Below are 72089 nucleotides of genomic sequence, written 5' to 3'. Positions count from 1 at the left end.
AGATTATCCAGTCTCATAAAGTTGAGGGCTAAATGTTCTCTCTCATATGTGGAAGCTAAAGAAAAAATAGAAAATCAAATGAACTGAGGTGAGACACCAGTAGAATAATGGAAGACGATAGGTGGAAAGAGGTGATGATAGGAAAAATGAGGACTGAGGAAGGTAACAGTTCAAATTACATTATGCCCATGTATCAAGATATTACTACTAATTTGACCATCATATACAGGGAGAGGTAGGTAGTGGGGTGCGACCTGAAGAGAAACACACCAAGATTTCTGTGCATGTTTGCTTTTATGACTTTGAAATTCAGTTTGATGAAGAGTTATAATGTACCCTTCAAAGTACTAAAAAAAAAAAAAAGGAAAGATAAGATTAAGGGTAAGTAGTACCTTTGTTTGCTGAAAGATGGAACAAGAACAAAAAAAATTCATCCAATTGCAAGGAAATATTTTAATAGTTGAATGCACAATGGAGTTTCTTTTTTTTTTTTCTTTCTTTCTTTTTCTTTCTTTTTTTTTTTTTGTGGTATTGGGGTTCCTGGAAGCCCTTCTACCTCCAGGCCACACTCCCAGACCTATTTTATACTTTTTTGTTTTTTAGAAACAGGGTCTCTTAAGCCAGTGTGGCTGGCTTTGAACCTGTACCATCCTCCTGTCTCTGCCTCCCAAGTGCTGAGATTACAAGCATGTGCCACCATGCCCGGAATATGCACAATGGATTTTCAAACATACTTCTTGTCTAGTTCAGAGCACTTACTATATCTATTACTTGTACAATAGTAGATGTAATATTCTTTGATAGTTATGTATAAGTCATTTTAATAAAGCAAATTATGTCTAAAATAATTTTTATTAAGATATTATTATATCTCTTAAATTACCAAAAAATTGCATTAAATTTATGTCAAATACACACACCTTCCAGGGAAACCTATGGATTGTGAATGACCTTCAGAAATAATAAGTAAAGCAATCACTTGGTATGGTTTATATTTCAATGGAAATAAGCTTATTAAAAGTGGTTGAATCTCATATTCTGCTAGAATCAAAGAACAAAATTATGATGGACACAGGAGTTATAATAATAAAATGGAATACTAGCATAGCTCTGTGCCTCCATTTACATAGTTTTATAAGATCTTGGTATTTATTTGGCAGACAAATTCATATTTCTGAATTTTTATTAATAATGTGGAACTTCTCTTTGCATTTTATAATTTTCTTTTTAAATAAAACAATGCGATAATAAAATATGTTTTAATATACTTCCAAGTTTGATAGTTCTGATTTTACCCAAGGAATAAAAAGAATCTAATCTAAAGTTTTAATTCCAAATATATTAGGACATTGTTTTTCATTAGTGAGACCACCTAAAATACCAACATAATTCTTTCAAGAAGTTTTTATTTTGGCTTTGTAAGATAGTTTGAAGTCACATACTCTGATACCTCCTGCAAGGTTCTTATTGGTTTAGAATAGCCAACTATTCTGGGTTTTTGTTGTTCCAAATGAATTTATGGACTGTGGAGAATAGCATCATGGTATTAGCACAAAAATAGAAACATAGACCAATGGAGCAGAATAGACGACTCAGAAACAAATTAGCACTTATAGCCATTTGATTTTTTACAAAGGGGCCAAAACACTCATTGGAAAAAGATAACCTCATCATCAAATGGTGTTGAAAAACTGGGTAATCATAAGCAGATAAATTAAAATAAACCCAACTTTTTCACCCTGAACAGCATTCAATTCAGAATGGATTTTTTAAAAAATGGAAATTAGACCAGAGACCTGCAGCTACTTGAAGAGGGTATAGGTCCAACACTTCAACAAATAGGCATAGATCAAAACTTTATCAAGACCTCAAAGGTATAAGAAATTAAAAAGCACTTCTGGGAAGATGGCGACCGAGAAAAGCGGGGCTTAAGAGCCCCGCTAACAACCAATCTCCATTACCACAAAATCAGCGCCTTTCATAGCCAGAAAACACCATCACCAGAGAAACAAAAAAAATCACCAGGCTCCAGAGAGAAAGTGGACTGAGAACAGAGCTCAGAGCCACAGAGGAGATACACCGGCCTCACGCCCGAGGACGCAGCAGCAGCGCTTTACTGCCGGCGGCAGCGGCGAGTTCACTGAACGGCTACAGCAAGCCTAGGTGAGCCACTGCGGAACAGCCAGGCAGGATTTCTCGGCGCAGGGAGCACCTAAAGCTCCCAGTGGCTGAGCTAAGCACACGCTGCAGGGATTCAGAGTGGAACTCAAAACTCAACGGCCGAGGGCATAGCAGCAGCGCCATATTGCCACTGGCGGCAGCAGTAGCAAATTCACCGAGTCCAGTACAGCTACATCTGCATACTCAAGAACAGTGAGTCAAATTGCGGGCCACAGAGGAGAAATCCCAGTACTGTACTCCCTGGGACTTGACCCAGTGGGGGAGTGGCGGTGGCAGAGATATCACACCATAGGAGAAAGTGCAACCTGGCACCCCCCCACAGTCTAAAGCAGCCTCTATCGACTCTCTGGGTCGGAGACTCTGTGATACAACCCAGTAAAGGAGTAGTGGGGTCTGAGATACCACAGACTCTAGATTCAGAACACCTTAAATAAAGTCATAGTGACAAAAGGGAAGAACCAAGAGAAGGCACAAACTTCCGAAATCATGGGAAAGAGGAATAATACTGGAGCAATGAATGCCCACAACCCCACAACATCAGAGCCTGATAAAACAGAAAATCAGAGATTTCTAGAAGATCAAATCAGGAAAATAAATGTAGAAATAATAGAGGTGCTTTGAAAAGAACTCAGAGAGAGCCAAAAAGAGATAAAGGATGCAATTAATGAAGTAAAGGCCTCAATTCAGAGCACAAACAACCGATTAGACCACATGGAGAACAGAATCTCGCTCTTAGAAGATGATCATTCCAAAAATGAACGCATAGTTTCTAATCTAGAAAAAAATATCCAACAGCAGGGATCTGATATTGAAGAAATATGGGCCCATTTTAAGAGAGCTAACCTAAGAATAATTGGAATAGAGGAGGGAAAAGAAAGTGAAACCAAAGGGATCAACAATCTCTTCAAGGAAGTAATAGCAGAAAATTTTCCAAACATAGAGCAAGAGGTTGATACACAGGTCCAGGAAACTTATAGAACTCCCTTTAGACAGGATCGGAGAAGAGGATACCCACGCCACATAATTGTCAAAATGACCAATGTGGAAGCCAAGCAGAGACTCTTAAAGGCAACAAAAGCAAAGGGCCAAGTGACATTCAGAGGCAAACAAATTAGAATCACTCCAGACTTCCCAAACCAAGTCATGAGAGCCAGAAGGGCTTGGAGTAACTTATTCTATTCTCTGAAAGAAAACAACTTCCAGCCAAAAATTTCCTACCCAGCAAAACTTTCTATCAAATTAGATGGAGAAATAAGAAGCTTCCATGACAAACAGAAACTGAAGGAATTTATGTTTTTAAAACCAGCACTAGAGAAAATACTCAAAGAGATTAACTACAAAGAAGAAATAGGTAACACACACCAGAACCAGAGAAACAAGATTTTCCATTCAACAGACAACTAAGATTGGTTATCTGTGGAGATTCATTATTTATGTTAGCCTTATACCTATCTCTAAAGGGTATTGTTTGCCTTTATTGTTGTTAATTTTTTGGATTTCTAGTTGGAATATTAATATACCTTCAGATATAGCATTTGGAAATATTTTATCCCATTTTATTAGTAACTTTTAACTCTGTTTACATTGTCTTTGGATATACAATTTTTTTAGGGAGTTGTATACTCTTCTGTTGCCTGTGCCATTGAAATCATAACCAAGAAATCACTGCCAATTTCAATGTTGTGAGGTTTTATGACCCAGATTTTCTCCTAAAAGTTTATAGTCTTAAGATTTATATTTAGGTCTTTTATCTATTTTGAGTTAATATTTGTATATGGGATTAGGTAAGGGTCCAATTTTATTCTTTTCCATGTAATTATTATTTTTCAACAACATTTAGTTAAAAGGTTATTATTTCCACCACCAAATCTTCGTGGAAACCTTGTCAAAAATAACTTGACAATATAGGGAAGAATTTAGCTCTAGGCTTTTATTTAACTCCAATGTTTTATATATCTGCCTTTAGAATAGTACTACACTGTTTCAATTATTGTAGCTTTATATGGTTTGAAATCAGAAAATATATATCTTCTAGCTTTGTTCTTTTTCAAGATCGTTTTGGGTATCTAGAGTTCACATTCCATATTAGGATAGATTTTTTTTCTGAAAAATAAATATATAAATATATGATAGTTTCACCTAAAAAATAGAAAAAAATATTCTCTGGTAAGAAAGAAAGCAAAAAGAAATATTGAAATGTTATCTTTAAGTCATCAAAAGCTTGGTATCAGACAAATGAAACTGTTATGAGAGATTATCATTTTTAATTTTGGATAAATTGCTATAATACTAGATGTCAACCACTAAGCCAAGCATGGGAGGGAGGAATGGGGAGAGAATGGGGTGAGGATCGGGTGGGGGCTGACTGGTCGATGTGTGTATGTATGTCTACAAAAGTTTGTATCCCACTGATGTATGAATACAGTGTACCAATAAAAAAAAGAAATTAAAAAGCAGATCATATGAGGATTTGCATTAAACTGAAGAGTACAGCAAAGAAAACTATCAAGAGCCTCAACAGAGAGCCAACAGAAGATATTTAGTAGCTACTTATCTGATAAAGGACTAATATCTAGTATATACAGAGAAGTCAAGAAACTCAGCTTTAAAAAACAAACAATCCAATTAAAAAGGAGCGAGTGAACTAAATAGACATTTCACAAAATAAGAAATACAAATGGCCAATAAATCTATGAAAAAATGTTCAACATTATTAGCAATCAGAAAGATGCAAATGAAAACTACCCTGAGATTTCACCTAACTCTAATTAGAATGGCAATCATTAAAAAACAAACAACAAATAATACTGGCAAGGGTGTGGAGAGTGGGAACTCTAATGCATTGTGGTAGGATTGCAAATTAGTGCAACCACTTTGGAAAACAGTATGGAGGATCTTCAGAAGAATGATAATGAACTTATCATATGACCCAGCAATACCATTTCTAGTTAACTACCCAGAATAATGTAAACCAAACTACAAGACTAATGCATCCATATATATGTTTATAGTCACACAATTCGTAATTGTCAAACTATGAAACCAGCCAAAATATCCATCAACAAATAAATGGAATTAGAACTATGGGATATATACACAATAAAATTTTACTCAGCCATCAAGAAGTACAAAATTATGTCATTTGCAGGGAAATGGGTGGAACTGAAGAATATTACACTAAGCAAGATTAGTCAGTCACTAAAAGTGAAAAGTTAGATATTCTCCCTAATATGTGGAAGCTAGGGAGAAAATGGGACATAGGAGGGACTATAGACAAAGAAGGAGAAACCTTAGATGAGTAAAGAAGGTAACCTAACTGAAGGAGATTGGAGAAGAGAGGATAGAAGCACCTTAATGTTCATGATGTGCAATCACAAACATATCGGTGAGTGATGAGTATAACATAGATGATGACACATGCTACGGAATGTCACAGCATGGAATTTTTGGAGCCAGTAAGATTTAGATGGTCTTTTTGAATGTACAATAGTTTAATAGCCAGAGAAAATGAAAAGAGGTTATTCCAGTTAGCAGCATGAGTAAAGACTGGCAGAAAATATTCGAAATTGAGGAGAGATGTTCCTTTTATTACTAAATAAGAGAGAAGCAATTTGGGGGCATGCTCTTTATTATTAGTGTGCAAACGTGGTGAGATATGTGCTACATATCCACCTATAGAATATGCCATTGAATACGCCACCATCACTACTTACTAAATGAAGATATGGATAGAACATCCTCAGCCTCACTGATTCTGATGTGTAATCTTTAGTATTCATTATTTTCCTACCTAGGAAAATACCATTGAAAGAGTTCTCAAAGTCTTCCATTTATATTTAGGAAGAGGTAATTCAGAGGGAATAAAGAAAAGAGTCAATTTCATCAGAACTGTTACAGAAGGGTATGTACCCCTTAAGACATATTCCATTCTACCTTAAGTGTCACTGAGTTGAAAACAAGAGACAACTACTTTTCTGTGTACTCCTACAGTCCAAACTGCAATCCAAATCCTCATTGAAACCTTAAGAAACACCTAGAAGTATTATGTGCACTCAGAAGGCAATAACATATGTTTGTTGGATGCTGAAGTTAGAAGATGTTTAATGTATACATCAACCAGCACAAAGTTATATAACTATTAAAACCAAGGAAGGTGCTGGTAATGAACCAAAATATAAATATAAAGAATAATGCTGGTAATGAACTGCTCCATGTTGCCTCTAGGCCTTTAAGGCTGAATGCAGACATTAAAGAGATTCATCATTTTATCAATTAAATCTTAGGATTTATAATATTCAAGGAATGAAATATCATTCTAAGTTCTTCTGCTCACTTTGTATGAAAGAGAGAGAGAAAGGGAGAGGGAGAGAGAGAGAGACAGATTGATTGATTACACCAAAAAAATTCTAAGGTAAATTTAGGTTTCACCAGTTATTTTAAGATTCTTAATTGAAGAGGTTACCCACCCTGTCTGACCTGCCTGGGTTAACCTCACATTTAAAGTCCTGCCATGAGGTTGTCTTTTGGACTTTATGGCATGGATATTAAAATTCTATCTTCAATACTTAATTTCATCTGGAGAGTGGTTCCAGGGCTCCCTGAGGTTACCCAAATCTACAGACTTCTTAAGTCCTTTATACAAAATTGTGTAATATTTGCATATAACATACATAAATATTTCCATATACTTTAAATTATCTCTATATTATTTAAAGCACCTAATACAATATAAATTCTGTGTAAATTTTTGTTATACTGCATTTATTTTTGAATAGTGACAAGAAAAAAATCTGTAGATGTTTAGTACAGATGTAATTTTAAAGATATTTTTTATCTTCAGTTGGATAGATCCATGAATATAGAACCTGTTCATATGGAGAGCCTATTATAGTATAAAGCAGTTTTTGATATATGGACAAACAAACTCTTTGGAAAGAGACCCATGATTGACTTGTCTTATTTTGATTTTGTTCTACAGATAACATGATATAGTGATGTTTTATAGATAAGTAATAAATTAAGTGCATAATTATTGCATTTAAATCCTCCAGAGAAAAGAAGTTTGATATTGAAATAAGGAAATGAAAAATTTACTCGAGTTTATTGTTTTCTGCTTCATAAATAGCATCTTGAATAAGAAAATGTCTGGCCCAAAAGTATTCATTCAAATGCAACATATGGCGATTTGCCCTAAGAGACCCCTAAAAGTCTTTGGTCAGAATGCAATTAAAGAGATTCTAATCTTCTAATTAGGAACAAAGTGACTTTCCTCACCAAAAAAAATCTTCTAAGTCTAGAATCTTTATTCACCTCTGATTATCAGAGGCTATCAAATAGTATCTTCTTCCTTTAAAACCAGACTGTAACCATTTCTAAAAACCTGCCCCCATATTCTAAGATTAACAAATATCTTATCAAGTGCTGTGGTCCAAAGAGAATAAACTAAACCAAAATGATGACTCCTAGAACACCCTTCAATTGAAATCCACATATATAAAGAGGATCCACTTACCAAACTGAAAAAAAATGAATGAAAAATCGATTTTTTAAAAATAGAACTTCTGTATGGGAGTATTTTTCCTAATAATGTTTGAACCATGGAGACATTGATAGAATTGCATCTACTACACCAAGATTTTAAAAAGCTTATACAATCATAAGACAACAAGCTCCCCTCCCACACACACATCCCCAAGAAAAGACTTCTAAGGAGAAATGACCAAAGAAGTAATTTGCAGAATCCCTTGTCTTTTTTTGGTTTGGCTTCGGTTGTTTATTTATTTATTTATTTATTTATTTATTTATTATTTTTTTGGTACTAGAAATTGAATCCAGGGGCTTCAAAACCATACCCACAGCTCTATTTATTTTATTTTATTTTATTTTGAAACAGGGTCTTACTAAGCTGCTGAGGGTCTCACTAAGTTGCTAAGGCTGGCCTCAAACCTGCAATCCTTCCATCTCAGCCTTTCAAGTTCTGGGATTCTAGGTATACATTACCATTAGCATGACAGGCTATCCCTGTTTTATGACCTCTGAAAGTAATTTTTCAAAACTTACTCTTAATTTTTCTTTATAAACTTCTCTGAAGAAAAGGAAATACACAATCACCAAGCCCTTGAAATATGTAATATCCTACCAAAATATTTTTAAAATTTGTTACCTTTTAAATTACACCATAACCTTTAGAAAATAAGCACTATTATCTCAATTCACAGATGGATAAACTGAAGCTCAAAGAAACAGTAGAAAAATACTGATGCTGGAAATAAAGTCCTCCCCAATTTGGTTCATGGAGCTCCCTTTAGTGTCTTTACCTTGTGGGAGTCTGAGATAAGCACAACTGTTTGCTGCTTCTGCGGCACCTCTTCTGGCAGGAAACCCTGCTATCATTCTTGCCTTCACTCTGCCCTCTTCTACCCAGAGGCAGCAGATGGTGAGAGGAAGCTGCCATCATTATAAGCCAATAAGAGATATCAGACAGCTATATTAGACAGCTGCTCGTGGAATGGAAGTGGGAGGTCACAGGAAATTCTGGGCTGACTGGCCTGCAAACTGAGCCCTGAGATGGGCAGATTTTGAAAGAGTCCCACGGGAGCCTGCAACTCATCACTCTCATTCCACCCACGGTTAGCTTGAGCTGTGGAGCTAAGCCCTGGAGCCAGCGCTGCTGGCTGAGGACCTGGCTCTCCATTTCCTGACTGTGTAACACTGAGTTAACTTAATCTCTGTGCCATGCAGCAAGTAGTTGTTGGGGGCATTAAATAAATAAATGCACGTGAAACTTTGAGCATTATCTAATAGATAAGCATTCTGGATATATTAGTCATTGCTTACTTTTATTATTTCTGTATATGGTATTGGATATGAAGATCTAGTGTTGGATATTCAACAAGTGTGTAAACACTCTGTTGCCAGTGACATAGAAAGCTAAATTAAAAATATTTTCCTACCAAGTGCTATTTATATATACACCAAATGATAGCATAAGTTTTCTCTCATAATGAAAATTAGAGCTACGTAGAACATACAGCACCATCCTTAGAATGAAAATAAATCTTCTTCCCTTTGCATTCATACATGCAACTGAGTTTTAGCAATTTGACTATGACTTGCATCAATGAAGCTACTATTCATGCCCTCCCTCAAACATTACAGGATTAAAAATCAGAGAAAGGATTAAACAGACATGTATTCAGAAAGCACTAGGCATGGTAACATAACAAAGTGAGACCAGCTTCCTCACAATAACAAACTTCCTTATGAAAGTGGGAGGCCACAACTAGAGTAAGAAAAAGTTATTAATATTAACTCAAATGTCATTTAGTGACCTCCGTATATTTCTGTGTTCATGTCGAACTGAAAGAGAACACCATCGCTTGCCAAGGTGAACTTTGGATGAGAACACAGCCTATCCCTTCTAGCCACTACAAAAACACAAGATTTATAAAATTGATGTCTCCGTTGCTTATGAGTAATCATGTCATATTGTTCCTGCATATGAAAATTAATGGGACAGATGCTGGCTGCAAGGCTCACTGAAATTCAATATAAAAGATATTTTTGTGGCATTGAGAACAGAGGTGTGCTGCTTTATCCAAACTCTGATTTTGAATGCTGAACTAGAAAAAAAAATCCTTTATAGTTTGCTCTATTGCTATGCTAATATTGGTGATTTATGGTAGATTATTTTAAGACAGATAATTTTCTGTCTTGAAGCCATTTTACATTGTCTGGGAATATCCCATGAAATGCAGAGTTTAGTACAGCATCTAGCTCATTAGCAGCGAGAGGAAAAAAACTATTCCCATCAAGGCAGATATAGGACCCAGTGAGGAAAAGGAAAACTCACCCATACATGGCATCCTATGGGCAAGAGCAGAAGCATAGCTTCATTTATCTGGTTATTCATTAGAAGAATTTCTATATCTACTATGTATCATATATTAAGTTTGATGTTATGGATAAAAAGATGTGTTTCCCAGCCTTGAGAAGCACTCAGTCCAGTTGAAGAAAACAACCTGACATGATTACTTAGAGGAATATGTGTTGGGACAGAAGTGCAGAGAGGAGGGGTGGGTAGGGAACATGAGCGGCAAACAATGACCAGTGGAAGAGGTATTAACCTATAACCTTGGGGCATACAGTTTAGTTTCCACAAATTAAACTTTCCTCCACTAAAAGAGGGATTTATGGCTGTATTGTGTGTGTGTGTGTGTGTGTGTGTGTGTGTGTGTGTGTGTGTGTGTGTGTTTAGGGGGAGGAGTGCTAGGGATCAAACCCAGAGGCATTCTACCTCTAAGCTATACCCAAACCCTTTTTATTTTTTATTTTGAAACAGGAGTTCATTAAATTGCTGAGGATCTTGTTAAGTTATTGAGGCTGGCCTAAAACCTAAGACCCTCCTGTCTCATCTTTCAAAATACTTCCCAACCAATTACATGGCGCACCACTGAACTTAGATTTGGATGTAACCAATTTGGCTCTATTAGATCAGTTTTCTGGATACTAATTTAGATTCAGAAGTAGAGAGAAAAGAAGCACTTTTAAAAAAATCACAGGTTGCCAGGCATGGTGGTGAATGCTTGTAATCCCTGCACTTGGGAGGCGGAGACAGGAGGATCGCGCAGGTTGAAGTCAGCAGCTCTGGCTTTAAGAGAACCTGTTATCAAATATAAAGTATAAAATAGGTCTGGGAGTGCAGCCCAGAGGTAGAAGGGCTTCAAGGAACCCCAGTACCACCAAAAAAAAAATCATAGGTAATAAGTACATGAGCTATAACAACTCTGTGTGCAATAAATGCACACAAAGCAAACACAACAGGCACAAGCAAATGTAAAAGTAGCAAGTGGTGCCCCATCTCCTGACAAAAAATGATCGTGATTGAGAATCCAGATAGGAACCTAGTTAACCCAAATTGGTGAGAACAATTGGCCAAGAAGTAAGACATCTAGGAACACTTTTACCATTAGTTAACCAGTTAGTCATGTGTCCTTTGGTAAATCAATCTCTTTCAGTTCTTAAACCTATGTCTCCACTGTGAAATGAGAAGGTTTGACAAAATTTGGTTTGTAATTGTCCTTGTAATTCAGAGCTGGGGCAGAATAAGGAGGAATGGTGGGATGTGACCAGGGGTCCACTTCTTGTACTCTTGTCTACACTGGAACTCCCAGACAAGCTTTTGGACATGGAGAAGGATCTCATCTTGAAAATAACTGAAGGTAATAGTCTAAAATCCTTAGGAGCTCTCATTGTATCTAGGTGGATAAGCTACTCAAAATCTTGCAATGTAGAGTGAGGAAGGGGGTCACCATTTCTTGAGTTACTTGCAATTTGATATTACTATGAATTCTGAAATTAGGAATTAATTTAATCAGTAAAATAAAATATTCATCTTAAATATAATTAAAGGGATGAATGGCTAGCATCTCCTTGTTTTATTATTATTTAACATTTGTTTTTCTTTAAATGCTAACTAAACCACAAATTGCCGAAGGTACTAGGTTAGCACTCATTTTTGGTCTGCTTTCTTCATTTGGGTTTTGTGTTGTCTTATATCTATGGGTTGTACCCTCAAAAGAGCCAACCATTTGAACTCTCTATCTCTACTTCTCAGTTAATTTTCCATATTTACACCAGGAAAAAAATCGTGCTATGGTACACATTCTTTTTATGGCTCTTGGATGTCTACAAATTTAAGATAAATTCTCTAGAATAGTGTGCATGATACTCCATGATCCAGTACACGCTCCCTCTGCAGCCTGGAGCCTCAAAAGATCCACTCCCCTCACTGCACTGCAGAAGTTCCCTAATGTTACCATGGTCTTCTGTGCCTCCCTAGAATGTATCCCTATTCCTGCCTTCCATATTCAAAACCACTAGTCATCTTTCAAGACTGCTTAATTATCCTTACTTAGTCAATCAAACCTCCAGTCTTTAGCAATAAAACTGAGTATTCTTTCAGATCCAACTACATCCTAACCAAACAAGCTATAGTATCCATAAAATGTTACACCCATTCTAATAACCTAAAATCTCTTGTCCTTACATCCCCATAACCTAGCACAATGCTTGGTACACAGAAGCTATTCCAAAATATTTATTAAATATGCATACCTATATGAATATATGGATGAATGGATGGATACTACACTAAAACTAATGTAAGCATACTGCATAGGCCAAAGCTAATAGATAGGCACCTGAGGAAACTGAAAGCATGCTTCTTACAAGTTCTGCAGTTTCTTTCCCCTTCTCTCTTCTTGTATCCTACACAGTACCAAGTAGTGTTATACAAACTTCTTAGGTACTCCACAGATATTGAATGATCAAATATGTCCTTGGCCAGGAAATATGTAACTTCCATAAGTGTGAAAAAAGGATGTATAAAATTATTTATGTGTGTGTGTGTGTGTTTGTGTATAATTGATTTTCTATCTGAAAGTTGGAAAAGTAAATTAGGACAAAAGATAATGGATCAAGTATAGGCACCACTAAAATGTGTGAGGTCAAAGTTAGACTTCTAATTTTCTACAAAGTAGTTAATTATTCTAGAAGGAAAACAAGAGACATCACAGCAGGCCTCAGGTGGATTGCAGTAAGATTTGGCTAGGTAGGAAAGAGGCAGAATTATGTTATATGCTGATTTTTCTTGTCTTGGAAGGAATTTTAATGTTTCCATATAATTGTGTGTGTATGTGATAGAGAGACAGAGAAAGAGAAAGCAACAGACAGAGAGAGAAAGATAGAGAATATCACAATGCAACGATGACCTTTTTTCTTCTTCACAAATGACATATCTTATTTGAGAAGTCTGTACCTGGGCCATCGCCACTGATGTAATTGCTCTCTCCTGTGATCAGGCTCCACCTGGCTTTGTCAACGCATTTGCAATGGGACCATCACAAATTGGAGTAAGTCATTTTCTCATCAGCTTGATACTAAATTTAGGCCACATACATTTTCTGAAATTCTTTATTACGCCATTTATAGTCATTTGTCTTTTTTAACATGAATGTAGGCTATGCATATTTGCTCTGCTTACAGGGATGCTCAGAACATTTGGCTTAGGAAGATAAATCTGCAAAACAACTTTGTCATTTAAAGAGTTCTTCAAATTGGCCTTGGGAATTTGTTCTTATCTAGTGGCTCCTGGATGCTGGCTCTCTGGTTCCTTCTCCTGGCCCCTCTCCAAAGGGCCACAATCTCATCCCTGAAATATCACAGGAAGTTTCCAGCCACCGCTGCCTTACTAATGAGAGACCCTAGCAGACTGAGGGACAGAGATTAGTTATAGACAGGGACTAGAAGAAAGCTGAAAGCATGTTTTTATTTCTAAGTCTTAGACACACTGACATTTTGCCTTTTCTCAAACATATTTCCTGTTCTCATTTTGTGACTAACTAGAATATAAAATGTAATTTGGAGATAAATAGTTGAGAAGAAAAAGTGAGCTACTTTGTGACATAAAACACCTTGCTCAAAAAGAGGGGAAAGGTTTTTTCAGCTTGGGCACCAGAAAAATTCCTTGACTCATATTCTAGCAGGCTAAGTAATTTTATGTGACTAGACATTATTTTCCTTTACCATCACTATATAATTTTACAATCTTATAATTACATAACATGTAAAATAATGGTCTACTTTAGACAAAAAGGAGCACATACCTACAAATAGAAATGAAGAAAATGTTTTCCATTTATATGTGGCTTGATTTTCAGCTATTATTATTTCACACTTTGCTCTCTTGATGGGCACATCTCTTTGTCCCAAGGTAAAGAAGGCAGGTACCACTGAACTATTAGTAGGCGCCACTATCTATTTTTACATAGGATAAAAACTGGAAAGGAACAGTGAGAAGAGAATTGAAAGTGAATGAGTAAATCCTAAATCAAGAAGGTTTTTAAAATGAAAAAGCTAAATTAATTCACTTAGCTCATGATATTAAACCTATGGAGACCATTAAATCATTGCCATAAATGTTAAAATAGTATTTGATGAAATTTGAATTCACCCCTGGTAGAAATACATAATAAAATAGCTCTATTTCATTCTAAATTCCAGCACGTGTTTCAAAGGAAAAGTCTAGCGTTATTTTCTTCCAATTTTGATAAGGACAAATTAAAAATGCCCCAAACATCTATAATAATTTAATTATAAAGGAAATAATGAACGCAAGTAGATAATATATAGAAAGTAGAGATATTAAAATATGTAAAATAAAAGCTATTTTTAAATTTAAACTTCAGTAGTTACTATTAATTATTATATTATTATTATTATTATTATTATTATTATTATTACTACTACTACTACTTTCTCTATTGGTGGTCAAACCCAAGGCCACATGATGCTAGGCAAGCATTATACAAATTATACAAGTGAGCTAAATTCCCAACCCCAAACTATTTCTTGAATATAAGAGAATACAGGAGGGTCTAGAATTAATATGTCAACAGCCTTCATATACACACACACAAATATTCCATTTTAAAGGCAACCAAGGATAATGTGGGAATAAGATAAATAGTTAATGTTAAACTTTATTGGAGAAAAACCATAAAAGACAGCCAAAAGACACCAATAAATGATTAATAATAGAAAGGCATACATTGTTCCCAGACAGAAAGAATCAACACTTAGATGTCTCTAAATCAATATTGAAATTTAACATGATCCTGTAAAAAGTTTCAACGTAAATTGTTTTAGAAATAGGCAAGCAAAAATCGAAGTTTTATAAAAAAAGATAAGCAGGCAAGTATGGTGTAGAGTCATTTTAAAAGAAAATTAATTATGTCAGAATAGTCCTACAATATGTTAAGATAGACTATAAAACTAAAATAATTAAACAAGTGGTTCTGGAAAGAACAAATTTCATGGGACAGACTACCAAGTATAATATTTTTGCATGTGATAATGGTGAAATCTCAAATAGGAAGTAGATGGATTATTTAATAAATGATGTTTGAGTCATACTTTAATTTTTAGGATACATTTTAAATATATTTAAATAATTATTTTATACTGTCATAATGAGGAAGGTCTTCTAAATTATGACTTAAAATCAGGACTATAAGAAAAAATATTGGACACCTGTCTAAATAAAAGCTCATAACTTCTTTCAACCCCTACAATCTGGGTGTGGTGGTGCACACTTGTAATCCCAGCATTTGGGAAGCTGAGATAGGAGGATCTTGGTTCACAGATGACAGCCTCAGCTCCTTAGTGATGCCCTTTGAAACTCAGTGAGACCCTGTTTCAAAATATAGAATAAAAAATAGGGCTGGTGGTGTAGCTCAGAGGTAGACTGCCCCTGGGTTCCACTCCCAGTACCAAAAAATAAAATAAAAATAAAAAGCTCCTACAAAGCTTTAAAAAGGAACTCTTACTATTTCTCTTATATATAAAGCTCCAATAAGTCAATAAGAAAAAATTGATGGGAAATAGGCAAGTTTGCCAACATATTTTACATAAAACAAAAGTGAATCATATATACATGAAAGATTTTCAGGTCATTGTAATAATAAGAAAGTAAATTCAAACTATGCTGAGATTTTGAAACCTGTCAGAATGCTAATAATTAATTTGATCACACATTGAGTTGATGAAAGCACAGAAATTATATACTGCTAGTTATATAGAACTACATTGCCTCTGTGGAGAGTAATTTATAATATTTATCAAAATTAGAAATGTGCACATGTCATTTGACCTTGTGCTTTCATTTTATAGGAATTATCTTACAATACATTTATACACAGAAATTATAATTATGTAAGGTTATTCACTGCATCATTGCTTTTAAGATAAAACATTGGAAAGAAAGCAAATGTCCATCAACAGAAATGTGTTAAATAGACTGTTAATGGTGTGTACAATAGAATTCGGTGTACTTGCTTACGAGTAAACTCTGTGTGAACTCATATGGAAAGATCCCAAAGATACTGTTTAGTGAAAAGAAAAGATGAACATACAGATCTGTGTACTTGATATCCTAACTTTTCTTCAAAATGAGAGAGAATGTATATTTTTGTCTATTTAAAATATTTAAATGAGCCGGGCGTGGTGGCGCACATTTGTAATCCCAGCATTTGGGAGGTTGAGACCGAGTATCGTGGTTTGTGGATAGCCTCAGCTACTTAGTGATGACCTACACAACTCAGTGAGACCCTGTTTCAAACTAAAGAATAAAAAAATGGGCAGGGGTGTAGCTCGGAGGTCAAGTGCCTCTGGGTTCCATCCCCAGACCCGCAAAAAATAAATAAATAAATAAATAAATAAATAAATAATAAAAAAAATTTAAATCTAAATTATATTGAGCTGGGCATGGTGGTACATGCCTGTAATCTCCGTGTTGGGGAGGCTGAGGCAGGAGAATTGCTATCTACAAGACAGCCACAGCAACTTAGGGAGGCCCTGTTTCAAAACAAAATATAGTTCTGGGGGTATAGTTCTGAGGTAGAATGCCCCTGAGTTTAATCCCCATTACCAAAAAGCAGAAAAATAAATAAATAAAAGTACAGTGAGATTATGGAGAGAAAAATAGCAAAAAAAGCGAGAACAATGTTTTGAATAATTTTGTTCCTAGCAAAAGTGTAAATATATAAGTACATGTTTTGTGTAAATATGTATAAATTATATAACCTATTTTGTAATTACAAAAATTAAAATAAATATCATGAAATAAAGGTCACATTGCAATTGAGACTTTATTTTCTGTTGCAATATAAGCAAAGTTGCACCAAAATAACCTTAATTTGAAAAGCTAATGTTCAATAAAACATTAAAAATATTTTTCAATTGCACTGGAAGAAACAATGGATGAGGAACCAGAAGAGTAGGATTTGGGGCTTAGATTACCAGTTTTCACAGTCTGGGTCCTAGATCCCTCTAAAATAAAATGAACATATAGCCACTGATGAACTCTTAAGGTCCCACTGTGTGCTAAAATTCTAGACTTGTACTGTCCAGTAAGGTAGCCACTAGCCTAAAGCTATAAACATTTAAATCTCAGTTTAAATTAGTTAAAGTGAAATAAAGTTAAAAATATGTTTCTCAGCTTAGCAAGCAATATTTCAAGTACATGATAACCAAGGGCTGCTTCTACCATGGTGGAAAATACAGAGAGAGGATTTCTGTTGTCACAGGAAGTCCTACTGAACAGTACAGTTCTAGACTTTGTAAACTGGGATATATAACACTATTAGATACAAAAAGAGTTAACACAGAAGGCAGGGCATTTGTCCTCTCCTTTGTACATGCTTATATTTGTACATATGGTTAGAAATAACCATGAAGGGCAAGTATAATAAGGAAAATATGCAATTAAAAGGTAATATGCAGCCTAAAGGGGTTGTGAAAGGAAGGCCAGGAGCCAGCTGCTGATGCTGATAAATCTGAATCCACTTATCTGCTCACCTGAGCCTAATATCCCAAGCTGTGAAATCACATTATTATCTGTCAGTATCACCACTGAAATATCAAATGTCTTCTCTACAGCCATTCTCTGCTTTCTTTAAGCTTACTGGATCTAATGAAGTTGAACATTATTATTAGTCCAGGATACTGATAAACATATTTTCAAAGCAGCTCACAGACTAACTAACCTTCAAAATGATGTTCTTTTCTAAGTGATGAGATGCTAGAAGCCATGGTCTGCTTTTTACCTAAGCAATGAGACTTAGTTGAATCTGGAGTTTGAGCCTGACTCTGCTGTTGGTTAGCTGTGTGACTTGGCAAGTGTATGGACAGAGTTGCAATTTATAAAATATTTCATAGTTTCTGCTTCACAGATTGGTGGGAAATTAAAGATATAAGCATACATAGATATATCACACTGTCATGTAGTAAATATCACTAAATAATACTATAAAAATGCTTTATTAGATGTGTTCAAAAATTCTGAGGCTAAGTTAGGAGCAGAAGATTAGTAGGTACATTTACAAACAACTCAAGTGTGTGTGTGTGTGTGTATGTGTGTGGGGGGGAGAGAGAGACAGACAGACAGACAGAGGCAGAGACAGAGAAAGAGGGATCGAGATCCTGGGATCGATCCTGGGTATGGAACCAAAGGCAGAATTACATTTTTTTTTTTTTTTTCTGTACTGGGGATTGAATCCAGGGGCGTTCACTTGCAGAGGGCCTGAGTAGCTGAGGTTGGCCACAACCTGTTATCCTCCTGTCTCAGCCTCCCAAGTACTAGGATTACAAGTGTGTGTCACCACACCCCATAGGCAGTGCTTCTTCTAAGCTCTACTTATAACCTCTTTGATTTTTATTTAAAACAGAGCACCAATGATTTACTACATTCTGACCTCAAACTTGTGATTCTTATGTTTAATTCTCCCAATACTGGGATTGCATGAGTGCACCAGTGAACAAAACTAGTTTTTTTTTGTATTTTAAACTTTTTTTTTAAATTTTGATATTAGCTGCCATTGAAATTCAAACTAAGGCCCTTATGTCCACTAGGTAAGTGCTAGACCAACATTTCTATCCCTGAAATAGAAAATTTCCCAGTATATAATACCTGGGAACAAGCCTATATGCAAATTCTACAAATACAAAAGTGCACAACTTTTCTAAATATATTTACTTTAGGTAAAATAAAGAAAAATTGTGTTCCCCAAAGAGTTGTCTGATCCTCATGGCATCAATCATTACTAGAAATAACATCTTATTATTTTTAAATTTTTATTGGTGCATTATAATCATACATCCTAATAGGTAAATATGGTAGAGGCATCCATGCACACATCACTCATTTAGCTCTTCCCCAATCCCCTCTCCATCCCTTCCCCCTTCCCTCCTCTTGTTTGCTTAGTGATTGACTTTAATATATTTGTGAATGTACATCAGAATTTTATTTACAAAGTATAAGGCAGTCTGTGCTGCCTTCAAATACTTGTGATCCTATAAGTAAAGTAGAAAGTTAGACTGGTAGGGTTGGATGTACACATATATAAGTCTGTGTATATAATATGATCCACAAATAAATGTGGTAAAATCAGTGGCCATGGGAAGGCGCCAAACAAAAGAGCCATCAAATAAAAGAAAAACAGAATTACTGAGGCTATTAGCAATTTTGGTTGATGGTTTACTTGTGTTTTATATGTGTAGCATATTCTATAGATTAATTGTTTGGGGCAAGCGGGATTTTGGGGGGGGGTTTAGGTTTGTTTTGGTTTTTATTTTGTCTTTTCTTGACCTTTTATCATTAAAAGAAAAATTAGGGTGTATCCATGCACATACATGCATGCAACTGTCTTCTAATTCTTCATGTAAGTCAGATCTCTTCCAAATCAGATTAACCATGTAAATATGATAATATATGACTGGCTGATGTTTAGCTAAATGGCAAGCTTCAGAGGAAGATGCTGGACAACAATTGTATTTGCCAAGAGTGCGTAAGGAAAATTATTGACAGGGTAAGTTTAAATCAAGCTTATTCATTTCATCTTACATTATGACACTCATTAGGAACAGGCCTAGTTTTAAGAATCCACCTGCAGGACAGCCCAGAAGGGTTTACTTTTACCTGAGCCAAACTGAATCATACCAGCTGAAAATCTCTCTCCTACTGACTTGCCAAAATGCTTAAAATCCCCACTATTGAAAAACTTTGCTTTGAAGCATAGAAAACTTCTGTTAATATTTTAATTTGTTTCCCAATAAAGTTTACCCACTTATACTTGCTATGGAATAAGTAAGAGGATTTTATCATACATTTTATATATTCATGTGAGGTCATGGAACTCAGCTCAGGAAACAAAAAGAAAGTTACTGAGAAAGTGTCAGAGAGTTTCCGCTGTGTAGAAAGAAACATTAAAGAATCAACAGAGGGACATGCCCAAGACAATAATTACATGCTGGCTTTAGCTAACAATAGCTCTTTCCCTTTAGTTTTTGTTTTAATAAAATAAAAAAAAAACGCATGGAGCAACTGCTGGTGCTCCAGGAACCAGGCATTGTGGTAGACCTTCTGTGGCACAATTCCCTGAAGGGATTCACAGTTCTGTGGGCCACTCTGTATTTATCTTGAAAACTCATTTGCTAATAATGTTCTTTTCAGAAATCCAATCCCTCTAGGCTTTGAAGCCTCCAGTTCCAAGGTTAGAATTTCACCAAAGAGTTCAGAAGTATGAGGTACTATTTGTAAACAGAGGGATATTTATAATAAACAAAGCTGAACAATGGTAGGTCAAGGGGCAAATGAAAAGGGAATAATAAGCTTTTCTGGCCAATAACATGTATCTATTAGATATGAATGTCAGTGTAGCCTGTGTGTTGACAAACAGTTAAGATTGTAAGTTAGTCAATAAAAAAAATCACTACCTCTCCCTTAACCTGAAATGTCACTCTTCTCCATGTGCCTTTCCTCAGTGTCCCTTCCCATAACAAGAACAGGTTCCACACTTGCCCATCACTGAATGGTCTGCTTTGCTTCTAATGGTAGAGAGGAGCTGAGTTATACTGGGGATTTTAGCAGTTTTTTAAATTTTGTTGAAGGACGCTGTTATGCCACAGCTTTGCAAAGCTGCTTTCTATGCTTGGTAACTTCTATCTAAAAAGATAAAAGCTCTAAAGTTCTAATTTTTAATTTATAGAGATTAATATTGATAGATCTTCAAGAAAAAACTGATTCCCAGGGTAAGTGGGTACAAAAATTATTATATCATTTGGTCAGTTTGCAATTTGAATAAAAAGAGTTCTAAAACAATAGGGAACAACACCTGGATTGTATGGGGCAAGACTGAGATTTCACTATAATAATGAGGGTCAGTTCAAAGGAATCTCTCCACTCTAATATTTGCTTTGGGAAACAATAGGGCATTATTGAAAGAAATATAAAGTAATATGATATAATATAAAATAATACCAGTACTTGGAAGGATGATACAGGATTGTAGGTGAGCACCACTACTCCCAGCTGTCCCTATCTTTATAAGTTTGTAAGGAAATATTTGAGTTTGGAAAAGAAGTAGCTTTATAATGCTAGGCAATTAGACAAGATTGAAATTTTGCCCACAGCATATTGTAGATGTGTTTTGCCAGCTGTCAATCCCTGATGCTATATAAGGCTCAGTGGTCATGACCACACTACCCATTTGCAGCCTTGAGAACAACGGATGCAAAAATTCTTTGTTAAATTAATTCACCCAGTTAATTTAACATCAAGTGCCTAGCAATGTATTTGTGAAAATGAAAAGCAAAATTAGAGGTGTTATAAGTGAATCTCTTTTGGGGAGTTTCCATTTGAGTGGAGGAAAATAATGAGAGAAGGTCACAAAGAATCCAAAACATTTCCACAAAAGAAGTATAGATTAAATAGGCTAAGGGGAAACTAAAAACACATGTGTTAAGAGAGTTCTAGAATGACAAGCTGCTCAGAACTAATAGTAATTAGCCAGAGAACTGTCATGAAGAAGGTGAGTTCTTCTTAATTCCCCAAGCAGGAAAGCAGAAGGGTTTTGCAGAAAAGCAGATGACTGGCATCCATTGTGGGGAGGTGCAGAGGAAAGCCCAACTCTTGCAAGAGCCTGCCTCCTTTGGCTCATTACTCTGATCTTAAGAACTCACTCAGGAGTATCTACTACTTAGACATCAATACATGTTAGTTAAGTCAATGACTGACACTCCAGCTGGCATTCATTGAATAAATAAGTAAAAACAAATCTACTGATTAGTAGATATTAGAATTTATCTGCAAGATTGGCAGGAAATCCAGACACTGGTTTGAAGAATGTATGGGAATGGAAAGGAGTACTGGAGAAATTATCTTTGTATTAAGAAACTAGAGAGTTTGATCTGCAAGAAAAATAGCAAAGGCATAAGATGAACGTGGCCCAGAGCACGAGTGGTGTTTACAGGAGAGGAGACCATCTGGAAATCCAATCAGAGACTTAAGCCTTGGGGGATCACTGGGCCCAGCCAAGCATGAAAGGAAGATTTGTGCCCAGAGCTCCTTGGCTCTGTCATGACCTTAGCCCCATGCAGCTATAATTTTGACTTCATTGGAAAAGCTTGGATGAGGAAAAACTACATAAGTTTCATGTGGTAATCTACAAGGACAAGTTTAATGTAACTAAATAAGCTATAGTCATTTTGCAGGCTTCAGTTTAGTGGATGGTCATCAATGTGCAGGAATTATATTGAATCCTAAAACAGAACAGCCAGAAGCAACAGTTATTTTGCAAAGACAAAACTGATCATCAATTATTGACTAGAGTAGCTTTTTCATAGAAATTCAAGAGGACAAACTCATGTAGTACATAATATTTAGACACACATTGTGCATAATGCAATTTTAAAAAAGGAACATCAAAAATACCTGCAGGAATCTTTTAAATTTTCTGTCAACTCACACACTTTGGATCTTTCTGGCCTTACTTACTCAACAATAATATGCTGAGCAGAGCAGCCTTCACAAGCTCAAATCATTCAGTGTTCAAACTACTGTATATTCTTTACTTACCAAAATTTGATGTCCTATCAGCTATAGAAATATTCCTTTGGAACATCTCCTTTATTTTCTTAAACCCTGAACTAAGTCTATTTGGACTGGTTGGATGTTATGGTTGTAAGTTGAAGAGATGCTAAACCATAATGTGTTTTCTGATATGCTTGTTGCTAAACTCTGAGAACTAAGCCTGGCCTTCAGCATAGCTTGAGATATCTTGAAGGCAGGACCTGGTGAAACGTGGAGCCTTGCCCTTTGATTCCGTGTTCTGCCTGGCAGAAAAACTACAAGTGTCTTTGTAGATTGCCACATGAAACTTATATAGTTCTCCCTCACCCAATGTTCCCATGATGTTACTATAATATTTACAGATATATACTTCTTTGTTGTAATAACATATTTTGAGCTCTAATTGTCTATATGAGTTAATATATACTTAATAAAGTTCAAGAGGGAGCAGCCCTCTACTCACCTGTGTGTTTCTCAACTGAAAATCATCCAGCTCTAAGTAGATGGAAGTGTAAAGGCAATGGACTGTACCATAAGCCTGGATCTAAAATATAGACCGGTGTATACAAAAAAAAAAAATTCCATATGGGTGACCACAAACACTGCCAATCTTTTTTGAAATGACTGCACAATTGTATCTAATGAAGCAATGAAAGCCACCTTTTCAAAAAACAAGCAATAAAATAAAATGAAAAGGGGTAAGGGAAATAAAAAAATAGAGGCAGAAATTACTTATCTTTTTGTTCAGTAAAATATTCCAAAGAAGGCTACCCAAGGGTGCCAAAGAAAAAAATAGTTTTATGATAGCTGGCCTTCAAATACTGTTTCTTGAAAGTTCATCATCTAAAAATCAAGCTACTGAAACTTGGAATCTACATAAAGAATTTTAAATATGTTGTTGTATTTATCTTGTCAAACTTATTATGCAAGATATTTCTATATATTACCCATTAAAATTAAATCCAAGCTTCACAACTATTTTATAGAGAAAGAAGAGCATTACCTCACTAAATTAAAAAAATAAAGCCCCATTAACTCTTATTGACTGGCAAGACCGTATGTAAAGTCTTACTGCAATGACCATTGCTTTCTCATGACAAATACACTGTATAACTGTAGCAGTTAGAATTAAGAATAGCCAAATACCACAGAAAACTATCACAGGCTTCCTTATATATTTTCAGGTAAAACATTCACAACACTAAAAACACCCTACCTGCTATACAGCCTTGTTTTATTAGCGAAATTATTAAATTACAAAAGCAATTAATTCCATGGAAAATGTAGAGTCCACTTTCTCTTGTGATACTCTGAACCAGAACCAAAAATCTCTAGCATAGAACCAACAAGTTCACAGGTGAGAGTATCCACAGACCCTTAGAGCAGTTTTATCTAGATTCAGTCACTGTCTGCTGAAGCCAATAAATAATTTTTCTTTTAGTCAGTTTCTGAAATGATCCTATTGAGAGCATGTATCAGGATTAAGGCTAACATCATACAACTCCAACATAAACAAAAGTAACTAAAGCATAATATAACTTCATTTCTCTCTTAATATTAAGTAAATCCAGAAAGTGGAGGTCCAGGGCTGAAATGGGATGTGCAGCACATCAGGATCCTAGGCCCCTTCTAGTCTCTTCATTTTATACCCAAGGACTGGCTCACCTTCACCAGGTCACCTCCTGGCCCAGAACAGCAAGTGAAAACCAACCCCCAGATGGTTATTGCAGGACAGAAAGGATAAATCTGCTTCCTTAGAAAAGTGTCCAATAGCTCCATATAAAATCATATTTACATCTCATTAAATGCAGTCTTATGGTTTCTCCTAGTAATAGGACTAGACAATGGCACTTTTCATCTCAGCCATCCATGTGCACAGCTCAAAAGCAGGATTCTCTTTATAAAGGAAAACAGCATAGACCATGAGGATAAACAGTTATGGATGCCATTATGGCAAAGGGTGCCTTCTCCTTTCTCTCTCCTATAATTCTCCTTTCCTTCTTTCCTTTCTTTTTCTGCCTCTTTTCTTTTTGTGACAGTTTCTTTATCTGCCTCTTCTTTATCTTTGACAAGTTACCTAATTTTCCTGTACTTCAGTTACTTCATTCACAAAGTGGGGATGACAGGATGACGAGAGACTCCATCTGGGGTTGTTGTAAGGATAAATGTGTTCATGTTGTGTTATATGCCTTATTAAATTCCTCTGCTCATCTCCTTTCTCTGTTAAATGAAGGATTATCCATTTCATTGAAATTTGCTGCTAAAAAAATAGTAGTACCAAATTTTTTTAAAAAGTAGGAAACATTGAATGCATGTTTCACATGACTATTAATTAAACATTATTTACCCTCATTACCATTCATTTTAAAATAAAGTGATTTTTTTAACCTACAGGCCTACACTTAATGAAAAAATAGTAAACACATAAAACACAAAAAACACATTTAATATTTTTTTCTTTTTTGTGTAGTTAATATTTTGGGTTTTTTTTTTATTTCCATGAATCTTTTTTTTTATTTTTATTGGTGCATTGTAATCATACATCACATTGGAATACAAGACTTGAGAGGATATACAAGCACACATTATCCAATTAGCCCTCATCCAGTCCCCATTCCATTCCCTCTCCCTCCCTCGATCCCATGCTTGTTTAGTGATTAACTTTGATACATATGTTTATGTACCTTCTGCTTTTTAAAGAGGCTCCATCCTCCCCTATTCCATACCCTCTGATTGGTCACCTTAATTGCTTCACTATAGGGCCCTTTCTATAGCTCAACCACTTCCTGTTGCCCCTTTCCTCCTAGTTATTGCTGATTAGAGGAAGCATCTGGTTTTAATTTTCTGCAATATTTCTCTGTGCATGCCGTGTTGCAAATACCGATCCTACTCTTGACGGCCCCAGTTGTGGCCTGGCTACCCAGTGGACTGATCCAGACCTCACTGGCTCAAGCAGTGGCCTTGCCTCATGAGAGGCCCCGGTTCTGGCCTCGTTGGCCCTGATACTGGCCTAACCCCTCAGCTGGCTCCCTCCGACCCTGGCCTCGAAGGCCCCAGCACTGGCCTTCCTCACAGCAGGCTCCAATGTTAGCCAATGGCCCCGGCATCGGCCTAACCCCTCGGCAGGCTCCGATCCAGGCCTCCAAGGCCTCACTAGCGGCCTTGCTTCATGGAAGGCTCCGATACCGGCAGCTGGCCCAGCACTGGCCTAACCCCTCGGCAGGCTCCGATCCTGGCCTCTGAGACCCCGGCACCGGCCTTGGCTCGCGGCAGGCTCCGATCCCGGCCTCGCTGGCCCCAGCACCAGCCTAATCCCTCGGCATGCTCCAATCCTGGCCTCAGAGGCCTCAATAGCGACCTTGCCTCACAGAAGGCTCCGATGCTGGCCCTTGGCCCCGGCACCGGCCTAACCCCTCAGCAGGCTCTGATCCCGACCTAGGAGGCCCCAGCACTGGTCTTGCCTCACGGCAGGCTCCAATCCTGGCTTCACTGGCCCTGGCACCGGCCTGACCCTTCGGCAGGCTCTGATCCTGGCCTCTGAGACCCCGGTACCGGCCTTGGCTCGCGGCAGGCTCCAATCCCGGCCTCGCTGGCCCCAGCACCAGCCTAACCCCTCGGCAGGCTCCAATCCTGGCCTTGGAGGCCCCAGCACCGGCCTTGCCTCACAGCTGGCTCCGATGCCAGTCGTTGGCCCCGGCACTGGCCTAACCCCTCGGCAGGCTCTGATCCCGGCCTTGGAGACCTGAGTAGTGGCCTTGCCTAAAAGCTGGCTCCAATGCTGGCCATTGGGCCTGGTACCGGCCTAACCACTTGGCAGGCTCCGATCCCGGCCTTGGAGGCCCCAGCACTGGCCTTGCCTCATGGCAGGCTCTGATCCCAGCTTTGCTGTGTCCGTCACTGGCCTCACCCCTCGGCAGGCTCTAATCCGAGCACCCTCTTCGCCCAACTATTTGTCCCACGTTCTCAAGGGTGCATGGTGGTAGCATTCTGCCTCTGGGGTCATTACTTCAAAGGTTCCAAGTGTAATTCATCAGATCTCTGCCTCCCCTGAGTACTGGCCACTGCCATTGCCACTGCCTCCACCATTTCAAATCTTTCCCAAGCTCTTTTTCCACTCTGAATGTTGTCCAGTCTTCCTAAGCATGCGCGACGGTAACATTCAACCTTTGGTGTAATTTCTCCAAAAAATAAATAAATAAATAAATAAATAAGGTTGGTAGGCTCCGATTTCTGCTTCTCCTGAATACAAGTCTCCACCGCCAACGTGAAGACTGCTTTAAGCATTGCCTTTCTCCTTGTTCTCCGCCAAAGTCTCTCTCTTTATAGGTGATGTCCAAGATTCTTATCAATGTAGAGAAGAAGCAGTCCTCCTTAGTGGGGAATTTTTCCAATAATTCCAGTTAATTTGGATAAGTTTTGTCTATATCTCCAGTATCCTGGCATCCGCCACCTCCTTGACCCCTCTCCGATATTTTCCTTTTTTCTTTTTCTTTTCCTTTTTTACAGGGTCCTTCCAGGTGGAAAGGGGTTCGCCTAGGTGTGCCGCACCAATGCCTGCCCATCCGTCCAGGGTCGGGGCCAGAGGCCCGAACCACAAGGTCCTTCCAGGTGGAGAGGGGGTCGCCGAAGGGTGCCCTGCCAGCGCCTGCCCACCGACCCAGGGTCGGGGCCAGGGGCCGGACCATAGGGCCCTTTCGAGTGGAGAGGGGGTCACCTAGGGGTGCCCCGCCAGCGCCTGCCCACCCGCCCAGGGTCGGGACCAGGGGCCCGGACCTGTAGTTAATATTTTGTGTGTGTGCATCAGAGACCCTCAGAAATAAATATTATGCATGAGATATAAAAATTTTTTTGAAAAATTAATTTTCCTAAGCCTCACCTGTAATATATGCGTGTATATGGAGAAACTTGCTACAAACTTAGCAAGTGGCTAATAGGAATATTCAGAAACCAGTAGACTTTTTTTGCCCCTTATAATATATAACTTTCTTTCACTATTCTGGTAATAAAGCAGTCAGTTTTATATGTGTTTGCAGAAACAAATACATTTACTTTAATAATCTCTTTAAACACATCCAAAGGGTTTCAGGCATCAAATACGTAAAGCTTCCTGTGTATCTTCTGTTTTAAATTGTGAGGATTTAGAGATCACAGTCAACCTAGAGGAAGAGCCCTTGCTGAGCATGCATAAGTCACATGTATGAGCTGCTTTTACCTCTGATCCAGAAAACCCATTTGAAAATAGTAAAATTAATTTTAATGCATTTATTTTTGCCTTAAAGCTTCATCAGGAATTTGGAGCATTTTTTTCCCTTTCTAAGCCCAGAAATATAGAACATATGCTGTTGAAAGTGCATAATTGTATACAAAAAACATAATTGTGTTTTATTTATTTATTTTGTGTGTGTATGGTGCTGGGGATGAAATCCAGGGGCCTTCTACCTCAAGGCTATACTCCCAGACCTCTTTTATATTTTATTTGGAAATGGTCTTACTAAGTTGTTGAAAGCCTCACTATGTAGCTGAGGCTGACTTCAAACTTGTGTGATCCTCCTGTCTCAGCCTCCCAAATACTGGGATTACAAGCATGCACCACCATGCCTGGCTCTCAGTGGTGTTTTATATGGACCAACATCTTTGGTCACTATAGCTAGATATTGTATCCATCAGAGGCTCTACCTCTTCCATGGTATATGTCTTCAAATTATTTATTTATTTGAATCTCTGTTCTTCCATTTAAAAAAATAATAAGTTGGGTTTGGTGCCACATGCCTATAGTACCAATAGTTAGTAGGTTGAGATAGAAGAATCACACATCCGAGGCCAGCTTCAATCTCAACAATTCATCTGAGGCCCTCTTTCAATTTAAAATAGGGATGGAGTAGAGCTCAAAGATAAAAATGCCCTTGTATTCAATCCCTAGTATCAAACAAACAAAAACAAAAAGAGAAAGGTGAATAATAGCTACCACATAAAGATTTTTGTAAACATCAAAGTTATTTGTCTGTGCATCTGTTGAGGAGTGCAACATGGCAAAGAGGGGCTGCATGCTATAGATTTCAAAGTACTATGACAATTTTACTTGTTCATCTATAGTTTGTTTATTGTGAACATGAAGAGGTTTAAGTCAAAAGCACATGTCAAAATCTATTTTAAACTTTTCAACTATTAGCAAACTAAATTATAGACTCATCTGACCAGATGTTAAATATGTCACAAGATTAACAGTGCTAGATTCCTTTAACAACAAACCAACTTTTATTCTAGTAACTTCCATAAAATAAAACAGTGTAATAGTCACACTGCCAGCTAGCTATAATTTGTGCAATTTTAGTGTATTAAAATTGAATTCATAATGAGTTACGGGGAATACAGGATACCCCATACATTTTCTATAACTAACATTTTCTTGATGTCAGGATAGCATTAGCATTCGACCACAGGACACCTATAGAAGACTGTTAATTAGGTCAGGGGTCAGTATGGGATAGTATACTGATACAAAAGAAACACTGCAAATACATCCTTATACAGCTGACACTGTTTTGGGAGGAAGCAATCAGTCACTTGGTGCTAGAGCTTCAGGGAAAAAAAAGAATAAACATTCAAGTAATATAAACAAAACTCCCATGAAAATCCCCTTGATCATAATTGTTAAGAAAGGTTCCATTTCTCCTAGCTGTCAGAGACTATCTTTTGCTTCTGTATCTTTTCTGCAATTTTTCACTTAAAAATGTCAGGGCTAATATTTGTAGCACATCAATTCATAAAACATGGTCCCCTCTGTGGGCCTTTTAGATACCAATGAAAATATTGACAGTAAAATCTTGCCTGAAGGTGCTACTAAAAATAAACTTCATAAATTTATCATGTCACTGTTCTCCATCCCCTGAGACTGTTTCTGTTTGCATAACAAGACGCATTCATCTAACACCTCTGCATGGAAAACCAAAGTCTACATTCCCAGAAAGGGGACACAGAAACAGGAATTCAAGAACCCTAAGTTTGTATCTAGCTCCAATATTTAATTATTAACTCACCTCTACGAAACCAGAATCTGACTCTCGCATTAAATATCAACATACTGAATAAAATTAACAGCATTTTGTCTCCCAGAAATCTCTTAAAAGATTTCACCGTACGAGGCTACTGTGGTACTAGTTCACAAATATTGGACTTCCTTAAGAGAAGACCCACCTCAATCTATGAATGTCAAGTTTGGCATTTGACTTGTTTTCTTCTTTGGAATATGAGAAGTTACATGTGCAGTATTCTGGGTGGAGGCTTCAAGAAATGGTGTTCGTATTGTGATGACTATTTCTTCCTCTGCCAGGAGAGCATTAGTGTTTAAGATAAAGGTTGCTCAATCAGAGTGGGTTTCAGTGGAAAGCTGATGAAGAGAAAAGCTACAACATCCCACAAAAGCCACATAAGACTCTCTCACGTAAAACATAGACGTGAGGGAGAAGTGTTCTCACAGTATTACCAGCCTATCAAACTTATAATTAAGGTCTTCTATCAAAACTTGCCTGTAATTAAGAAAGAATATGGTTTTGGTAGACAAGAGTCCTTTTCATTTGCATTTTATATATGTGGCCTTGGGAGGGTTCCTTAACCTTTCTGTTTGCTCATCTGTAAAATGGGCATATCTATATTTACTAGTTTTCTTTTTTGCTATTAGGGAACTAAATCTAGGGCCTTCAGCATGTTATGCAAGCTCTCTATCACTGAACTATAACTCCGGCTCTTTTTTTACCTCTATTTTGAAACAGTCTTGCCCAGAGTTGCCACAAATTGGCCATCCTCCTGCCTCACCCCCTTGATAGTTTTGACGACAGGAGTGTGCCACTGCACCCAGATGCACCAATTTTCTAACAAGGAATCTATGATGTGATGCTTGTAAAGAGCTCAGCATAATGCCTGGCTTTGCTAAAGTTCAATACAAGTTGACTATCATTAAGTAAAGTTTCTATAATAGTGTCATTTAAACAGTGATGTTATTGTTCTCCCTAGAGATGTCTACAAAATAACAAAACCCTCAAGCCAAAAGATTATAAGACTCAAAACAGAACAAAAATCATACCAAAAAGAAGCACAGAACTCTTATAAAGTGATTCCAAATGTACCATTAACTAAAAATCTGATCCTCTTTTGGTCTGAATACTGGTATCATTATCTCCAAAGATAAAACTAATGAAAATAATAAATTGATCATTTGTATTCTAATACTTTGTGTGTTCCATAAGCTTCAATCTCTTCACCATGTGCCTCTTTTTAAGCCATTTTTTAGTAAAACCACCTTCACTGACCTTGGGAGAACAGAGTCTTACAGCGAAAGCTGAGGCCCAAAGTCTTTTTTTTTTTTCATTTGAAGAACTTTATACTCCCTGCTTTCACTTTCTCCTTCTACAGGGAGACTTCTATTTCTATGTAAATAGGTTAATCTTATGAACAAATTTGAGTTGAAAGGTTTGTAGACCTTCCCTTCCTCCTCAGGATATTTCCAATTTTAACATCAATTCTTCACATGCAAAAGAATGCAGGTTTAGTACAGGTAAGTATGTGTGTGGGGTGGGGCGTGACCTTGCCTGTGTGTTCTTCAAATTAAATTATGAACATTAGTATAATTATCTCTCCAAAAACTCTCACCATAGTAAGAACTGTTTTTTTTTTTTTCATGTATTTTATTATCATCTTTGTCTCTTTTGTATTGCTATAACACAAGAGCACAGAGGACGGAATATATAAAGAAATGAAATTTAGGGCTGGGGACATAGCTCAACAGTAGAGTATTTTCCTTGCTTGTCCAATATCCTTGGATCCATCCCCAGAACAGCAAAAACTAAAATAAGATATCATGATGCAGGGATATTGTGAGGGCCTCCTAGCTGGGCCATTCCATCCACTGTAAAAGGTAAGAGAACAAATGAAAACACTTTTAGCCCACATCCTCAAGCCCTTTTATACTTGACATTAATCCCCTGGGAGGGTAAAGCCCTTATGAGCTTTACATCATCAGGCCCCACCTCCAAATACAGTTGCCTGCAGTATTCCATGCACAGCACATGGTCTCTGGAAAATACATTAAAACCATAGCAAACACTGGGGTGAGGTGGCATATACCTATAATCCCAGGATTTAGAGGCTGAAACAGAAAAAGAAATAAGAGTGTAGCTCAGAGATATAATGCCCTGGGTTCAACCCCCAGATTAATAACAACAACAAAAGAAACAAAAACAAACAGCAAGTATTAACACAAAGAGAATGAAATGTAACAGCAATAATTATTCTCTGACTTCTACACTTTTAGCTCTCTAAATGAGTTTTGTTGAATTTTATCCTATCCATGATAATTGGAGTTAAGACAAATGTTTTAAACAATACTATGAAGAAGCTGTTTAGAAAGAGTTTAGATGACAAGGGTCTAGTTCAAGTATTGTCTATCTTCTGCAGTCAGTCTCATTTACATCAAAGGAAAATGTCCTTCTATTGGTCAGTGGAAACTGAGATTCACTCCAGTCAAATAAGAATATACATTGTGTATTTACAAAAGAAAAAATGGTACACAGTTTTTTAAAACTTGGAATAAATATAAAAAGGCAGCTCAGACTGAGAGACAAGATAGCACACATAAGCCAGGTTCCTAATCTTGGATGCATCTCAAACCAATGATTCCCACAACCATTCACAAACATCCCTTTGACACTGTAAAGACTGTAAGAAAAGTGAGAATTCATGTTTTCCCATTTCTTTCTAATGCGTTTGGATTTCTACAGTGTTTTTTTTTTTTTTCTTTTCAGACACAGTGACTCATGCTACCCTCAGGGGGTGGGGGGGAATCTGACAAGATTGCATTTTCCTGCAAGTAGAGAATCAGAAAAAGAAGTGAAACCACTCCGGGTATGAGTTTAGAAAACTGTCAAAGGCCCAAAACTGCTCCTACAAAATTTATATGTGCTATATTTCAGCCTCACAAATGATTCTGTAATGGTCTTTTAACTGTCTTTAGAAATAAAATAACCAAGAAAGAGATCTTAAACTCAGCAATAATAGGAGAATTATCTACAGATTATTAATGCCCGTGATGTTTACAGTTCCATGATACCAAAAAGGATGGGAAAACTACCTCTTATTTCAGATATGAGAAGTAAAGAGCCTTATTAGCATTCATTTGTGGTTTAACTTCTAACATGTGGCTCAAGAATCACAAATGTACTATAAAGATACAAAGTTAATCACACTGAAATGGAGATTGCAATGCACTAAAAATTTTTTTTTAATTATTTGGTATATACATGTCTTGCATCTAATCACTAACCTGCAGAAATTTTTATCAGTAAAATATATAATTTTTCTATTGTTAGCTGGTTTAGTTAAGTTTCCGAGCTCAGCCGGGCGTGGTGGTGCATGCTTGTAATTCTTGTGCTTGGGAGGCAGAGACAGGAGGATCAAGCAGGTTTGAAGCCAGCCTCAGCTGACTTAAGAGACCCTGTTTCCAAAAAATATATAAAATAGGTCTGAGAGTGTAGCCTGGAGGTAGAAGGCCCCTGGGTTCCATCCTCAGTACCACCCACCAAAAAAAAAAGTTCCAGAACTCATAATTCAAGTTTGAGTTTGTGCCCTACCAATCATTTCCACAACACCACATAATAGTATACTTATTAGTGTACTAGGTACCTTTTATTGAGAAACAATTCTCCATGAATATATTCACATTTATGCTTGATCTCATTTCTTAAAGAATATCAGCAATTTTTATTAAGAAGGAATAATGGCAAATATGTTGTGGGAGTCAGAAATAGTGAATTGCTCCTGACAGACTCAGAGATGTATCTCTTATGAAACTGTTTGCACATGAAATGAAACCTAGAGGTACCTTCCTGCTATACCATAGATTCATTTGTGTATCTTTCAAAGCATAAGTCTTTTTCTCTCTAGAGGGTAAAAGGTCAGCTGTGCCAGCTGCTCCATAGAAGCCCCACTGGAGATAACACTGAGACAGCACTGCTGCACATGAAGATGGGTATCTGGCCCTCATCATATCACTCCACAGAACTGAGGCATGGAGAAATGGTGCTAAGATCTTCTGTGATGAATAAAAAATCTGTCCTCTGAACCAAAGATCTCACAATCATTAATAACATATGATTAAGTATAGAGACAACACTGTCCATCACACAAAATATCACTCATAATTCCTAGAGACAGGTCTGCCTTCCTAAACAAGTATCCTAAAGGTACAGTTTATTGGACACATTTTGCAAAAGAACTGGATAAGAAAAGTATGAAGATGAGAGATTAGAAGTGATGACTAGCAGTGAAAAATGTGAAGACTCAGTGCTATCTTACATTTTTATTTATGCCTTTTTATCTTATGCTTTTTATTATTGCATAAGAATTTTATAAGCATTTTCACAAAAAGCTAATTAGGAAATAGCTAATATGTGGTTAGGATGAATTACTCCTTTTCTACAGAAAAAAAATGTTTGATCTGATCACTTAATTAAAACATTTTGTTTAATATTTAAAAACTGTTATCAATACAACCAAAGAGGAGAAGAACTGGCCATTGAATGGGATGAAGTTCCTGGTTCATAACTTATTGTCTGTATTAATATTCTCTTGAATTCTGCCACATTCATGATCTGACAACTATGTAAGTAACTTAAAATATGAACAATTTATTTTCAGAGATAAAAGCAGAGGTTTTAATTACACTCTCAGGGAGAGCAAGGGCCAACTTATGCCAGTTTAAGAGCCTTAGAGACCTTGAGGATCTTTGGAATCCATCCTTTTTAGGAGTCCTAGAGCAAGTGACTAGGGGCACATGACTGCATTGAGGTCTGGACTTTCACCTCCAGTATCTATGGGGGCTGGCTCAGTGGTATCTGACCTCATCCCTTCTAATAGAGTTTTTCTTTACTAAGTGTCTCAAGAATCTCAGGTGAGGAGAGGGGCCATTATAATTAAGGGTGTAGGCTCATCCAGGCTTCTGCCTAAGACACACCCTATAGGAGTTAGACATTATGACCTTTCCAGATTTTAAAATGGTATTTTCCTTTCCTCCCCAATTTGTCTTTTTTTCTACCTAATATTTTATTTCTTCCATCCTACCTCATTACCCGACCCCCTGAGACTTTGGTCCCTTAATTATTAGCCTATATCCCTTGACAGCTTGGATGAAGCTATAGAAGACAGAACTTTTTCCTTTGTCTTCTATTTAAATCTTACTCAAATTCTCAAGTTTTTTATTAAAATACACAGAATATGTTACAGTACATAAAATATTAGGGTATTTTCTCCCCAACACAATGTATAAATAAATATCAAATCTATTTGATAGGAAAAAACTTAATGTAAACACTGTTTTAAAATAAATCCAGAAGTCCTCATGGAAACTAGCCATTTAGAGTGATGTTTTTGTTGTTCTTTTTTCTCTTTTTCTATTTCTTTGATAGGCTTGATAAATATCTTTCTAGTAGCATTCATGAGAATTATATATTTGCTGGCACAAAAGTTACACCAACAAAATCAGTAGTAGTTCAACAAAAATCAGTTCTTACTTCCTTAAAAAACTATTTCAACCTAATGTGTAAAAGAAAAAAGTGAGTCACTAAAGTTTACTTAAAATATCAAATAAATATTAATTTTGCATAAGGGTGGTCTTTGGGGAGTATATATTCAAGAATAAGATTTATAATATAAATCTTCTCTGTAATATCTTACAAAAGGAATTTCAAATAAAGAGACTGGTTTTAAAGGAAATGAGCTCTCATAAGTCTAAAACATGTCACATTTGGATATTATAGAACTTTAAAAGAACAGCTTTTGCTTTGCAATGTGGTATTTTGTTTGTGTGAAGAAAGCCTACTTTTTTATCATACGCCTCAGCGCTGAGAAAGTTTAAACACAGGATAAAGAAGTGAACTGGAAAAGGGATATCCCAAGCCCTATCACACATTGAATTCTTTCAGAGAAAAATAAATTCTAATTTATCTAACAGCATGTTTCCCTATTCAACTGCAAATGCTCTCCATATGTTCTGAGTTTGTTACATGAAAGGTGGTTTAGTGACCCAGCCAATCAGCTTGACCCAACCATTTCAGACACTGAATGAAGAGTGTAGCAGAGCAATTCTGGTCCCCAGTAACTGGCCACCTTGTGGAACTGCCTCCAGCCCCCTCCCCATGTACTCCATAGCCCAGTACCGCCTGTCAGATGTTCCTTGAGACTGCCAAATTAAAAACCCTGGGGAGTTCATATCCCATGTTGCCAAGTACTGCAATGCTGAAGAGAACATTCTTGACGCATCTAATGCAGAATCCCTCCTGTGCAATTTTACTGTCACTTATGTTTAAGACATTTGACAAAGTCTGTGCCTTGGGGAAGCTCTGTCACCTCTGGTGGAGACTTTATGCCAGAACCACTTAGAGGCACAGAACGCCAAAATACATAATCTTCCAACTAGTCACTCCTACAGAATGTCTTTTAGTGAGGGGCATTTCAATGTTAAATCCAATGTTTAATTTTTTATATTTTTTATTTTTGGTGGTACTGGGTTTCCTGGAAGCCCTTCTACCTCCAGGCTACACTACCAGACCTATTTTTTTATACTTTTTATTTGGAAACAGGGTCTCTTAAGCCAGCACGGCTGGCTTCGAACCTGCGCGATCCTCCTGTCTCTACCTCCCAAGCATGGGGATTTCAAGCATGTGCCACCACACCCGGACAATGTTTTATTTTTGAACAAAGAGAAACTTATAAAATATATGTATAGCTTATCTTCTGCAATTTGATTTATATAACATTTAAATCAATCAGCCTATGAATAAAAATGAAACCCACCCTTTTACATAGGTGAGGAAGAATGGCAGTGGAACACTCACTCAGATGGGCTGTGTGCTTAGGGCAAAAGAGGCCAGGCCTGGTGCTCACCTGATATTCTTCTAAAAGACATCCCGGGAGAACAGTATAGATGGTAGGGGTGAAGTGGAACCAGACCTGGACTCCACTCCACTCCCAATTCTCCACTACACTGGCTCACTCAGTTTGGGGAAAACTGTATGATTTTTTTTTTTTTTTTGGTGGTACTGGGGTTCCTGGGTTACACTCCCAAACATTACATATATATATATATATATATATATATATATATATATATATATATATATATATATATATATTTGGAAACAGGGTCTCTTAAGCTAGCAAGGCTAGCTTCAAACCAGCGCAATCCTCCTGTCTCCTCCTCCCAAGCATGGGATTACAAGCGTGCACCACCATGCCTGGCTGTATGAACTTTCTAAGACTTAAGATTTAGTAACTGCCTTGTATAATTCACAAAATGAAAATCCAAAAGTAATATGGTTCACAATTGATGTGCCCATCACCAAATGAATGCATTACAAAACTATGGGATATGTACATGATTGAATTCTACTCAGCAATAAAAAGGAAAAAAAAATTATGCCATTTTCAGGAAAATGGGAAATTATGAATGTACTAACACCACTGAAATGTATGCTTAAAATAAGTAAGATGGTAATTTTTTTATATTTTAACACAAAAGAAAACAAAGAAATAGAGTAAAACAGACAAACAAACAAACACCCTGTTCATTTTCACACAAATGCCAAAAGCATCACACATATCACTATCTTAATCCAGGATATCCACCTCCTCCATATCAGATGTTAGAAGGAAGACCAGGAGAAAGAAGAGAGGAATGAACAACACTGCTTGGGATGAAGGAGGAAATCCGAAAATAATTGGGAGAAGAGGCTTGCAAGGGGATGTTGATTTGATGGGAAGAGAACCAAAGAGATATGCCTGAAGACATGCTGCAAGTAAATGGAAACATTAAATGGAAAAATATTTGGAAGTCATGGTAAATACTTGTTAAAAAAAAAAGGTGTTGTCATTTATTAACTGTTAGAGAAAATGATGGCCAGTGGCATATATTACCATATAGGGTAGTATATTCCTAGTGAATAAAAACGTTTAACAAAATATTTTTTCATGACAGTTTGTTGTTTTGACTCGAAGAGTTAATATTTCATGAATGTGTACTGTATGGCAGACCCTGTGCTTGGTTTTTTTTGGGAGACTTTCTAACTTAGCTCTCCTGACAAATTCACAGTGGTTTCAGGTTTTCCCTAGCGCTAGTGCACAGCTGGGTAAGTGAGGCCCACAGAGCTTCATTTTCTCCACTTAACTAAAAAGGTGAAGATGACTGGTGAGTAAAGAAGTCGCTAAGATAATTGTGCTGAGAAGAAAGACCTACAGCCAAAAGGAGTGCAAGGACACAGGGAAGGGCAAAGGCCACGTAGGTGCACTTCTATTACACACCATATTTCCTGGTTCCAGCTACATTTTGTAATTTTGTCTCTATGTAAAACTCTCTGTGGCAATAGAATTTTCTTAAAAGATTATTTTGGGGATGAAGTCTGAGTACAAACCCAAACTCATCTTTTGACCTGTATTTAACCTTTGAGAGAGACAACCCCTCTGAAATTGTTTGTCCATATGTGAAATGAGATGTGAGGAGCAACAATACATAAGTTGGTAGGTTATTGTGGGAGTTAAATAAATCAATATGGCTGACATGGTTAAGAAAATCCCTCCAACACAGTGACAGAAGTAGCAGCAGATTCTTTCATTGCATACTGCTACTTCTCATCAGTAACTAAACATGTTACCAAGAGACTTAGGGCAAGAATTGACAATGAAAAGCAACCTATACTATTCTAATGTGATATGTAGCCACCAAATAATTGGAGTAAATAAAATACCTCCCAAAGTTAGAAAAGTCCCTGCTTGGTTATGCAAAATATATAATATTAATTATATTAATAAAGCATGATGACAGACACGCAGAGAAGCAATCAATCCATAACAACAAAGTACAGACACGAGGGCAGCTGTGGGCAGCAGAAGGTGAAGAGAACAAGAAGGAAAGCAGCATCAAAACGTCACACACTTTCTTTTAGTCTCTTTGGAAATGCAACAAAGGGCCCACCAGCCTCTGTGGCCTCACGGGAATGACCCATTAAATCCCAAGTTTTCAGTTCTGAGACTATTTCAATGAAATTGACAAGAGTGCATTCAAATAGACTGAAAATCACAATTTAGAGACAGGGTAATAATTATGATTAATATTATTGAATATTATCACTAATCTTTCACTCGTTACTCTTCTCAAAAGAATATCTTAAGTACTTATTTAAAATTAAACATGAATATTTTATTTGTTATTAAGTTTACATTTTAAGTGTTCCATAAATGGGATGATGTCATAACAGGTTAATTTTAAGTGTTTTTGATGGAATGGAACTGTGAATAAATAAATAGATAACTGCTAGATCCAATTTAGGAACAAAATTCTATATCTCTCAAACCCTTTCTTGTTTTTTGGGTTTTTTTTTTTTTGCATTTTGGGTGGGAGGTACTGGGAATTTAACTCAGGGGTATTATACCTCTGAGCTACATCCACAGCTCCTCATTTTGTTTGAAACAGAGTCTTACTAGGTTGCTGTGGGTCTCACTAAGTTGCTGAGGCTGGCTTCAAACCTGTGATCTTCCTCTCTCAGTCCCCAAGTAGTGGGTTTATGGGCATGTGCTACTAAACCAGGCAAATTTCAGTCACCTAATGTCTGTTTTTCATTTTTACTTCCTTTCTTTCCTGTTTTTTTTTTTTTTTTTTTTTTTTTTGGTGGTACTGGGGTTCCTGGAAGCCCGGCTACACTCTCAGACCTATTTTTACATTTTTATTTGGAAACAGGGTCTCCTAAGCCAGCGTGTGCGGCTGGCTTCGAACCTACGCGATCCTCCTATCTCTGCCTCCCAAGCGCGGGGATTACAAGCGTGAGCCACCATGCCCGGCAAGTGTTTTGGTTTTGTTTGTTGGTTTGTTTGTTTTGTTTTTTTTTTTTGTTTTTTTTTTTTGGTGGTAGTGGGGTTCCTGGAAGCCCTTCTACCTCTGGGCTACACTCCCAGACCTATTTTATATTTTTGAAACAGGGTCTCTTATGCCAACGCGGCTGGCTTTGAATCTGCTCAATCCTTCTGTCTCCGCCTCCCAAGCGCAGTGATTACAAGTGTGCACCACCATGCCCGGCTCCTGCTGCTTTTTTTTAAAAATAAACTTAGATGGAAGATGCAAAACACAGCAGTGTTTGAGACAGAGTACTAGAACTATCAGAGAGAACAATAAGCAGGTAAATCACAGGATTGGTTAATCAGGTTTTGGATCAAGAAGTAGCCACTAAGCTTTCCCTAGAAATCTCTACCAAAAGACTTTCACCCAGTGCTTGTCAAAGTGTTGTTTGGAAATTTATTTGAAATAAAACTTATTGGGCCCTACCCATATCTAGTAAAGCAAAAACTCTGAATGTGAGGCCAGCAGTCTGCATTTTAAAGTCTTCTAGATAATCCTTGTATAAACTAACATGAGATTTACTGCTCTGATACCTCACACTGTACTTATTTTTTTCTTTTTCTAATGAATTTTAAGATCAAACTTGTTAAACATTTGCAGCCTATAATATTCTGTATTTAAGTAACTCATCCTAGAGTCTATCAAGGTTCAAAAATATCCTATAATCCATTGTCGAGTCTGAAATTTCACAGCTGTTATATATGGAGTGTAAGTGATACTCCAAACTCCCACATACTCTATTTCTATCTAGGAAGTCATGGAGCAGCTTTAGATTACAAAGAAGAAGAAAACAGAGTTCAGAGAAATAACTGTAGAAAGAGGGATATGGCAGATCCTACTAATAACTTTGTTTGTTTGTGTGGTACTAGGGATCGAACCTAGGAACAATTAAAATTTGAGCTATGTCCCCAGCCCTGTTTTACTTTTGATTTGGTAACAAGGTCTCACTAATTTCCTGAAGGCCTAAGTTGCTGAGACTGGCTTCAAACCTGTGTTTCTCCTGTCTCAGCCTCCCTAGTATTCAAATTACAAGTATAACACCACATCTGACTTGGATGGAGGTCCTTAATTCAATATATCAATTAATAGAGCAACAAAAATAGAAATCAGTGGGACTATCCAACAGTCTCATTAATGTATATCATCCAAGAACTAAGAACATTACTGTCTTTTAACTTTAATTTTCTGATGAGTTTCCTGCCCTCAAACCCATTCTAGATAGTGTCTGTCAGAATTTCTGATTATAGTCCAACATTTTAAATATTTTTGCTAAATTTAAATTTTTAAAAATAGTGCTTAAGAGATACATCTATAGCTACATTTGGTAAGCCAGAAGAGTAGCCAAAGAAGACAGAATTTAAGCAGTGGCCTGAGCATTCACACCTTTTTCTCTCCTGCTACACCAAATTTTATGGAAATTAGAATATAACATGATTTATAATAAGTTCATAGCAGGTTAGAGAATTTCCTTCTATCAAAGGATAATATTGTTTTTGAGAGCATGTGTGGGACTCAAAATTGAACCTAGGGACACTCTGCTGCTGATCTGTATCCCTTATCCATTTATATTTTTCATTTTGAAACAGAGGTCTCACTAAGTTTCCCAGGCTAGACTTGAACTTGAAAGCCTCCTTTCTCAGCCTTCCAAATACTAGGAACACAAGTGTGTGCCACCTCATCCAGCTAGATATATTTTTAATTTTTATTGGTGCATCATAATTATACATCACGATGAAGTTCAGAGTGATAGAGACATACATGTACACAGCACACACTTGGTGAGCTCTTCCCTGGTTCCTACCATACTCCCTACCCTTCACTGTACCTGATATTGAGATTGGCATTGAAACTTTTATAATGTCCATCATGTCAATTAAAGTATTTCCTTCTTCAAAACTCTCTTTCCCTACCTACCTGCATTCCTAGTTACTATCCATCACTCCACTGGGGATTCTCTTTCTTTGTCTAGAGCCCCCTTTGTATTCTAATTTCTCCATAGCTTCCACATATGAGAGAAAACACATTACCCTTCATTTTTCATGATTATCTGGTCTCACTTAGCACAATATTCTCTAGTTCTATTTTTCCTGAAAATGACAAAACTTTGTTCTGTATGGCTGGGTAAAATTCCAGTGTGTGTGTGTGTGTGTGTGTGTGTGTGTGTGTGTGTGTGTATATCCCATAGTTTCATAATCCATTCATCTTTTGAAAGTTACATAGGCTGGTTCCATAATTTGGCTATTGTGAATTATGCTGCTATAAACATTGGTATGTATGTATTACTATAATATTCTGGTTTCAATCACTTTAAAATATTCCCAGAAATGGTATAACTAGATCACATAGTAGTTCTATTCCCAGTAATCTGAAGAATCTCCACAGTGATCTTCAAAGCAGCTGCACTAATTTGAAACTCCACCATCAGGGTATAAGAGTTCTTATTTCCCCACAATCTCATCAGCATTTACATTGTTTGTATTTTTGATGGTTGCCATTCTAATTGGGGTTACATGGAATATCAGTGTAGTTTCAATTTACATTTTCCTGGTTGTTAATGACATTGAAATTTTTTATATGTTTATTGGCCATTTATATTTCTTCTTTTGTGAAGGGTCTGTTTAGTTCATTTGCCCATTTTTATTGTACTTTTTATTATTATATTTTATACATAAAATTTTTGAAAAAAATAACCCATAAAAATTGGAATTAGATGGAATTAACTAATGGAAAAACAAGTAGATAAAACTCAATGCCCAAACTTATATAGGACAGAGAAATCTACTGTCAATTCTTTCTTAAAAACAAACAAACAACAAACAACCACACTAGCTAAAGCAGTACAAGTCATACTCCACACTTGACAACCAGAGCCAAGCAATCTACAGAGCCAAGAAGCAGTAACCAGGCTAATTATGAAAGGACCGTGGTGTGAACAGCTGATCTACTTGGCTGCCTTCGCCTATGTCCTTGTTGATTTTATGACTAGCAGCAGCAGTATTTATCACCAGAATAAAGTCTTGAAACCCACTTTCTAAATAAAGTTAGCCATCTGCCTTAAGAAGGCTTCTAGCCAGACTGTAGAGAGAGGCACCAGAAAGCTTAAGATATTCATAATGTCCACAAAGATGACAGAGGATAAAGAAAGCAAAGAATCATTTGACTCCAGTGTTCACAAGAAACAAAACCTTCAAGAGTTCTTTGATATCAATGCCCCCTGCAAGAAATATTTCCTTTGCACTACAGGACACACAAAATTCAGCACCTCAGGGGGTGCCATGCTGAAGGACTGGTCAGATGTTTATATGTGTTGATTTTGGTGGAGAAGAACTAAAACAAATTACTTGCGCTAACCACACAGCATGTATTATATGTGGTAGAACAAAAGGGGCAATGAAAAGGTAAGAGTGGTAATGAATAGTAGATAAGAAGCAATTCTTTTCTGAGGAGAGGGAAAGATTTATTTGGTATGAGAACCAATTAAAGTGAGGAATCAAACCACGTTTATCCATAGAAACAGCTATCAGGAGAAGAAACTGCAAGTGCAAAGTCCTGCAATGGAAACACACTTCCCCAAAGAGAAACATCATGTGGCTGGGACACAGTAAGCAATGACAAAAGTTCTGAAATGAAGCCACAGAAGCAAGCAGGATCTTCACACTGGTAGGTCATGCTCATCACGCTAAGGACTTAAAGCGACTAAAAAGGGGTTTTTATGTTTTTGTTTGTCTTGTCTTAACTTTTACAGGAAGTGAAATGATTTGATTCACATTTTAAAAGTTTCTCTGAATATGCTGAATACATTTAAGTCACAGAGAGTGAGAAGAACAGAGGCAGGGGAATCATATGGTACTATCAATAGTGACTGTGATAGGGGTGTACTTAGAAATTAGTGAGAGTCAGAATTTGTTTGAAAATAGACAGAGGTGGTAGGATTAGTGTATAATGTAGGAAAGGGGAAGTAGGAGAATAAATCCACCACTGGGAAATAGTTGTAAAGGATATAATCATCTCTTCACATGAGGGACAGCAGAGAAGAGGCAGCCCCACCTGGCTGGAAAAAGTCAGTCTGTGGTCCACCAAGACTGAGGGGTTCATTAAGATGAAGTGGAAAGTGCCCAATAGGTGGCTGGAGTCATGAGTCTGCAGTTAGAGGCAGAGGTAGCAGAGGGGTGCCAGTAGCCCTAGGAAATCTAAAGAGAACTAGGGTAAAATATTCAAGCCTTAATAGCCCCCTTCCCAATTATGGTTTGAATTTAAAATGCCCCTCAAATTCAAATGTGTGGGAAACACACCAGGTTTGGTGGTGAGGCATGGCAGAAGCAGGTATGTTACTGAGGATATATCCTTGGGGTCTGTGCCTGGACCACTGAGCTGAGTGTGGCTGTTCTTCCTTCTCCATGCTCCTAGGGCCTGCTGCTGTGGTTCCTGCCTGAGAGTCCACTGATCATGGACTAACTTCAGAAATCTCTAAAACATAAGCCTCCAATAAACCTTACTTCGTCTATGTTGTGCTTGTCAAATATTTTTGCCACAGCCACTCAAAGGTTTTTTATACATATCACCTGGCTAAATCTCCTATCCTTTCTATTCAATTATAAAATACAAATGCATAAATATAAATCTTTGAAGAATAAAACCAAATTATAATTTAGAACCTTAATTGCAAAAAAGTAGAGAAATAAATACAAATAGAGAAATAACAGCAGCAAGATTGTGAGGTATGCAAGCTTAATAATCAGAAGACTCACTGTTAAAACAGATACCTTAAAAATGTTAACATATTGGTAAAGCATCGTCCATACAGCATATTCCATTATAGGTTGGTGGGAGGTAAAATGAAAGGTATAGCTGTGCTCCATAGTCATCCTGGAATCCAAGGGCCTATGTGTGGCAGTTCTGCCATCTATATCACTTATGGTTTTCCCTGGATTCTATGAATTCTGCTAGTAATCAAAAGATGAATATGTGGAGAAATAGAGAAAACATATTACCACTTCTTCATTTCTCTCTGGGGAGTATTTTAGGAGCAACTCCTGGGAGCGGTACACATGACTTTTTTCTTACTCTACTGACCAAAACTCAGCAAAAGGGCTCTTGAGCACACATGGCTTGTAAGTGGTGCTTCAACCCAACAAAGAGAAACACCCACTCAAGGAAACAGCTAATAGGAGTAGAAAAAACTTTAAAATATATATAATAAATAGTCTTATGGGATTTAATATGATGCCACAGACATACAGAGAAAGTGTTTGGTATAAAAAATAGAAACACTAAATATATTATCACTATAAAAATAAAGTAAGATTATATTTAAGATAAGTCAGAGAGCATAACTAGTGAAGACTGTGAACAAAAGCTCATGTCTGTTGTTCCAGGTTGTAGAACAACTGGGTGAAGAGCTGCCAAGTGTGAGAAGAATGGCAGGAATTTCAATATTTAACTAAAAAGATATTTAAAAGGATAAAATAAACAGAATGAGAGAGAATGATACAAGAGAATATTTACATTGAGAGCTGAAGGAAAAGCTGTATCTTTAGATTGAAATGTCTCTGGGTATCTAATATTTATAAATAAGATCTGTATCTGTATATTCTTAAAAATGTCAGGACTATAAGAATAAGCAAGTTTCAAAACATTTCAGAGAAGATATTATTTAAAAAGGAATATGAATTGATATCTATATATATACATATATAGATATGTGTGTGTGTGTGTGCATGTGTGTGTGTGTACGTGTGTGTGTGTGTGTGTGTGAGTGTGTACTGGGGATTGAACCCAGGGGCATTCTACATCTAAGCTACACCCTCAGCCCTATTTTTTTATTCTTTATTTTGAAACAGGGTCTCACTAAGTTGTGGAGGCCTCACTAAGTACCTGAGGCTCGCCACAAACCTGGATCCACCTATCTCAGCCTCTCAAGCACTGGGATTACAAGCGTGCCCCACCACACCCATCTTGGTATTGAAATATCTAAGGCCATGTGCTAAATAAAATTTAGTAATATCCTTATAGGAGAGTAAAAAAAATTGTAATTTAAAATGTTAAATATAGTTAAATTATCATTTAAATGTAAGGACAGAGATATTTTTGGATATCAAAATGCCCATAAATTTAGTACCTGCAAGCATTTTCTGAAAAATATTATTAAACTAAAGAGAACATAATACAAGAAATAGACATGGGAAACATGAAACATTAGAAAACAAAAATCTTATGCTTATACCTAAAATATTGCTTTCAAATTTTAAAAATTAAATGTTAATCTGGATCTAATATTTAATTATATAAAGACAAATTTTATACAAAAAGGAAGTATCTAAGGCTGAACTAGTAAAGCATTCAAAGAATGGCTTTACTATGTGTTAATTAAGTCTGGAAAGTGATATAAAAATGGTTCTAATTAGCCAGGTGTGGTGGTGCACGCTTGTAATCCCAGCATTTGGGAGGCTGAGACAAGAGGATTGTGGTTTGAGGACAGCCTCAGTTTAGTGAGGCCCTTTTGCAGCTCATTTGCAGCTCATTGAGACCCTATTTCAAAATAAAGACTCAAAAATAGGGCTGGCCGTGTAGCTCGAGGGTAGAATGCTCCTGAGTTCCATCTCCAGTACCGCAAAAAAAAAAAAAAAAATGGTTCTAATTGTATTCCTCAAAATATTAAGAGCCAGGCGTTGCAATGCATACTTGTAATCCCAGCATTCTGGAAGCTGAGACCAGAGGATTGCGGTTCGTGGACAGCCTCAGCTACTTAGCAAGGCTCTTTTTGACTTAATGAGACCCAGTTTCAAAAAAAAAAAAAAAAAAAAGATTAAAAAAATAGGGTTGGGGGTGTCTTTCGGAGGCACAATGCCCCTGGGTTCCATCCCCAGTTACCGCTGGAAAAATAAACTAAGGATAATGGCTAAGCTGGGCTTGGTGGTCCACACTTATAATACTAGCACTTGGAAGGCTGAGACAGGAGGATCGTGGGTTCAAAGCCAGCCTCAGCTACTTAGTGAGGCTCTCAGCAACTTAGTGAGACCCTATTTCCAAATAAAGTATAAAATAGGTCTGTGAGTATAGACCAGGGGTAGGAAGCCTTTGGGTTCCATCCCCAATATCACAAAAAAGAATAATCACTAGAACAATAATGACAGGAAGCAAATTTTGTAATTCACTAGTAGAAATAGGATAGGACAAAAACACAAACAATCTCAATCAATAAGATAGGACAAAACAGTAGTAATAAGGGAAAGTAGTTAAAAATGCAAGGTAAGTTAAAAAATTAAAAGGAACAACTACAAGCAGCATGATTTACAACAAATGTGGATAAGTTATTAAATTATGTCTTAAAACTTTTCTCTAAAATTCTGTTTGAATAAAGGAAGACAGGAAGGGAGGAAGAAATAAAGGAATGAATATATAATATATGCAAGATAAAAAATTGAAATAAAATAAAATAAAAAATATTTCCATATACGAGCTTATAAGTGTTCCAGTATTAACATCAGCAAACATATGTGTTTTGGCCAGGCATGGTGGCACATGGTTGTTATCCCCACGCTTGGGAGGCAGAGACAGGAAGATCGCGTGGGTTAAGAGACCATGTTTCCAAATAAAAAATATAAGATAGGTCTGGGATTGTAGCCCAGAGGTAAAAGGGTTCCATCACCAGTAACACCAAAACAAAACAACAACAAAAAAACACATATGTGTTCTGTATTCATATACATATATTCATTTTCTGACAGATCAAAACTTAACATTTATTCATTACAGCCCTGAGATGTTTATGAAAATGTAATGGAACAAAATTATCATTAATATTCTTAGCATTTCTCTCTCTACTGCCACAAAAGCAAATTCTAACCTTCCTGACTCCATTTCTTCTGAAGGAGGCTCCCTCTGTCTTGCTAGGTTTCTTCTTTGGAGCTTTTGAGAAGTAAAATCGTGAGAGAGATGGGAAATAGCAAGGGATGGAAGGAAGAGAGACACCAAGCTAGCCCTGAAGGGGGAGGGTTTTATTTTTTAGAAAATTAAATGAGAGAAGCTCTGGAGAAGAGATTGTTAGAAATTTCATCAAATAGAGAGGGAAATGTGTAGAAGTATTGCCACAGACTTTGCATCCAATTCATATTGTTTGAAAAATTACCAGAACTAGAGATACTGTAAAAGTGGCTTTGGGTTCTTATGCTATTTCTTTGGCTATTACTTAAGACTAGACCACATATATTCTGATATTAATAAAATATAAGTTACTATTAATTACAAAAGAATATAAAATTATACAGCTGCAAAAATTTTTTTTCCTGCTCTTGGGTATTAAATACAGGGCAGCCTACCACTTAACTACATTTCCAATCCTTTTTACTTTTTTTATTTGAGACAGGGTCTCACTATGCTGCCCAAGTTGGCCTCAAACTGGTGGTTTTCCTTTCTCAGTTTCCAAAGTCACTAGGATTGTAGGTGTATGCCACTGGCCTGGACATACATACATACATACATACATACATACATACATGGAGAGCATTTTCTTATTATGCATTAAAAGGAAAATGAGGGTAAAATTATAGAGGACTAGAAATGAAAGTGAAGTTAGTTATCAAATTCTGTGAAATTTGGTCAAAATGGTATCAAAAAAGGAAAACTATAATAATTATAAAAATTAAAAATAAGTAGTGTTCTCAAGAAAAAAGTTACAATATGAAAAATATTAAAATATCAGCAAAGTTACTAGTATTAATAAAATATTTTAGATTTAATAAAACTAAAAATTTGTTCCTTGAAAATGCTAGAAATGGCTGGGCGTGGTGGCACATGCTTGTAATCCCCACTCTTGGGAGGCGGAGACAGGAGGATCTCGCAGTTTCAAAGCCAGCCTCAGCTGGCTTAAGAGACCCTGTTTCCAAATAAAACATAAAATAGGTCTGGGAGTGTAGCCCGGAGGTAGAAGGCCCCTGGGTTCCATCCCCAGTATCTCTCTCTCACACACACACACACACACACACACACACACACACACACACACACACACACACAAATACTAGAAAAAAACTATTACTAAAAGGCGAGAACTTAGAAAATGGTTTCTAGGGAATGATTCACACTCAAAAGATGATAGATGCCATTGTGAAGATTAAATAAGATTACTAATAACTTCAAAAACATTTTAAATTTTTTTGTGTGTGGTACTTGAGATTAAATTCAGAGGCATTCTGCCTTTCAGCTATACCCCCAATCTGATTTTATTTTTTATTTGGAAACATGATCTTGCTAGGTTGATGAAAGTCACTATTTACTGAGACTGTCCTCAAACATGCAATTCTCCTGTCTCAACCTCCTAAATACAGAAATTACAGGCGTTCAACACCATGCCTGGCAACATGTTATTTAAATAAATGATTAGTACATAATTCATTATGTAAATAAGTAGATAAAATAAATAATTGAGAAGGCTAAGTAAGTACATATGCTATTTGTGTTTCCTCTCCTTGTTTCACTTAGCTTTGGTGCTTTGTGGACAAAAAAAAAGACTAGTGAGGCAAGAACAGAAATGGAGAGTTTAATTAGCAAAATAATTGTTTATATAATAATCCAAAAAATTGTTAGAGCTAGAAATAGAGTTAGTGTGGAGATAGAAGTTAATTTCTATAGAGGAATTGAAGATTAAAAATAAATTGCAATTTCATCCTTAATCACAAATATAAGTAGAAAACAAAAGAGATTCATTGAGAAACTCTACACATGACATAAGAAAAAAAAGAAGCCAAAAATGAGCACAAATTTTTAGGGTTAAGCATATGAATGAATGAAATTGGTATTTTTCAAAATCAGGAAGAGAAAGAAAGAGAGAGGGATAGAGAGAGAGGGAGGGAGGAAAAGAGAAAGAGAAGCAGGAAAAAACAAGTTTGGGAGAAATTCTACAGTTAGATCTTAGGGAATTAAATTTAATAATCCTACTGAAAATTCAAATGAGAATTCAATTTGACTTACTTCAAGTATCCTCACTGTAAAAATAGTCAGGAATATGCTAGGGATGGTTTGTTTATGTTTCCAATAGATAAACCTGAAGAAAATAATATTTAAGTACCTGCTAAGCAAAATGACAGAAAAGTATCCAAATATTTTCAGGAGGGTCTGAGTGAAAGATTCTTGGGTGGTAAATAACTGAGGTTGTGCTTTGCATTGCCTTGGTCATATATTAGGACTGCTGGATATGCTCCCACTCTGTGGTCTTTCAGAAGCTGGATATAGCACCTCCAATTAGGTATATTCTGCTGTCTTCTGCTTTTGTAGCTTTCTCTGCGGAATACTTTTGTCTCATTTGCCATTAAGTAAGCCTTACATCTTTCATTATTCTGTGCTTTTAATTCCATTATACCATCATAAATACACACATGATATACATAGAAAAAGGTTAGAAAGATTGATGCCCCAACTCTAAGTAGGGATGTAAAGGATGGGTGTGATGGTGGTCTCTTGGGTATCTGCATCTTTCCTTAATACTTGACTTTCTCCCTTGCTTACCAGTTCTTTAAAAATTGCTGCATAAACAACACAAATTGTAGCAATTTTAAATATAATATAAAATATAATATAAATTATATAAATATATATAATTTTATATAATATATAAAAATAATATAATATAATATAATATATTTTATAATATAAATCCAAATAAATCAGGTTTATGTCTAAGTAGGAAGTTGTTAGTCCTTTTCCTTTTCATCTCTTGTTTTTTCTTACCTACATTTTCAAAAAAAGAACAAACTTACATCATCTGCAGGGAAATGGATGGAAATGGAGAACATTATGATAAGGGAGATTAGTCACAAAAAGTAAAAAATTGGATGCTCTCCCTAATATGTGGAAGCTAGGGGGAAAAGACATCATAGGAGAAACTCTAGACAAAGAAGGAGAAGCCATAGATGAGCAAATAAGGAGGCTTAACTGGGAGTGGGGAGGAGGGAAATTCCATAATGTACAGGATGTACATTCATAAATTTATCAAAGTCAAAATGAGCTGGAGGAAGGGCGGAAGAAATGGGGTGAGAATTGGGGAAGGGCTAAAAGAGTGGTATGTGCATGTATGTCTCTACCATCGTGTATTCCATTAACATGTATGACTACAATGAACCAATGAAAACATTCTATAATAACAGAGGAGCTACATCCGAATATGTGTAATAGTATGAATATAACATGGTTAACCTGGACACTCATTGTTGGAAAGGGAAAAGTGGAACTGGGTTGGGGGGGAGGGCACCAATCACAGTCTAAATGTATACCATTTTCAATATGTTCCACATATAAGTAAAATTTTAAAAAACAAGTGGTATATGAGACTGTAAAAAAAAAAAGCCACTGAGCTGGTCGTGGCGCACGCTCGTAATCCATGGACTTGGGAAGCTGAGACAGGAGGATCGCACAGGTTCAAAGCCAGCCTCAGCTACTTAGTGAGGCTCTCAGCAACTTAGTGAGACACTGCTTCCAAATAAAATATTAAAAAACAGGTCTGGGAGTATAGCCCGGAGGTAGAAAGCTTCTAGGTTACACCCCCAGTACCAAAAAAAAAAAAAAGAAAAGAAAGCACTAACTGAAATAAATTATAATGAAAGGAAAAAATGTGTGTATGTGTGTGTGTGTGTATGTGTGTGTAACTGGGAATCAACCTGAGGGCTATAAATACTTTATGATTCTACTTATATATGGTCTGTAGTATATTCAAATTTACAGAATCAAATTGTATAATGGTGGCTGTCAAAGACTGAGGGAGAGTTACTAGTCAGTGAGAATAAAATAATAAATTCTAGAGATGAGTCATGTAATACCGTACCTAGAGCTAACCATGCTGCATTTTTTAGGGTAAATCTCAAATGTTATTACTACAATCAAATAAAAATTTTAAAATGACACAACTATTTTCTTGGCTTAAGTTTAAGAACATTCAATAATTTTTCTCTTTCTTCTTTCTTCGATTTCCTTCCATAAATATTTATTGAGCATTTACTATGACTAAGCACTATGATAGCTCAAGGGTAAAATAAAATAGTGGACAAGACAGTCATAGATTATGTCTTCATGAATGTTGTCATCCAGTGACATTCCTTTTAGAGGAATTGTAATAAAAAATCAAAACCATTGTCAAAATTAAAATCTCTCACTCTTCATGTAAAGCTCACATTTAATAGTTAAGCCTCAATGTGCTCAGGCAGTGTTTCAAAGCTGAGGGAGCAGAGGGGCCAAGATTGCTAGAGGTGTTTTGTAATGGTGGAAGATGGAGAAGCAAGTATAGTTCATGCTGGCTCCCTCAGTTCCTGCTTCCAGGGCAAGTCAAATTAGAGTGTCCACTCAGGATAGGACAGGCATTTAGCATGATTAGATTGTGATAACAAGTGAGTTTGATAAAATACTTCCCTTTTAACTATAGTTTTTCCTGGAGATATGGCCCTAGTTGTGTTGCATATATTCTGTACACAGTTATATAGAACCACTGCCAATATTGTACTCAGTCTCTAAAAGTTTATTTAAACAACTCAGTGTATTTTAAACTTAGAAAGCTATTAAAGTGGTTACAGACATATTTACGTGTACATTAATGGGTTGAATTTATCAGAAAGGCAAATCACATAGATACAGCCTCCATTTTACCACTTACAGTGCTCTATTAAACTTATATAAAGTCATTAATTGATGTGTCTGTGACAATCAAAATTAAGTCAATATTATACTTTATAATATGATTAGTGGGCAATGCACATTTTGATTAAAATAAATGAGATTTCTTTTCCCTGAGAATTAGTAAAAATGAATGAATACTAGCTTGGGAATTTTATCAATGCAGTGAAGGCAGATATATAAATACATTGCAGCATCTTCCTAGGAGATAGATAATCTATATTATATGAAGCAGAAATAATTGTTCTGCATTTTCAATTTTTTATTATAATAAAATAAATCCATATTGATGGGAATGCCCAAGAATTGTGGAACATTAATGTATTTGTAACATGATTAATTTGTAAATGCCACTACAGTTAAGAATATTAGCTTGTAAATACATACCATATGCCAATAATTTATTTAGCTTAATAGTAGTTTCATTTACAACACAACAATTCAGTATTTTCACATATCATTGTTATAAAAATATTTTATAGTAAAGCAACGAATATATTATATAAGACACTTAATTAAAATTTCCAGTTGAGGCCCTATGTCCTACCCTGCTGACATTATGACACATATTTCCCTTTAGACTTCTAATGGAGATTTGGCAATTTGTTGACTATAAATTACTTAAACTTCATAGTGTTTTCATTTATCTTTAAGAATTTAAAAAATAACTCTGGTTATGTGCATTCTAAGAAGGTAGAATTATCAGACTGATAGCTATTGTCATGTAAAGTGAGTATTGACATTTCACTTAAATGTTTCCACCCAGAATTTTTTTTTAGTATTATTGTGCCAAAATGCAAGTAGGGCCATAACTGTCTATTATAAACTGAGAGTAGAGAGGTCATCTTAAAGAAAATATAATAAGGAAGTTCTTTGCTTATAAAAATAATATAACAAGTTTTCCTTTAACAAAATACAACTAATCATGCTATTTTATAATCCACAATAATTATCTGGAGAATTTTCATGAGAAGTAAAATTTAATAATATTAAAAATAATAAGGCCAGGCATGGTGGCGCACGCTTTTAATCCTCGCGCTTGGGAGGTGGAGACAGGAGGATCGTACAGGTTCGAAGCTAGCCGCGCTGGCTTAAGAGACCCTGTTTCCAAATTTAAAAAAACATAAAATAGGTCTGGGAGTGTAGCTCTAAAGTAGAAGAGTTTCTAGGATTACCCCAGTACCACCAAATAAAATCATCATCATCATCATCATCATCATCATCATCATCATCAACAACAACATCATCATTATCATCATCATCTTCAATGTAATGAATAATCTTATGTTTTCCTATTCTTGGAAGATTAAAGATTATATAATATCACCCAGTATTATAAATGATTTAATGCACAAATAAGAAAATATTCAGTATTATATATCTTGATCAGATATTATTTTTACAAAAATAAACCCTGAGTTGCTTATCACCTGTAATGTCACCAATAAACAAAAATAAATAGATGGGTAACTTTTCTTCCAAAACTTTGTGCTAAGAATAAAATCATTTTAAATTTAGAAAATTCAGAAAATGCCGGGCGTGGTGGCACACACTTGTAATCCCTGTGCTTGGGAGGCTGAGACAGGAGGATTGCACAAGTTCGAAGCCAGCCTCAGCTACTTAGTGAGACTCTCAGCAACTTAGTGAGACCCTGTTTCCAAATAAGATATAAAATAGGTCTGGGAGTATAGCCCAAAGATAGAAAGCCTCTAGGTTCCACCCCCAGTACCACAATAAATAAATAAATAAATAAATAAATAAATAAATAAATAAATAAAATGAGAATTGACTAAGTTTAGGACTAAAGTCTTAACCAGCCCTGACATCTCATCAATCTATGGAAAGGTTATGACTCCAAGTCCATTAAACAAGATTTTTCATTTTTCTTTCTTGTTTTTGGCGGGGGGGGGGGCTCTGAGAATGGAACCCAAGGGCATTCAACCTCCAAGCTACACCCCCTGCCCAGTTTTTTTAAAATTCTTTATTTTGAAACAGGGTCTCACTAAGTTGTGAAGGGCTTCACTAAGTAGCTGAGGCTGTCTGTGAATCGCAATCCCCCAGTCTCAGCCTCCCGAATGCTGGGATTATAAGGGTGTGCCACCACACCCGGCTAAGATTTTTCTAAATATTTCAATATCTGGAGAAAATTAGTTTCAGTATTCTGATCCTTCCTATATTTTCAGATTACTTCTCTTATTAGCAGATCAGATTAAATTCAATAAAAGAAGAAAAGTTCAATATACCCTCCATTACTCTAGCTCATTACTTAGGACTTTAAAACTTGAGTTAACATGTAGGTAAAATGAGCAATACCAGAATGCTAAGCCAGGAGAATCCATTGTATGGTCCTCACAAAAAGAAACAAAATAGTCATGGGTGACTTCCCACAGTTGATGCCAAACACAATAATGAAAAAAGAAATAATTTATTTTTTCTAAAAATCGAAATATGAGAAGCAGAATATTATGGCATTCTACAAAGCCCAGCTTTCACTCAACAACAGCAGACTCATTGTACCCTGCATTTTAGAGCAGTCTGTACAACTGATCAATCACTCAAATGCTATTTTCCCAGAGACATGTGCTATTTCTGTTCCTGGGTATAAGGGTTGCTGATTTCTCTTTGGATCCAACAGGGTGCAGCACAAGCACTGAAAATATAAAGTGAAAGGTACACCCATGAGATGTGGTTTTACAGTTAGTGTTCTGAGATACATGAAGGACAACCTGTTTTGGGGGTAAATGGCTAAGAAGCATCAGAGATACTAGAAGAGAACAACTATACTAGAAACCAACTTCTTCTGTGCTTTATTTTTCAGAGATTCTACTATAAAATTATTTCAATCCATGATTCAATTTCTTAACTTTATGGACAAATGTAACTCTCAAAACACAAGTGATTGGAACACAGAGTAGAAGTTATTTCATAAATGGTGTAATCTTTCTAATTGTTCTTCCACTGTAAGGGACTTTTATTCTTTGAGTACAGATAAATTCTTATTTCCATTTGTAAAGAAATACAGCATGAAGTTACCTCAGAAGATAAAAAGGGAAAATGAGGAAATGTGTTTGCATTATTGTCTATGGAAACAGGATTAACTTAAAAATTCTTTTCTGAAAAATCGAAACCTTAGATATTATGATTAAAAATTAGGATGGTGCAAGCAGAGGAGGGAATTCACTATAGGAATAAATTATAAAAGTACCCATGAAAGGGCAAAGGTACCTTTAGAGATTAAAATGAGAGACTTTATCAAATTGTTGAAATTCAGATGGGCCTTATTAGGAAATGATTACAATAACTTTGATACTATAATGATTAAAAATATTTAATAAGAGAAAGATTAAAAATGTCCAAATTTGAAATATTAGATATAAGTAATTGGGTTTTATTTGTATAAAATTTGTATAAAATTTGTATTTATTTGTAATAAATAGTAAAGTCAAACTATGCATGTATAAATTTTAAAAATTAAATAGTTCTGAAAAATAAATCCCCAGTCCCTATCCTTTGCCACTACTGCCCTTCCACTTATTCCTGCTCTTAGAGGTGACAGTATCTATTATCTACATCTTTTAAATTTTTCTATATTTTATTGATATTTAATAAGCTATTTTAATTTTTTTTAATTCATAAATTTCTAACTAAATACATTGCAGTTACTTGTTTAGCTTTTTAAATAATGTGAAGCAAATCAATGGTTATACTTTACTGTCTGAGGATCATAAAATATAATCAATAATTGAGTCAAAGTATTCAATTTTACCCTTTTCTTTAATAAAGCAACTATACTATATAAAAAAGACATTAGGTAAAATATATGACTACAAACAAGAGTACTACACACAAGTGAAAAATATTAATAAAAACATGTTATGAATTTGGAGAATAATTTCTGTTGGCATTTAAGCATTCAATAACTTGGTAGAAATAATTGAAACTGATTAGTACTAGTGATAAACTTTGATACAGGATCTTTTCTGGAAGTTAGTGTTACAAAGAACGGATAATGAGATGGGACCATTATGGCAAGAAACCCCTCAGATAATGTCCTCCCAGTGGACACAGTGTCTGTGAACTTCTTACAGTAAGTCAAATCCAGTGTGGAAGTTGACCTTCAATGTGGATGACAGAGATAAACTACCAGTTAATGTCAGTCACTAAACATGAAAATAAGTACTGAGATGACAATAACATTGGTAATAACTTCCTGTGATATTTTCAAAATTGATATTATATCAGTTTCAATACCAAAAATATTTTAAATATTATCAAGGATAATATTTTAGTCATTCAAATCATCAAAGAAATATTTAATTTTTTTTAATTTCATGTTAGGTTATTGGTAAAGGATTTGATCTCAGTGTGAGAATACCAAAGGTCGGTTTATAAGCCAGGCATCATGGTCCACGCCTGTAATTGCAGTATTAGTGAGGCTGAGACAGGAGGCACTCATGTTCCAGACCAGCCTCAGAAACTTAGTGAGATTCTTAGCAACCTAGTAAGATCCTGTTTCAAAATAAAAATGGCTGGAGATATAACTAAGAGTTGTAATTCCCCTGTGTTTAATCTCCAGCACCAGAAAAATAAAAAAAGATAGGCTTATATATTTTAGGAAATAGAATCCAAAGACTTAAAATCCAAGCTAATCAAATGATAACAATAATCTAATGTTTCTTTGTTCTAGCTTTAAAACCACATGATATTCTGATAGCTTGTAAAAATATGCTCTGTTTTTAAGAGGAAAATATACATTTCAATGATGAGAAAAACAACTAATATTATGAGAAATAGAAAACAACTTTCTACAGTAGAAAAAGGCAAATAATCAATAATCAAGAAAAATAGCCATTTCACTAATGAAAACAATTTAAAAAATCAAGATACTATTTCATCTTTAACACTAGCTAAACTTTTTCTAAAATAATTTTGCCAAGTGTTAGATGGTAGCAGAAGACTATAAAACAGTAAGCACAATATAATTTTAATTTTGGTAATAAGCAGTCAAATAAGATTTAGATTAAGGAAACTGAGTTTAGAAATATTTAATAATTAGGGTTAATAATCAATATTAACCCTAATATTTAGTGACAATATTTAAATGCTATATTTTTCTAGTTTTTCTAAATTCCCAAACATTTCATTTCAAAGTGAGAAACTATGGAATTAAAATAATATTGTTATTAAAGATGAAGGAGAAACCATAGATGAGCAAATAAGGCAAACTAACTGAGGGGAATGGGAGGGGGGAAGAGGGAAATTCCCTAATGTACATGATGTACATTCATAAACATATCAAAGTCAAACAGTAAGCCAAACAGGAGAAGGAGGTAGGGGAGAGGAAAGTGGGTGGGAATTGGGGAAGGGCTAAATGAGTGCTGTGTGCATGTATGCCTCTACCATCCTGTACCACATCAAAATGTATGACTACAATTCACACAAAAAAATGATAATCAATACCTTAAAAACAGGTAAACTAAAAAGCTTATTGTGCTATTGTAAGATATTTAAGTTTTACCAATACCTTTTTTTTAGGAAAAATCTCACGTTCATTTATTACATTGTCAACGAAGCCAACAAGACTAGTTAACAAGCTTAATTTTTTAAATCATTTTTTGAGGCACTCGGGATAGATCCCAGGGGCATTCTACCTCTGAGATACACCCCTAGCCCTATTTTTTATTCTTTATTTTTTGAAACAAAGTATCAAAAAAAAAAAAAAAACTGGTTGCAGAGGGCCTCACTAAGTAGTAGTTGAGGCTGTCCCTGAACCGCAATCCTCCTGTCTCAGCCTCCTGATTGCTGGGATTACAAGCATGTGCTACCATGCCCAGCTTTTTTTAAAATAATTTTTTTTATTGGTGCATTGTAGTCATACCTCTTAATGGGATAAAAACCTTGTGGAGATATACATGCATGCATCCCCCAATCAGCCCTTACCCAATCCCTAACCCCTTCCCTCCCCCTCCCTCCTTCCCATGCTTGGTTTCAGGATTGACTTTGATATGTTTGTTTAAATATATCATGTGCTTTAAAGAGTTTCCATCTTCCCCCTCCCATACCCTCAGATAGGTCATCTTAATTGCTGCTCTATAGGATCTCTTCTTCATCTAGAGTTCCACCTGTTACCTATTTCTCCCTAGTTTTCACACATGATTCAGCAATACCACCTCTGGGTATTTACCAAAAAGAATGAAAACCAAAATACCAAACTAATGCATAAGCAACCATGTTAATAGCTGCACAATTCACCATTGTCAAACTATGGAACCAGCCAAAATGTCTTTCAACAGATGAGTGGATTACAAAACTATGGGATGTGTACACAATGGAATTTACCCAGCCATAAAGGAGAACAAAATTAAAGTATTTACAGTGAAATGTCACAAAAGTAGGAAATCAAATGCTTTCCCTAATGTGTGATTACCAATACCTTTTAGAAATACTTTTAAAAATGATAGTTTAGCAACATAAAATACTTTAAATTCCCAGAAGAGGTAAGAATTTGAAGAAGATAAACACCACAAGAATATTTTTTTTCATTATGTGAAGATCATTCTGATAGAAACTCTTTCAACTTTACTAAGACAAATGTGGTAGAAAGGTTTCGTCACTAAAAGACATGCTTAAAAAAAAAAGCAAACTAATGCAGCTGGGCATGGTGGTGCATGCTTGTAATCTCAGCGCTTAGGAGACTGAGACAGGAGCATAGCACAGGTTCAAAGCCAGCCTCAGCTACTGAATGAGACTCTCAGTAATTTAGTGAGATTCTGTTTCCAAATAAAGGTCTGGGAGTGTAGTCCATAGGTAGAAAGCCCCTGGGTTCCATCCCAGTACCAAACACACACACACACACACACACACACACACACACACACACACACTAATGTATAGGAAGAAAATGAGTGTCCACAACTTCCAAATGGATAAAGAAAATATAGTAGTTATACAAAATGGACTGCTGTTCAGTCATAAAGAGCATGGAATCTTGTCAATTGTGACAACAGGGATGAAACTGAAGGTCCTAAGTACAATCAGGCTGACATACAAAATGAGTTGTGCAATCTCACTCATCAAAGGTGAGAGGAGATGGTGCTTTGTAGAGGCTGAGGCAACATGGGGAGGAGAAGCTGAGGAAAGGCTGGTGAGTAATACTAAGTCAGTGTTCAACAGGAACAAGAATTTCTGGTGTGTCATTGCACAGTCAATAACAATAATGCACTGCACATTTTAAACAGGTGTAAGAAAGGATCTTAAAAGTTTCTACAGAAGGAAATAATAAATGTTTGAAGAGCTAGATTATGTTTAACTTGATTTAAACATTGCACAATATGAACATGGATTGAAACATCACAATGTATACAAGGATTGAATCAATCAATATGTATGATTTATATTTTTATATACAATTAAACATAAATTTATATAAAAACACTATCAGATATAAAACTTACTTCTACAGTAAATGTAATTCCAGATATTGAGATTTATATATGTAATGACTGAGCCAAGTACACACATCTCTAATCCCAGAACTTGGATGCTAAGACTCTAGGATGGCAGGTTTGAGGCCAGCCTCAGCAACTTAGTAAAACCCTCAGCAATTTAGTGAGACTCTGTTTCAAAATGAAAAATCAAATTAGGGCTGGGGTTATAGATCAGAGCTCGAATGCCCTTGGATTTCATCCACAATAAGTACAAAGATGGAAGGAAGAGAGGAAGGGATTGAGGGAGGGAGAGAAGGGGCAGAGGCAGACGGAACAAATGTAATGGTTGCTTGTTACCTCCAAACCTGGGCCAGAGTAAAAATAATTGTTTGTTTCATGGCTCTTGCAACAGATATTACCTCTCAGCCTCCAATCTGACCTATTCTTTAAAGACATTAATGGATCTTAGAATATTTCCCTTTAACAATACAGGGTATAAAGAATAATTATTTCTTTTTTGATGTGATAACTTATAAGAGATATCTAGATTCAGCTTAGATGGTCTTAAGGTTAAAATATTACTGGAAAAATTAAAGAAACTATAAGACATATATGCTTAAATTACTAAAAAGGCTTTTTGAATACCATAGAAAAAGATATGACAATGTTTCTAAAAGAACTGTAACTACTAATTAGCAATGGTTCAAATTGCTATTGGAAAAGTACCTCTTATTATATGCAGTATAACCTATAGTTTACATATGCAGTACAAATAACTAAAACATTATTCAAACTGACTTCTTTCTTGATTTGTCTTAAATAAAATATAATATATACATAGGAGCTATAAAAATAAGAATCATAAGAGTGGTGATGATATTAAGGAAAATATAGCAGTTCATTTTTCTAAAACAAAACAAATTTTATATATGTGTATATAAGTGTATAGATATATTCATGCATACACATATATAAATGCAAAAAAATAAACCAGACAACTGGAAAAATAAAAGTAGTAAAGTATACTATATCTCAGTAGAAATCATAAAATGTGAAAAAGACAATGCAATCATTATGACAAGTAGTAAATTGAGATACAAATTTTTAGATCTATGTATTAAATTAATTATATGTTCATTGCTATGTGTGCATTGATGTGTGTGTAGTAGTGAAAGAAACATACTAACTTATAACTAGCTGAGATTATAAATATTTTGGAGAATATTGTTTTGTTTTTAATTTTTTTAAATTAGTGCATTGTAGCTATACATTTAGTGAGGTATAAAAATAGTGGAGGCATACATACACACATCATTCATTTAGCTCTTCTCCAATTCCTACCCCATTCCCTCTCCTTCCCTTCTCCTGTTTGGCTTAGTGATTGACTTTGATATGTTTGTAAGTCATCATGTACATTAGAGAATTTCTCTCTTACCTCCTCCCATTACCCTCATTTAGGTTGCCTTATTTGCTCATCTATGGTTTCTCCTTTTTGTCTTGAGTTCCTCCTATACATTTTTTTCTCTCTACTTCTACATATTAGGAATAGAATCTGACATTTTACTTTTTGTGACTGGCTAATCTCATTTAGCATAATGTTCTCCAGTTCCATCCTGTTTCCCCTCAATGGCTGAGTAAAAATCCATTTTGTACATAACCCATAGTTGTTTTTTTCTTGTTTTGTTTTGTTTTTTGTTATTTTGGCAGTACTGTGGATGGAACCCATGGGCATTCTACCTCCAAGCTCCACCCCCAGCCCTATTATTTATTCTTTATTTTTTGTTTGTTTGTTTTGTGGTACTAGGGTTTTTGGAAGCCCTTCTACCTCCGGGCTACACTCCCAGACCTATTTTATACTTTTTTTTAAAATTTGGAAACAGGATCTCTTAAGCCAGTGTGGCTGGCTTCGAACCTGCTAGATCCTCCTGTCTCCACCTCCCAAGCGCGGGGATTACAAGCTTGCACCACCATGCCTGGCTAGTCTTTATTTTGAGAGAGTGTCACTGAGTTGCAAAGAGCCTTACTAAGTAGCAGAGGCTGTCCTTGACCTGCAAACCTCCTGTCTCAATCTTTGAAATGTTGGGATTACAAGCATGCCCTACCACCATTCATCTGTTGATGGACATGTGGCTGGTCCCTTAGTTTGGCAATTGTGAATTGTGGAGCTACAAACATAAATACATACGAATTAGTTTGGTAGTTTTGTTTCCATTCTTTTGGTAGATAACCAGAAGTGGTATTGTTGGATTATATAATAGGTTCATTCCCATTTTTCTGAGGATCCTCCACACTGTTTTCCAAAATGATTTTACTAATTTTAAATTCCACCAATAATGTAAAAGAGTTCCTACTTCTCCACATCCTCACCAGGATTTGTTGTTGTTTATGTTTTGAATGATTGCCATTCTAGTTGGAGTTAGGTGGAATCAGGGTAGTTTTGATTTGCATATCTCTGATTTCTAATGATGTTGAGCATTTTTTCATACATTTATTGGCCATTTGAATTTCTTCTTTTGTGAAATGTCTATTTAGTTCACTTGCCCATTTTTGATTAGGTTGTTTTCTTGGTGGTGAGTTTCTTGAGTTCTCTGTATATTTTAGATATTAATCCTCTATTGGAGAAATAATAGACAAAAATATTTTCCCGTTCTATTGGCTGATTCTTGATAATTTTCCTTTGCTGTAAAAAAGCTTTTCAGTTCAATGCAATCCCAAATATTCATTCTTCTTTTAATTTCTTGTGTCTTTGGGTCATGTTCAGAAAGTTTATTTGTGCCTATGTGTTGCAGTGTTGGCCTATACCCTATTCAAGGACCTGTAATGCATCTGATTTGATTTCCAAGTTTTTTATCCATCTTGAATTTATTCTTGTGCATGGTAAGAGAGTGGGGTTTATTTCCATTTTCTGCATATGGTTGCCCAGTTTTTCCAACACCATTTGTTGAAGAAGCTATCTTTGTCCAAATGTGTGTTTATGGCCCATTTGTCAAAAATCAAATGGCATAGATGTGTGGATTTGTTTCTGAGTCTTCTATTCTGCTCCATTGGTCTATGTGTTTGATTTTGTGTCAATACCATGCTGTTCTTATTACTATGGCTGTGCAGCATAGCTTGAGGACAGTGTTATGATGCTTCCTGCACAATTCTTATTACTGAGAAATACTTTGGCTATTCTGAGTTTTGTTGTTCAAAATGAATTTAAGGATTGATTTTTCTATGTCTCTGAAAAATATCTTTGGTAATTTAATGGATATTGCATTGAATTTGTAGATAACTTTTGGAAGAATGGCCATTTGATGATAATTATTCTGTCTATCGAAGAACACTGAAGATCTTTCTATATCCTATGGTCTTCTTCAATTTCTTTTTCAGTGTTTATAATTTTCTTTGTAGAGTTCTTTTACCTCCTTTGTTAGGTTTATTCCTAAGTATTTTATTTTTTTGTGGGATATACTTAGTGGGAGTGTTTTCTATATTTATTTTTCAGTGAATTTATGATTGGCATACAGGAAAGCTCCTATTTATTTTTAAGATTGAATTTCTATCCAAACACTCTGCTGAATTTGTTGATAAGTTATATATGCTGTTTGGTTGGCTTTTTTTTCTAAGTATCTAAGAGATTTTGGCTCAGCTAAAAGAACTAAACAAAAAAATAATAGCCACAGATGAGAGAATGGAAGGGGAACTAAAAGGAACAACAGTCTCTTCAAAAAATAATATCAGAAAATTTTCCAAACATAAAAAACAGGTTGACACACAAGTATAGGAACCTTACAAAACCTCCTTTAGACAAGATCAAAGAAAAGGTGAACCTAATGTAAAATAAAAAAAAAAATCTTAAAGGCAACAAAAGCAAAATACCAAGTGACATTCAGAGGCAAACCAATTGGAGTCACTCCAAACTTCCCAAACAAAGTCATATAAATCTTCCATGACAAAAAGAAGTGGAAAGAATTTGTCTTACAAACCAGCACAAGAGAAAATGGTCAGAGATTAACTGTCAAGAAGAAATAAGTAATAAATACCAGAACCAGAGAAACAATATTTCCATCAAACAAACAAATATGTAAAGAAAAACAAACACTACCTCTAACAGGTTGAAACTAAAAATATTAGGAACTCAAAATCATCTCTCAATAATGACACTGAACATAAATGGCCTCACCTCTCAAATGTCACACAAAGACGAATGATGACAAAATGGATTTAAAGCCAAAATCCATCCATATGCTATCTGCAAGAAATATACCTTACAAGTAAAGATAGCAAATAAGTAGAGGTAAAGGGCTGGGACAAGGTAATACATCCCAATGGAACTTGAAGACAAGCAGGAGTAGCAAATATGATATTAGACAAGTTAGATTTCAAAGCCAAGATTATCAGAAGAGACAAAGCAGGTCATTTTTTACTGGTAAAAGGAATAATCCAGCAAGACAATAGTTAACATTTATCCCCAAATATAGATATAGTCACTTTCATCAAACAAACTTTGTGACATTAAGTTATATATTAATCCCAATACAATAATACTAAGAGACTCCACTCTTCTCACATTGCTACACTGATCTTCTAGACAAACTGTCAATAAAGATGCCTCAGACCCAAAGAACACCATAAACCAATGGACATATTAGACATATATAGAATATTCCACCCAACTACAGCTGAGTTTACATTTTTCTCAGCTGCTCCTAGATTCTTTTTCAAAATAAACCATATATTTAGCCACAAAGTGAGCACTAGGCAAATTCAGAAAATGTGATATACTCCCCTCAGTCTTTTCAGACCACAATGGAATGAAACTAGAAATCAACTATAAAGAAGATCCAGAGTAACTACATAAACATGTAGAGACTGAGCACCACACCACTGAACAAGATATAATGGGTCATAGAAGAAGTAAGGGCTGATATTAAAAATTCCTAGAAACAAAATAGAGATACAAACTGGGATACCTTAAAAGCAATATTAAGCACAAAATTCATAACACTGAATGCCCACATAAGAAGAAAGAAAACCACCAAATAAATAACCTAATTACACACCTCAAAGCCCCTGAAAAACAGGAACAGTCTAATCCCAAATCTAGTAGAATACAGGAAATTATTGAAATCAGAGCAGAAATCAATGAAGTAGAGAATAAAAGAATAATACAGAAAATTAACAAAACCAAAATCTGGTTTCTGGAAAAAACAAGATGGGTAAAACATTAATATATTATATATATATATATATATATATATATATATATATATATATATATATATGTATATATATATATATATATACATATATATATATACATATATATATAGAGAGAGAATATCTATATAAATTCTAAAATAAAATAAAGAATAAAAAAGAAGATATTACCACTGATATCAAATACTACTTTGAAAAACTATATTCCAACAAAATTCAAAACTTAGAAGAAATTGACAATCTTCTAGACACATACAACCTCACTAAATTAAATGAAGAAGATATAGGAAATTTAATCTGGCCAATAGCAATCAAAGAGATTGAGGCAGCAATAAAGAACCTACCCTTAAACAAAAGCTCCAGACCAGATGGTTTCCCATGTGAATTTTATAAAATCTTTATAGAAGAGTTAATTCCAATACTCCTCAATCTATTCTGTAAAATAAAAAGAAATGGAACTCTGCCAAATACATTTTATAAAGTCAACATCACATTAATACCAAAACCAAATAAATACAGCTAAAGAAAACTATATGCCTATATCATTGATAAATTTTGATGCAAAACTCAACATTATAAAGGTAATATACAATAGGCCCACAGCCAACATCATATTATATGAAAAAAAACCTGCAAGAATTCTCCCTAAAAACAGAAACAAGAGAAAGATGTCCATTATCATCACTGAGATCTTTATATTTAAAACAACACACACACACAAAAATAAGGCCCAGTAGGACCAAGTCTTACAACATAAAGCATGTGGCATAATATATTTCAATAAAATAAATTTGTGGCACCTTCAAAACTTGCTTCATATATTTTTGTTTTTAGTGGTACTGGAGTTCCTGGAAACTCCTCCTCTTCCTCCTCCTCCTCCTCCTCCTCCTCCTCTTCTTCTTCTTCTTCTTCTTCTTCTTCTTCTTCTTCTTCTTCTTCTTTTTCTTTTTTTTTTTTTTTTTGAAACAGGGTCTTTTAAGCCAGCAAGGGTGGCTTCAACCTGCATGGTACTGTCTCCCCCTCTCAAGCATGGGAATTACAAGAACAGCTTCCTTCATGTATTTTAAGACAATGATAAAACTAAAAATCATGTTAAGCTACTAATTCTATTTTTGTTCCCTAAAAACTAAAAATATTAAAATATTTCTTCAAGTTAATAACCCTCTTTATACTGTAATATAGCATTTGGGAAGTAAATGTGTAGTAAAGCAGGCAGCAGAGTGGCTAAAGGCCACAGCCAACATCACAGCAGCCTCTGTAGGACTCCTCAGTCCTCACACCTTCACAGTTTACTGATGCAAAGTTGGGGATAGAGGGTTACCCATACTGATCCTATATAGAATTATTGGTGTTGTGAATGCTAGAAACAATGTTAATTATGTATCCCTCATAAGTAATGAAATATTGTTTGATGAATTGGTGTTGTCCATTAGAATCTTACCCATGTTATTTGGAAACAAACATTACTGAGAAGCTAGGACTTATAGGTCTTGTCTAATCTTTATGATAGGAAAAGAATAATTAGAAGTGTACTGTAGCCTTCTTGATAACATGTTGCTATCATCAAAGAAAAAAGATTCCTTTAAACACACAAGTTGAGTAAAACGGAGTGAAAAGACTGCCAAAATATCATATTCATAGAAGAGCCTGAGCTAGAAGTTTCTAGTCCTTTCTTTTTTATTTTATTTTCAACTTTTATATTGGTCTTACACATATGAAAATTTACCCCAAATGCTTACTCTACACTCCTCAAGACTGGGTGTATACTCTAGCAAGATTACTTGAAGCAAAATTTCTCCTCCAATGAACTTTACCTGTTGGTAAAAAGTAAGTATTTTCCTTATATCACTTTATGACAGTAAGTCTTGTTAGATGAATACAATTATTTGAATTGCTACTGAATGTCAGGGGCTGTTATAGATACTGTAAGCAAAGGTAAAAAAGTACAACCTGTGGGGCAGACACCAGGTTTTCTTTTTCAAATGACACACAGAACCCCAACCCCAATAATCATAGACATAAAATTTTATTCCTTGGCCTAAATTACACAAAAATGCAAATTTAATAATTATTTAACAGTAAATCTGAAATTAATGATCAAAAATATACAGGTTAGGCTGGGCATGGTGGTACATACTTATAATCCCAGCACTTGGGAAACTGAGGCAGGAGGATCACACAGGTTTGAAGCCAGCCTCAGCTACTTAGTGAGGCTCTCAGCAACTTAGTGACACCCTGTTTCCAAATAAAGTATAAAATAGGTCTGAGAGCCCAGGGGTATAAAAGACCCTAGGTTCCACCCCCCATACCACAAAAAAAACCCACAGGTTAAATAATTTCCCTAGTAAAGAGTAATCAAAGCCCTAAATGTCTGAAATTTTGCTGGATTAAAAGGCAATACAGACAGGAGTAATTCAGTACCCTGGATAGCTCAAGCAGTCCCAAATCTCCTTGTTTCTTTCTTCCTACCAGAATCATCTTATGAGGTTTTATCACTTTTATGCCTGATTTATTCCCCATAAAAATAGGAAAGATTCCTCTGCTTCACTCCCCTCCCCCTCACACACACACCACATATGTAGAAGTATAGTTGATCAAAATGGAGTAAATTTTCTGTCTTGGTTGAGGAATACTCTTGTCACTTTAGAAAACTGATTTTTAGTTTAAAAATAAAAACACAAAGGTTTCAGTGTCTAATCATTTTGTATATTTCAACTGACTAAAAAGAATATGCCATAACCCCTTCCCCCCCAAATAGAAAATTGATCCAGAGAAGCTTATCTCTGTGGCTATGTGACTGCTCATGCTAAGAAGGTTCTTTCTCCTTTGGTCTAGAGCAAGGGATTTACCTATAAAATCTGATAAAGAAGCTATTTGAACACTGGAATAAAACATTACAAATCTATGACTTTATGTTATAAATTCAAAATAATAAATCTCTTTCTGGAAAATATTAATAAATCATGCTGAATTATTAGGCAAATAAGCATTTGCTTAAATAGCACAAGATACACATGAGCTATCATTATAAAGTAATCATGGCTATAAAGTTACAATAATTTAAAGTTAAAAGACATTATTTGATGTTTCTCAAAATGATACTGAGCTCGGAGGTAGAGTGCCCCCTGCATTCCATCCCCAGTACCATAAAAAAAAAAATGTTACTGAGCTAAATTTAAATACTTTCTCTGCCTGCCTACTTGATAGCAATATTCATGCCATAGTAAGTACCCAAAAACTATTGAATGAAAGTGAATTGAAATAACCCTTCTATGGTTTATGAAACTTGTTCATAGAGCACTATGGAAGAGGTCTATTCTAGAACATACTCTGTCACTGTGAAGTGAAAGGAGGAAGAGCTGTTGATTTTGAGAACAAACATGACAAAGAGATTTGGGCATCTGGAAATATTTACCCCATAAGAACCCCTATAGTAATTAAAACATCATGGTAGCCGGGCGTGGTGGCGCACGCTTGTAATCCCCGCACTTGGGAGGCGGAGACAGGAGGATCCCGCAGGTTCGAAGCCAGCCGTGCTGGTGTAAGAGACCCTGTTTCAAAAATATTAAATAGGTCTGGGAGTGTAGCCCGGAGGAAGGAGGGCTTCCAGGAACCCCAGTACCACCAAAAAAAACCAAAAAACATCATGGTATTGGCACAAAAATAGTCACACAGACTGTGAAGCTATTACAGAAGAGCATAGGTTTAGCACTCCAATATATAGGCAAGGTAGGAACCTTCTCAACAAGACCCCCAAAGCTCAGCGAATTAAAACAAGAATTAATAAGTGGGATGACTATCAAACTAAAAGTTTTTTGCTCATAAAAGGAAGTCATCATGAGTCTAAAGAGAAATCCTACAGAAGGTGAGATCTTTGCCATCTATTTCTATGACAGAGGACTTATATCTAAAATATACAAAATACTTAAATACTTTCTACTAAAAATCAAATAACCCAGTAAAGAAATGATCTACTGAATTGAATAGACACTTCACAAAAGAAGAAATACAAATGGCCAATAAATACATAAAAATATTCAACATCACTAGCAATCAAAAAAATGCAAATCAAAACTACAGTGAGATTCCATCTAATCCCAATCAGAATGGCAATTATAAAGAAGTCTAATAACAATAAATGCTGGTGAGGATGTGGGGAAATAGAAATTCTTCTGCATGGTTAGTGGGATTGCAAACTAGTTCAGCTGCTGTGGGGATCAGTGTAATGATTCCTTAGAAGATTGAGATGGATGCACCATATAATCCAGCTGTACCACTCCTGGGTATGTTTTCAAAGGGTTTGAAACCAAAGAACTAGATTAATAGATGCATACCCATGTTCATAGCAGCACAATTCACAATAGCCAAATTATGGAATCATCTTAGTTGTCCATAAACAGATGAATGGATTACAAAATTATGAAAAATACACATAATGGAATTCTACTCATCAATAAAGAAGAACAAAATCATGCCATTTACAAGAAAATAGAAGGCCTGGAGAACATTGTGTTAAATGAGATTAGCCAATCACAGAAAGTAAAGTGTCATATGTTTTCTCTAATATGTACAGGATAGGGAGTAACTGAAATACAAGAGAGACTCCAGATAATAAAGGAGAAATCTCAGTGGATCCAGGGAGGACATCTAAGAATATGGGAGGAGGAAGACTGAGATTGATTAATGGATATACTACCATTACTATGTGAATAACCAATGTCAATCTGTGCACTCTATACTGGCTGGGAGAAAAATAGGGAGGTGGAGGGTATCAGGTGCTGTGTGTATATATGTCATTGACAACATGATTTACTTTATGATTTAAGACTATAATGTACCAATAAAAGACCAAAAATAAAATGAGAAAAAGTAATACACACCATGCCTTTCTGATTGGAAATCACTGAGGATTCAACTTATTTTTCCTTTATAGTTGTATTTTTAAATGTACAAAGATTCTATCATAAACACCCAACAACCAAGTATAAAGAGCTGGTCTCTTGGCAAAATATAAAGTCAAAAGAATAGACTTCCTAGAAAAAAAGAGGAAAAAGAAAAAGAAAAAAAATGGAGAGGAAAGATAAAAGATAAACTAGAAAGGGAGATGCTGTTAAAAGGTAGCAATGTGGTTAGAAGGTAACTACAAGGAGCACCCCCACACAATCCGACAAGTAGAATCTAAGCTGATTCTTGTCTACCTATTTACTGTATTACACATAAAAGAGGAGTAATAAGTATAAATTGGTTTTTGTTTTATTAAGAATACTCATTGATTAAATCCTTCAACAAAATATTTTGGGAGAGTTCAATTGCTTGCAATAGAGTCACAGTTTACATAATCTCAGTAATTGGTAAAGCTTATACTTGTGTCTAATTTTATCAAAACCAGACATGCTGTCAATTTTTATTCTTGTATAATTTTTTATTTTACATGTTGTAACCTAGAGTCTTAAAATAGTTATTAAGAATTTGAGGCAATAATTTTAGAAAGTTGTCACTAAGTATAGTCCTTTTACAATCCAGCAGATTTTCTGTTATATTGGGAAGTGTTTCTATTCCAGCACTTAACAATCATCAAGTGTTTTTATCCCAGCACTTAAAAAGTCATCTCCTAAGGTGTCCAATTCCACCAAAACACTAGAATTGCATAGCATAGATCCAAACTTCCATACAAGTAACTCATTCAGTGACTTTATTTTACTCTCCATCTCCAAAGACTGAGTTTTATTTTTCTTTTGTACCTCAAGAACACCTAATCCTTGCATTCTAAGAGCAGAACTTGAGAGTATTTGCCAACATCCTCATTATAATTAAGGTAGAATATCCCTCTGTGAGTGTTAGATGGTGCTCTAACTTAACACATACTTTTCTAATTAAAATCTGATTAATTATAGGTTATTTGTTGAATATCTAAATTTAATATAGGCAGGATCTCAAATTACTTATGAATAGAAGCCTATAAATTAAAAGAGTGTGGAAATCAGAAATAAGAGTGAGACTTTTTAAAACCCCTCTCTGAGCCTTGGGCTTCATTTTGACTTGTCACCTCTGTTTTCTGCAGAATCAGAAATCTCTGTGGGGGTGGTTCCAAGGTCCAGGTTTTAGACTGGGATGGGAATTCTAACAGCCTCACCACAGACATCTGGCATGTTTCTGGCTTCCCAATGGCTAGAATAAAATGAAGACTGAGATAGAACTGAAACAGCACAGTCTTCAAAGCCAAGATATAAGCCCTAGGACCACAGAAAGAGTCCAGAGCCTATTAGAGGCTAAGAGTAAAAAACTAAACAAAAGTCTAGCATAGTAATGTCTTGCTAAACTTCAAAATAAACATCAGTATTATGGTTTTTACTAATGCATGACTCAAACCATTTTTTAACCTAAGTATTTAGTTTAAAATATTGAGCTTTTATCAATCATTTGGTGGTGGAATGCTGTGAAATAAAACACATGCTGTGAAATGTTTAAGTCCTGGCTTGTTTTTTCCTGCTTGGGTTATTCACCCTTGTGCCATCAAACAAATCATTTTACCCTCCTAGGCACTAGGATTCTATTTTGCCATATGTAAAACAAATAAATTGGACTAGAAAATAACTACCGTTACTTCCAGGAATAAACAGATACTTCATTAACTTTGAACTCAATTTTGTGCTTATTTGAAAAGTTAGAGAAAGAGAAACCATTTTGCATACTTAATAATGTGTTCTTAGGTTTAGATTTTATATCTAGTTCCATATAAGATTAATGCACTTTACTTCTCTTGGAAAATAATAAAAGATGACAAAGTTGTGCACAAAGACCCAATAAGTGAAAAAGATCCCATAACTAGTTCCAATTGCATTTTTTTTAACCAAAATCTTGCTAAGCAGTAAGAAGAGAGGGTAAGAGCCAATCTGGCAACTGCTGTTTTGAGGTATGCCAAGAAATTCTATCACAACTCTGAAAAGACCATATCAGCAGTGAGGGAAGGCATTCTTCAGCAACAGACCTCAGAAACCCACATCAGGGTGTGAAACAAGCTTCCAGGAACTGGATTTAAGTCACTGGAACTACAAGAGATACGAGCTTTACCTTCCTCCAGACATATGCACACATTACACTCAAGGATTCTAGAACCAAAGGTCAAGACTAAAGTCACAGCCTGTTCTCTCTTCTGACAGCCAGAAGATCCTAATGAGACAGGCCACAAGATGCTAATACAGTAGCCTGCAACATTTAACAA

The sequence above is a fragment of the Muscardinus avellanarius genome (assembly GCF_963383645.1).
Source record: "Muscardinus avellanarius genome assembly, chromosome: 14".
Lineage (NCBI taxonomy): Eukaryota > Metazoa > Chordata > Mammalia > Rodentia > Gliridae > Muscardinus > Muscardinus avellanarius.
The sequence above is the reverse complement of the archived record's forward strand: the minus strand, read 5'-3'. Positions refer to the sequence as shown.